Source organism: Python bivittatus, unplaced genomic scaffold, assembly GCF_059951505.1.
Source record: "Python bivittatus isolate LINGU-HERP-01145 unplaced genomic scaffold, Pbiv_v1 ctg000070_np1212, whole genome shotgun sequence".
Taxonomy (NCBI): domain Eukaryota; kingdom Metazoa; phylum Chordata; class Lepidosauria; order Squamata; family Pythonidae; genus Python; species Python bivittatus.
Window position 1 is genome coordinate 6,930,213 of NW_028277034.1, and position 72,089 is coordinate 7,002,301.

The 72,089-nt window shown below is 38.4% G+C and overlaps 2 protein-coding genes across 2 annotated transcripts in view; both read right to left on the reverse strand.

Moving 5' to 3' along the window:
- Positions 1-14,151: 14,151 nt before the first annotated feature.
- Positions 14,152-41,904, reverse strand: KLKB1 (kallikrein B1). Its single transcript, XM_015890061.3, has 15 exons — positions 41,714-41,904; positions 39,534-39,592; positions 37,496-37,655; positions 37,111-37,214; positions 36,097-36,256; positions 31,452-31,561; positions 30,045-30,204; positions 28,195-28,304; positions 27,916-28,075; positions 27,684-27,799; positions 24,834-25,008; positions 23,983-24,158; positions 21,802-21,900; positions 19,150-19,289; positions 14,152-16,889 (listed from the first exon to the last, which is right to left on the reverse strand). The coding sequence occupies exons 1-15, from the start codon at positions 41,749-41,751 to the stop codon at positions 16,728-16,730; spliced, it is 1,929 nt and encodes a 642-aa protein (XP_015745547.3). The 5' UTR covers positions 41,752-41,904; the 3' UTR covers positions 14,152-16,727.
- Positions 41,905-45,630: 3,726 nt separating this feature from the next.
- CYP4V2 (cytochrome P450 family 4 subfamily V member 2) overlaps positions 45,631-72,089 on the reverse strand; it is a 26,835-nt gene continuing 376 nt past the window's right edge. Inside the window, exons 1-11 of the mRNA XM_088131473.1 lie at positions 71,652-72,089; positions 66,845-66,957; positions 60,444-60,529; positions 58,926-59,116; positions 56,598-56,667; positions 55,799-55,925; positions 54,485-54,676; positions 52,647-52,749; positions 48,640-48,774; positions 48,374-48,553; positions 45,631-46,383 (exon numbers count right to left, since the gene is read on the reverse strand). The exon at positions 71,652-72,089 is cut by the window's right edge and continues 376 nt beyond it. Coding sequence (XP_087987599.1) covers positions 46,211-46,383; positions 48,374-48,553; positions 48,640-48,774; positions 52,647-52,749; positions 54,485-54,676; positions 55,799-55,925; positions 56,598-56,667; positions 58,926-59,116; positions 60,444-60,529; positions 66,845-66,957; positions 71,652-71,844 — 1,563 coding nt within the window. The 5' untranslated portion in view covers positions 71,845-72,089 and the 3' untranslated portion in view covers positions 45,631-46,210. The remainder of the gene's footprint in view (positions 46,384-48,373; positions 48,554-48,639; positions 48,775-52,646; positions 52,750-54,484; positions 54,677-55,798; positions 55,926-56,597; positions 56,668-58,925; positions 59,117-60,443; positions 60,530-66,844; positions 66,958-71,651) is intronic.

A 72,089-nucleotide genomic window follows, 5' to 3' on the forward strand; every position in this document is an offset into this window, starting at 1 on the left:
GGATGGGAGGACTAAGGCAGGAGTGAGACTCTGTACTTGGCTGATTAGCTTCAGCTACAAGATTCCTCTGCTAGTGTGGCAACACCACTATCTCACAGTCCGTGGTAAAGCCACCAACTCCTGGCATCATAGAAGAAGGCAGACGGCTGTGCATCCAGAGGGTTATTTGCTGTCCTCTGCCCTCAGGTCAAGTGACCCGTGCTTCCACCCAGGACTAGAAGGATGAAGTTAGCTTCTGCGAGTTCTTGTGCTGCTTTTTCAATTCCCACCTGGTCTTTCCCCAGAGGTATCGGATGTTGTTTGAAAGACACAAGGATCATTGACAACTGCCACATTTTGCCAGGCCATAAACAAAATAAAGCACCAATGTCAACACTGCCACATTCATTTCTTGGCTCCTGGTTCCAGCCTTTTTTACAGAGGTTGTAAACAGTGCCAGTTGTTTTCTTTGCTATAGGCAGGCCTTGCTGGACATTTATTTGTGTATGTGTGTGTTTCTATATACATAAAGTATCAAATTGTATATACATGCTGATACAACAATCAGATTTTAAAAATCCTTCCTTATTACCCTGTTCCATTGTAATGTTTTTTAGACCTGCTGTTATCATAGTACAGTGACTATAATTCTTGTCTTCTATATAGAGGATTGCTGGTTCCTAAGCTTTCTGTTCTCCCTGTATTGATTTAAACTCCAGCGGTGCATCATTCTACCATTTTTCCTGTCACCTGGGAAAGGTTTCAGCTATTTACTTCAGCCATTTGAAAAATGTGCTTTGAGTTGCTTTTATGGTGATTGGGTGTTAACAGAGGGCAACTTTGCCCATTTCTGCCCTCTAGAAAGAGTTTCTTGTCCATTCTGGTCACAACAGAACGGAACAGTGCAGAGAAGCCCTTAATCTGGTCTATCTGGGTTTTTCCTTCATACCACAGCATAATTTCTGCTGGGGGGAGGGGAGGAACTCTGAAGGATGAAAATTATGCACATTGCATTATTTCCCTGCCAGGGATTCTGGGTTCAGAAGACCCCATCCCATCCCTGGGATGGACAGCCTCCATTTCTTTATAAACATTTTAGTCCACTTTTCAATTATCCCCATTTCTGGACCTATTCAATAGATACAGAGCTTTCCTTCTGAGGAATGAAATAAGCTGTAGCTGTAGAACTGGGAATACTCTGCTCAATTCAATGTTAGTAATAACCATTTAAACAGATGTATTCATTTTAATTCAATCCATTTAGACCCCAGGTTACTATATTTACCTCACATTGACCTGGGTGGTCTTAAAGCAGTTAACACAGGCAACATGCATAGCTTCAGCAAGGTGTGCCCACAGAATTAATTTTCACAAGCATGCCCTTGTTGATTCTTGACAAGTGGCACATTCCCAATATTAAATTCTGTGAATAGAGCACTTGCGCCAAATGCCATGCTTGGTACGAGCTAACTATCTCAGATGAGCTTTCCATTGGTGTGTAGCCAACGCGTCTATTTCTATGTAATAAAAAGTAGCCTGTGAAAATCTGGCAATTGGCTGATGAGAACAGATGAAAAGAATTCAGGCCCTTGTGATCTACTTGATCAAATCTGCAAGCAGAGAGGCAGATCTCATAAAGATGCTGAAAGCTTGACTTCTTTGAACACTTTTCATAAGTATGTCCAGACCAGTGTTGTCCAAACTTGGCCACTTTATGCTGGCTGGGGAATTCTGGGAGTTGAAATCCACTCAAAAGAAGTCAAGCTTTCGGCATCTTTATGAGATCTGCCTCTCTGCTTGCAGATTTGATCAAGTAGATCACAAGGGTCTGAATTCTTTTCATCTGTTCTCATCAGCCAATTGCCAGATTTTCACAGGCTACTTTTTCTTACATAGAAATAGACGCATTGGCTACACATGGCTGGCTGGGGAATTCTAGGAGTTGAAGTCCACTCATCTTAAAGTGGCCAAGTTTGGGCAACACTGGTCTAGACAGAGGCTGCTGCAGAGTTCTAGATTTAGAACTCTCCAACAGATCATACCTTCTGAATATGTCATCACACAATTTCCCAGATGATAACTCTTACAGGGATGACAGCATGCATCAATGGCATAAAAACAGCTCTCTGAGAGGCAGAATTATTTAATACCTATCACACAGGGAGGGACTGCAGAGAATTCTAGAAAGAAGCAGCTTAAAAATGAACAGGCCAGGTGTCAGTGACAAACAAAAAATTACAGAAGAAAATTTATCAGAGACAGGAGATTTCAAGCTGGAAGTTATAAGATGCCAACAGTAGAAACCACTTTAGTTTATATGTGAATATTGATGCCAAAATGCATCAAATGAAAACATTTAAAAAAGAAAATATATTTTCAAATAACGTTCTTAGAGCGAACTGGAAATTATTAAGTATATGCTGTGCAATAGGGACTTGAGAGTGGAAATGCATGTCTAGTGCAAAGCTTGTAGCATGGAACAGGATGCTTTAGCCCAGTGCGCATAAAAGATTTAACTGAGTCAAAAAAAAAATAGTGTGTTTTGCAGAATAGCTTTTTATTAAAAAGGAGGGGGGAAAGAGAATGTAAATGTTACAGCATTAAGTAGATATAAAGCAAAACATGTAAAAGGAGGTAATTCTGTCTCAATTCCTCCAGGACTTCCTTCCAGATCCCTGAAGAGATGGAAGATGTCCTGTTTCTCTTCTTAGCCTGGCTTCCAACTTGTGCCTTTGTTTTAAAGACAAAATATTTTTTTTTCCTTTCATAGAAAGGATAATATGGATAATTTGACTTTGTATGTGACACAAGGCATGCAACATCCTGCAATTGTGGGTTCCCTGCCTGAGTTGAGTGAAACGTAGACACTTCTAGCTGTCAATTAATGCTCATTTACTATTGGTGGAAATAGGGAATTCCGTCCTACCTGATAGTGTCACAGGAGATCAAGAGAAGGCTGTTAGAAGCCAAATACCCATTGGCAAATATACTGTAGCTTCCATTCAGCTCTCTTTTATTGTATTTTCTTGTTTGTTAAGTGAAATGCCAATCTCACATTGTCAGCTCAGTAGGAATTCCATGCTCAGAATGTTTCTTGCTTGAAACCTAAATGCGTCAAGCACTTCAGAAATACCATTTTTTTAGTCCAAGGCTGTCTGCTAATTCTACAGACAGAAGGATTAATGAAAATAATTATAGACTTCATTCTTTCTGTAACTTCAATACATGCCAACTTTCTTTCTAGGATTCTAAATTTGGTTGAAAGCTGGTAGAAGTTAATAATGAGCTCAGTTACATTTCAGTAGGTTTATTATCATTTCAGCTTTTGCTAGTTTGTCATTCACAGCCCCAAAAATCCCTCTCCCCCTTCTTGCCTTCCTGCTCCCTAAGATTTATCACCACACACTGTTTCTATTATTTGTTCATTTATTTTTGCTGCCATGCTAAATTTGCATGGAGAATATCCTGTTTGTTGTTTCTGACTATATAATAAAATGAAGTTACGTTTTTATCAAACTTGGGTTCAGTATCGGTTTGCTTTAACTATTCATGATAGAAGGTTACAATCATATTAGATAATACAGGAATTACTATAATATATATGTATTATAGTAATTCCTGTATTATCTAACATGACTGTCGTATTATTATTTTATTTTTCCCATGTTTTTCCTCCTTGTCTCAATCTTATGGAAATTTAGAACCACCAATACAGAGTGCAGAGTCCCTTGGTGGCTATTTTTGCTGGGGCTGCCAGAAAGAATCTTCACTTCGTTTTTCTCCTCCCCAGCAAATGCAGAGCTTACTAGAGAGGAGAAAAAGCTATAGGGATCCTTTGCCTTCCCTACACCCACCCTTACCTCTGTGTTTCCCTCACAGGAGCCTCCAAACAACCGCAGTCCCAGTTTCATGTGAGGGCAACAACTTTGCTGGCATGATTTTGGAGACATGGCAAGACATGGCCTGTGGGAGCAGTGAAGTGATGTGCTTTCTTGGGGTATGTGGAAAAGCCCACAGCCCATTCAATAATTCTAACTTACTTCAGTTCAAAATGGATTAGTATTTTCAGTGGTTATAAGAATAAATGTAACCAAAAGTGATTTTTAAAAAAATATACTTTTCATAGGAGTTAATAGAAATTCACCATTAATTTTTGTGGGGGCAGATATGCCACTTTTATTATTAGCAATGAATGAAGTCTGCTCTGGTCAAAAATCCACATGGAAAAAGCATTGGTTTCTGAGATTCAGGTAAACAGATCATCTTCTCCCAATTCATTTCACGGATTGGTCTCTGTATAATATGCACAACCAAGAAGGCCTTTGGGTTTGCCACCTGCCTTAGTTAAATACAAGTGGAATCTGTATAACCTCAACACTCTTTTGCCAGGGAGGGCGGTCCCAAATCAGTGTTGACTCCTGGCGACTGCCTGGGCAAGTCCCTGCAGTTTTCTTGTCAAGATTTTGGAAGTGGTTTGCTTCTCAGGGCTGAGAGAAAGTGACTGGCCCAAGGTCACCCAGCTGGCCAGTGGGACTAGAACTCACAGTCTCCCAGTTCTAGCCTGGTCCCCTAACCACTACACAAACTGGCTGTTACACTTCAACACATAAGAACCCTGATATGGAAGCAAATATTTCTTCAGGTACCTGGTTCCTAACCTTTGTAGAACTAAACATTTAAACATCCTTATTCTGTTTTCCACTCAAGAAACATTCTGATAATCAGGGAAATTATTCATGCCTTTGTTCAAGGTGATAAGTAGGCAATTGTAGATTCTACCTATATGCAAGACAAATCCATATCAGTTCATTAGAGCTCATCCTAGTTGTTACTATTGGGTAATTGGAGCCAAGTTCCTCTGTTCGGTTTCAGTATATCACCATAACTGGAGGAAAGATGTTCATTTTCACAGACTATTTGGACCTCAGCTGATAAAGCTAGATCTTAATAGCAACATGTCTATAAATATCATATTTATTGAAGAGTAACTCATATCTAAAATAGATTGAATAGTTTGGGCCCTGCCTCTCTGGAAAGATCCACCATCTTCTTACAGAACTACTATCATGCTGGAAATGAATTTCTATTATTGATCATTCATTCCAGTATTGGTTCCACCATTTCTACTGCCTTCCTCAAGTATAGTAAGAAAAAGAGTCTAACTTCACCTTTATTAACAGCAACAGGGTGTGCTTCAAATGAAGTAGTGGAGATGGGGGAAGAAGTGTTCATTTCCTTACTGTGTGCATTTATTTCACAATAACTCTCTCTCTCCCACTGGATTTGCCCCACCAAAACCATACAGCCAGGAGTGATGCAACAGTTATTCACTAAGCCAGTGTTTCTCAAGCTGGGCTACTTTAAGCTAAGTGGACTTCAACTCCCAGAATTCCCCAGGCAGCATATGCTGGCTGGGGAATTCTGGGAGTTGAAGTCCACTTAGCTTAAAGTAGCCCAGCTTGAGAAACACTGGTATAGACAGTTGACAAGAATGTTATTTTTGTTATCTAGATTCCTTTCATTTAGGATTTCCTCTTGGGTTCCACCAAATTCTTTAAATGACTGGATGATGCAAGATGGTCTCTGCCCAAAGGAATAGAATGAGAACTGTGAGCAATGGATCAGCTGCCATCATATACTTCCATATCGTAGTTTCCAGCAGCAATGTTTTATTCAAATCATTTAGTTCATTGTTGTTAACTAGATAATAGGTTTTGATGTTATGGTATTTCATTCCAGAAAGCATTCACTCAGCATGGTTGTCTTGCTCCATCTAGTGTCAAAAAGTATATATAAGCCTTAGGAAATTAGTATCAAGTGTGGATGGATAAATCAGCCCTTAAAATTAAGGGTTGTTTGCTTAATTCCTAGGAATACACTGTGAGGGAATGAAGTTGAGGTTGCTGTCTGTGCTTGGGAGAAGTAGCTGCAGAGGGGCAGAAACGCTTCTCACCCCATTTCCCTTGTTTCCCCGACTACTCACAAGCGTCCAGGCCAGCTTTCCAGCTGCCTGTGATAACTGAGCCACACCCAGGCATTTTCAAGGATGTGCCGATGTTCAGAGGCAGCCTCACCCACCCAGGCTCTTAGCTTAGAAAAGCAAACACTGAGAGTGTAGGTGGATGTGTAGGAGAAAAGAAGATAGGAGAACGAGGAGGAAGCAGAAAGCCAGGTCTGGAGATTGACAGCTATTACAGGCAGGCAAGAGGACTATCGTTCAACTGCCGGGACCACAGCTATGGTAAGCAGCAATCCTGGTGGGATTCCTGCCTGGAGCCTGGCTGGGGAGCTCAGTTGGAGTGCTCAGAAGCAACACTGCTTAACAGCAGAGCTTGGAGCTTGGCCTGGACCTCGACAACAATTAGAAAAGGCACAACTACACTGAGGTAGCACCTCATCCCAACTAGTGCAAGAACTTATGGGAAAAGGCAACAGTTGTATGCTACTTCATAGACTTTGAGACTCTTGTTTGAAGTATTAAAAGACTTCAAACTGAGTAGTGGTCCCAGCAGTTGAACGATAGTCCTCTTGCCTGCCTGTAATAGCTGTCAATCTATCTGAGTATAGAGGACTGAGTATTAAAAGTATATTTACATGGCAGCAGTAACTTGCAAGTCCCAGATGGGTGAAGTTGACCCGGAGTAATAGCCTGTGGTTGGGGAAGGTGTGTGCTGCAATAAAGCATTGTGTACAGATTTGCTACACTGTGGTGTGTCCAGTCCTTGGAAAGCAAAGAATCCTCACATACGCCTCACTGCTTTGCAAAATTTGTTGCAGAGAACTCTTGTGTTATCTGAAACCTTCTCAGAGGTTTTTCAATTAGGCTGGTAATGATGCTTACCTACCATTTCCATTCCTCCGCTACGCTATACAAATAATTGGAAGTGTCAACTGTATTCTAGGTTTAAGAATGCAGCTCAGTTTTTGCAAAACATCAAGAAAGTTCAAACTAACTGCTGAGGCTAATGCTCAGTTATCTGGCTAAGTCTGTTCATTTGGTAAATAGGATAAAGAGTCAGATGAAATACAGTCAAGACCTCTGTTCAAATCTGCACTTTCGTAAAATAAAACTGACTTTGATTGATCATTATCTCTCTAATTATTTACCTTGGTTTATGGGAAAGGGAGTCTTCTTTCTCTTTTTTGATCATAAAGTTTATACTGGAAAAGCCACATTCATTTTTCTCCCAGCTAAAGTATTGGGGATAAGTAGCCTAAAGTAATTTGCATAATAGAATAGGGGCACAAATAGTCAGAAGGATCCTCCCACTTTTTTTTTTTTTTTCCCTCTGAGTAAATGGGATTTGGAAACATCTTCCCACTAAAAGAACATACTGCTCCTTCACAATGCAGTGTGGAAGCCAGACCCTTCCCAATCTTTCTGTCCCCAATTCATTTTCAGAAATGTTGATGGAAGATCTTATGCATGCATGAACATACACAAATGTACCGCAGGTTTAAAGCAGGGGAAAATAATGGAAAATGTCTGGAGGGTTGAGTTTGGGAGGGGGGAGTTGGTTGGTTTGGGTTTGGGTTTTAACTTTCCACTTTGTTTTATGAATATTTGTTTCTGCTTTTAAGCATGTTCCTGTATAACTTTTAGAAGTTGCACTTTATTTGTATTTATTGCATTAAATATTTACTTTGAGAACATGAGTAGAAGAACAAGGTGATGATGAAAGTGAAGCTGAGAAAGCTATGCCATCATTTACTTACTGTCCTATGTGTTACTGCTGTCTGATTTAAGCACAGTGCACATCAAAGAGAGAGCAAGAGTCAAACAGCTTAATAAGTAACCAAGAAAGTTGGTTGGCTGGTGAACTCTACAGTGCCTCAAAAATATTATGAATTGTGTTTGTTTTTTAACACGGCCACCTCATTTGCTGCTGGCCAATTCCATTGGTTGGATAGAATGATTGAAATAAAAACATGGTACTTGTTTCCTCTCAGCAGATTCTCCTGGTAACTTTGAAATTCAGAGTAGAAAAAAAAATGGCAGCAGATGTTTGTACAGCTATTGATCCAGTTTATCCCAATAGAAACAGCAGAATTAATTCTGTCTTTGATTCAGTTTATCCACTTCAGCGACACTCACCTGCTGACTGAAAAATCACTTGACTTTAGCATTCCATTGGTCATCTTGACATACACAATTTACTATAGCTTAACAAAACCTTTTGTGCTTCACCAGTGTTCATCCCAAAGGTGTGAGGACATAAAAGAAATATAAATTGCTTTTTTCAAAAGAATATTCATTTCTTAAAAGATTGCGTTTTCCCTTTAGCAAGTTCAGAAGGCTAATCCATCTGGTTTTTCATCTTGATTTCAAACTTTTCCAAACTACTCTCCAACATAGTTGGAGAAGGCTCATTCACACTGATTGGCAGCAGCCTGTTTACCTAAAGTAAATTCAACTGAATTCAAAACATACTCTCAGAAAAGAGATCCAGGAAGGCTGCTGTAATTAAACTAGCAGCCAACAAGTTTACAATTGTACAACGGAAGGTATTGGTCAGGAAAAGAATTCTTATTTCAACTGTTTTGTTATAATCAGAACAACTGCTGCTGCCACCAAGAATGCTGAAATTCATAATTTTCCCCCTGTGTTTGAATTATTTATAGTTCTTCCCATTCAGTTCATGAACAAAATGTAGATGTATGTAACTTCTCTGCCTGAAATAGTAATTATTTTTTCCTATCTGCTCTGTAAATGGTAGAACAGATAAGTATCCTTATGTGGATTGTGATGAGGATCTACATCAAATATAAAATATGTCAAGTTCCTGATCCACACACACAAACCTGCTCCAATGTATTAATTGTGTTCACTGCTGATTGAAGTGGATCTATTTGAATTCCGGTGGGTTTTGTGTTTTTTTTAGAGTGTTGCTGAGTATATTTTCAAAACAAAGCCCTAAGGGTTTTCATTCCAGTGACCTCATTCACAACGGCCTTAGATTGCACATCAATAATTCCTATGTCAAAATCTGAATTCTATTTCATCTGACTTGGTTTTGAGTAGCTTAATTAATGGAAGTCCCAAGAGTTGCTATCTGTGCATTTGGCTTAATACTGAAGAACTGTTTTTCCAACATTCACTCATCTATCTGCTGTTTGTAAAAGGTTTGACATCTGCTATTATACTGAAATTACACACTTCATCTGAGAGTCTGTGAACTGTTTTTCTCCTTTCATTGCCTGCTGATTCATGCCTTGTTTGCTTTAGAAGGCACAGAGTACAAAAGAGATATTTGCTAATCAAGGAGGAAGCACCTGATGAATCAAGGATGATCAGTGGCAATTCTTGAAGGTACATCTATAATTCATACAATTTCATCTTAGCTCCTTGAATGCTAGCAACACTGGAATAAATTTAAGTGTTAAGATGAGGCACCTACACTCTATGCCACAGAGACAGTGGCAATTAAGCATTTTCAAAGACTCGAGATATCTGTTGGCTTCTTTGACAATCTTCCAATTTCCATTTACGCTACGGATTTTAGTTATTGTGAGAAGTGTATGTAGTTTTGTCTCTGTTTTTATCTTGTACCATATATATCTATAAATGTATGAATGGATCTGTATAAAAAATGGCATACAGGAGATCCATTCAATCCAGCCAAAAAGGCAGAGATTTGTTCTGGAAGATTCCAGCTTATGCACTGTGTAAAAAATTAGTCACAACAAAGACTTCTAAGAACAGTCTCAAGACAGGAAGTCATTTTCACAACAAGAGATGGTTCTCAAGTAACTGCCTGGGGGAAAAAAGGATGAGCCAGAACTGGGGCAAACAATTTGGCACTCCCCAGTTTTTGGGTCCTGAGTTCCCATAATGTGCCATTTTTCATGCTGGGTGGGGCTGATGGGATTCAAGTCTACAAGATCTGAAGGACTTCAGATTGCTTAGGACAGGAATGGCCAGGAGTAGGAGTGAAACTAATTGGTTTCCAGATATTGCTGAAATATAACTCCCAGCAGACCTAGCCAACGACAGTTGGCTGGTAACTATAGTTCAATAACATCTAGATCTCCACAATTAACTCTGACTTAGAAGATGGTGTTTCCCAGTGCAGATTGGTGAATGTCTCAACGTTCCTTTCTTTTATAGGTTATAAACAGATGTGAATATTCTTGGCCTTGAACCAAGAAATTTGAAGCTAGATAGACAATTTCAATGCTTAGGTTAATCAAACTATTTCCAGAGTGTCATGTTCTGAATAGCCAGCTCCCCAGTCTTTTCAACAGAGAGGACACTCTGGGGTGGATTCTCTGAAGGTCCAAAGCTATTTTATCTACTAAAGGGCATGAGTTATAAAGAATGGGGGAAATTATGTGAATCCACATTCTGCGATAGAAGGAACAACTCAGTTAAAATAATCATTCATAAAATACAGAACATGCCATCTTTGAGCTAGGTTTGTTCCATCACTCATCAAATTCATGAAATTGACTGGCAGCTTAAAATCTATCTTTAAATAGATACCCATTAAATACATTTCAAAGAGAAAAACAGCTCAGCTTATTCCTACAGTACTGAATATGCAAACCATCGTCTTGTTAAATAAAGATATCCACACTGAAACAGTGAATTATATTAATCTGAAATTAAGCATATAAAGTTAAGTATCTTTAACTGATGCCCCTGTTCAGCCACTGAAGAAATTAAATTATTGAAAGCCCTTTGGTTTTCCAGAATGGAAATTCTTCTTTCTCCTTTAATCATGGTTGAAATATAATCACTTGCTCTTCCTCCCTTCATTTTTTCTTTGCCACAATACCCTCCTTTCTAATGCTTTAGACATACTTTCCTTTAAGCCAGTTTAATTTATTGAGGTGTAGTTTTCCTACTGAATAGCTTCCCATAACATAAAAGAGCTTTCTCTTGGGAAGGGAAAACATAAAGAACCTTTTCCCTCCCTTCAAGATCTTTGCCCCAGTGGGCACAATCACCACAGAAAACAACAATGCACAATACAACAATTGCATAGATTTATTGAGTCACAGTTTGAGTGCAGCTGTCCCTTCAGCACATTTCTGTTTCAGCACAACTAATTATAGCAGAGTGCTATAATTCCCATGCTGGCTAGGGAATTCTGGGAGTTGGCCCCTACATCTTAAAGTTGCTGAGGTTGAGAACACTGGCTTAGAGGACTGTGTAGGGTCAGAATATCTAAAATAATATCTCTCCCAGATATACCTCTGGAAGGCGTTCTCCTGGCAGATGCCGTTAGGTGGAAGGTTAAAAGAGGAATGTCCTAAGATGGCAGCCCTATTTAGAAAATGCCCCAGCTGGCTGGGGAATGCTGGGAGTTGAAGTCCACATATCTTAAAGTTACCAAGTTTGAGAAACACTGAATTAGAGGAACATGTCCCTGGCCAACACAATTTTTCAGCTAAAGTAAGCAGAGAGATTATTTAAATTAGTAGTCAAGTAAATACCAAAAGCCCCTTGAGTCCAGAAAAATATCCAAATGTTGAAAAGATAATGAGAGAAACAGCAAACAAAATAGCATACCTTTACGTGCTACACACAGACACAGCTCACTCCATGAAGTTCTCTTTGTCTCCTACTTTATAGCCTAAAAGCATTGGTCTCTGACCAGCTGTCTTGTAATAGGATAATGATACAATTTAAAAGACAATATCAGGAGTCATCTAGCTGTTCTTGTGCCATTCTTGATCAGTCCTGACTGGCTATTAGTGTTTTTTTTCTTTTTTTAGGAAACTTTATTAATTTTCAGTAAAGAATAAGATGTAAGGAAACAGAAAAAAACAAAGAGAAAGAAAAGTTCAGAAAAAAAGAAATAAAGTTAAAAGTACAGAAAAGAAAAATAAAAAGAAAAGAGAGAGAAAGAAAGAATAAGTGACTTCCGACCTTTGTTGCAGATACAAATATAGAATACATACATTGTTTACTCTAAAAATATAACTAATACAAAATACTTCTCTAATCCTAAAATCTAATAATTATCAAAACCCCAAGTCAACACGGCATTTTATAATCCCAAGGGGGGGGGGGGAAGCAAAAGCAATTTTCAAACATAAGCAAGGCTAACCCCCCCCCTTTTAAATGTCAATACATTATGTCACCGTCTCTGCCACTATCATTAATGTCCAATCCTAAATATCTGTGTGTGTTTGTCATCCACAGTAGGTGCATATAAAAATCTCACTAGCATTATCATATACCATCATCCCTTCCCAAAGATAATAGAAGGCACTTCCATATCACTCATATTCCCAACATTCCCTTATATAGTCCTAGTAACTTCCCCATTCAGTCATAATCAACAAGAAAGCCTCTAATAACTAGCAGGAGTCACAACCTATATTCATTTTTACTACCATCAAGTAACAATAATCTTAATAACATCGTCATACAGTTCTGGTCCCAAAAAATTACCACTAATCTGTCAGGAACCACAGCCTATGTTTTAAGCATAATCAAACAGATTTCCTTTATACACTTTCTGTTTACTTTTAAGAGGTTCATTCTTTAATCCTAACAGATAGTACTTCACTTATTGAGTCTTTATTATTTTCTCCTTGTCTTCTTTCAGGAGCAACTTCATTACATTCTGTTTATCTTTTAGTAGTTTATGACCTTCTTTTTGTAGATCCAAAATAGTATTACCATTAGACTGATCCAAGTTCTGTTTACTTTTAGAGAGTTCATTCTTTAAACCTAGCAAACAGTGCCCCACAAGTTGAATCCTGATTATTTTCTCCTTGTGTTCTTCTTTCAGGAACCATTTCAATAAGTTCCCTTTGTCTCTCAGTGATTTAAAACATTATTTTTGTGAATCCAAAACAATATCATCATTAAGCTGATCCAAAGTAACTGTAAGTTCAAAATAAGATTCTTTTTCTTTAAGATCCAGTAAGATATCCATCTCTCTTTCTTCTTCCATATCTTTATTATCTATATTATTCTCCAAAATATCCAAGTTGTATTCAACTTGCCTCACATCAATAGCAGGCTTATTTAATTTAGCATCGAGTTTCTTGTTCAAATTATAAAATTTATCCTCCAGTGAGTGAATTATTTTTTCTGCAAAGTTTTGAAACATAATCTTGAAACACTGATCTCTGCAGTTTGCTCTCTTAATAGCCATGGTCAATAGCGCTCTTTAGTGTCAAAAATACAAATTACATTCTATCCAAAGTAAATAGTGAAAGGGAGAAAGTCTCTCTATCTTGTTTAAAATTCCTCTCCAATCAGGGCCAATTAAGTAAGAAACCAAAGCAGAGTTCATGCAGTTCCCATATCCATATTCCAATATCAAAAACCCATCCTCAGATTTGCAGCAGCAGCAGCAGCAGCAAAAGATGAAGAGGAGGAGGAGGAGGAGGAGGAGGAGGAATTCCTTTTCTTTTTTTCTTAAAAATTAATAAAAAGTCCAAGCCTTTGCCTTTTTTTGCTGACTATACAAAACTATTTATCCTAATAAAAAAAAATAATGTAAATCTTTCCATGAAGCACCTATAGTAGCCAAAAGGAAAAAATACACTGTAACTAAATAAAGCCTCTCTTTAACCCTATAGAAGTAACAAAAACAAAAAAAAAGGTGATTTTGGAAATGAGAAGGTCAGTGCAAGTGTCCTTTTTTTTTTTTAGCTTCTTTGCAGCTTGGAACTTGCTGGTAATCCCACCTCCCAGCTGATCACTCATCAGTCAATCCCGAAAGTCTCTGTTTCGAGGTCTTCTGGCTGTGAAAGGCTGCCCAGAGGTTGTATGGGATGATTTCTAGGATTCTCCTTGGATCCGGAGAATTCTTCAGGCTCCAGGAGCCTACCTGAGCCTAAACAAATCTGTCCGCTTGATAAGGAGAGACTAGCATGCCGCCATTACTTACCGGAAGTCCAGTAATTTCATCTATCAGTCATACTTTGATCTTCTCCTCATCTTTGGCACATCATTGTTCTAGTCCACCCTAGCATGCTATTGTATTTCCCCTCAAACTGTATTCAGATGAACTGTATGTACTTACCCTGAGTATTCATCATATAGTTCATTAAGTTCAATATCCATCATGATTATAAAAAAGGTTCTTGGTGGGCAAGCCAGCAAAGAGGTTGTATTCTGTTTCTCCGTGATTCAGCTAGCCCTTGGTTTCTGTATGGCCAAATTATTTTTCCAACACTGCCTAGGGTGCATGGATATAAACTTTCTAAAGAATACATGTGCTTTCTTAACATATAGTCAGGTTAGGCTGAACCTAGGACAAAATGTTTAGGTGCATCTGTGTCCACTTCTAAGCAAACTAATTTGATATTAGAGCAGGACCTTGGGGAAACAGCTGGAACCCCACTCAACACTGTTCATAAGAGGGGGGAATACCCAACAATCCTAGCTGCTTACATTAGATGTAGTGCATCTATGCTTAAGGAAAGGGCCCTTCATAAGACTATTAGATGTAGAATCTAAAATTGTCTAATCATTTTATTATTCCTTTAAGAAGAAAATGAGATAAAGAGGACAGATAAAATACACACAGAAAATACAAATCTGGGAGGCGAGAATAATTAGGGTTGGTGAATATCACTGTCTTGCACTACATGCCTGCCTGCCTAGCTGATGACAAGAGTATATATCATGAACACTTTGCAAGAACACCACATTCCCACAATGACAAGTTCACTGAAATTCATGTCTCAGTTGAAAGAAAATGATTTTTTTCATCCCACTGAATAAGAACTATCAGGACAAAAAAAAAGAGCAGAATTTTTCTGCATCCTAGAGTAAGTTTATTATAAAAGCAATCAATCATTTTATTTTGAAAATTAAAGAGAGTATCTATGCTTTAAGATCACATCTGTTATATGGAAATCGTAAAATTTCCTCTGTAATTTATTTGTTCTTTCCAAGCACTGCATGTATGAGAAATTTATTAATAGCTCTTTAAGCAGATGAAAATATGTGGACTAAATGCTTCATCGAACAGCATTTTTCTATCACAAATACCCAGTGAATAGCACTACATTTGCTGCAGCTGTGAGCAAAATGTTAAGCAATTAACATTAATCACAGCTCTGAAAAAAAGTTACTTCTTTCATATGCACTTAATTCTTAAAGATATGCAGGTTCTAGTTTCAACTGTTTCTGGAAAATATGCTGTATATCACCTTTAAAAAAAAAGATGCAGCTCAAAACATTGTTTGTTTAGTATCCCATATCCATTAACCTTTGTAATCAGTTCAACCACAGATGCAGAGAAAGTGAAAGTTGAACAGTTCTGTGATGACTTGCAATACTTGTTGATATAAAACCTTCCCCTCTCCCCAAAACATCAAATTCAGAAACAACTGGAATGCTATAGTTAGAAGTAAGATAGCATCTGGAATAATGGAAAAATTTGGCCTTAGGGTATAAAATGAAGTAGGAGACAGACTAGTAGGATTCTGCCAAGAAAATTCAATGTTCACAGAAAATATCTCCTTCCAACAAATTTAAAGATGACTGGACACACAGACATCATTGACATTTCTGTGTTGGAGAGACCACAAAGGAATCATATAGATTATATGCTCCACAAGCAAAGATTGAGATGTTCTATGCATTCATCAACAGACTTAATATGGATTAAGGCTCATTGTGCTGGTAAATGACCACAGCAAAGTCTTTCATTTCATTTCACTGAGGCTCAGATCATGAACTTCTTTTTGCCGACTAAAATAGCAAACAAAATAATCAGATACAATTTGAGCCGTATCCACATGATCATCTGGTGAAAATCAAAGATAGATTTCAGGGATTTTATTTGACAAATGTAGTGCCTGAAGAACTGAAATTCACAACCTCATTAACCATGAGGCAAACAAAAATATCCCAAAGTACAAAAAGCAAAAGAAAATGACTGTCTGATGATATGTCAAAACTGAAGAAAGGCAGAAAATAAAAGGTAACAGAAACAAATGTCAAATTCCAGACATTTATACCTGAACAAGCAATGCAAAGAAATGCAAGATACTAATCAAATCAAGGGTGTCCATTTTTATTTTAATTTTTAGTCCTCCCAAAAAACTTTTGTTAAGGGATGGGCTTAAAATATAATAGATAAATAATAAAGAGTGCACAAGCAAGAGAAAATGTGCCTAATTGTAATGGTATGTGGGAATGACCTTGGGAGACAGGAGGAAGAGCCGCAGCCTAGACAATAGGCTGATAAAGGAAATCTGAATCCGGAGAGGGAAGGAGGGAAGAGGGTAGAGAAAGCATCTCAGAAGGGCCCCTTCCTAGTTTTCAGGAGAGTAAAAGTAAGGAAGGGGAAAGGTACTTGCAAGATTCTGTTACTGTAACCTTACAATAAAGGTAGGGTTAGTACTCGTGGTTGGTGCTTCTTGTCTGGACTACCTTGAAGGGCTGGCATCAGTCATGCAAGTCTGAAAGTACTTTTAGGAACTTCAGATCTCTTGGTCAGAAATAGTCCAGATATGTATACTCCATATAAACTGGAAAATTTGAAAAATCCCATCTTTGTAAATTCCACTGTGAATTGCCTTGATCCATACATTCAGGAGCAATGAAAGAAATGGAATCTAGTTTTCATCTGAATCTGCATGGTCTGAAGTACTGTATTCTGATAAAGGACATTCAAAATATATCCATTTAAATATGAAATTTTGTGCACATTTTTCAAAATTTTAGAATAATGCAGAAACAGGATGGAACAGGCATTTGAACAAACCCACATGAAATTAGTAGCATGCAGGAACTCTGACTGATTTGACCTTAGTATTTTTTTGTTTTAATCTTCTAACGTTTGTTCCAGAATCCAGTCTACAAACTTAGCCACATTGGTGTAAACTCCTGGTTGTCCTGGACGAGCACATCCTTCACCCCAGCTGGTAATGCCAACCAAATACCAACTGTTCTGGAATTTACACGACATTGGGCCGCCTGAATCTCCCTACAAAGAAGAAAGAAAAATCTACATAAGCTGAATAAGAGAAGGGTGGTGAACAAGTAACCCAGATGAATCAAAGCCCAAACAAGTCTTTTAAAAAAATCATTATTATCCAAAAGTTTATTTTCCATACTCCTTAGCTAAAAAGGTTTTCACAAATACAAAGATGATCAATATGACAACTTTGCCAGGGGGTTTCTAACTTAAAAAAACATTCAAACAACAAAGAATGAGGTGGGTAGAGAGAAAAAAGCAGTCTTAGACCATTATTCTTGAAGTGCCACTTCTTATCTTAACCAGCTAGTGAACGTTTCAGGTCCTATTGTTGATGGAATGGCACCTAAGGCCTATGTGACAGCTGGGGTATGAACCAAGTGATCTGGCATTTCAGTAGAACCAGTGGAAACTCTGCTTCTCATTGATTGGTATCCTGGGGTTAGTAAATGCCCGAGAAGGCCAGAACCTTGTTCTTAATATAAAGCCTGAGATTCTACATTGAGATGGAAGCCTGAAGAATTAGAAGGGTCCCCCAGTTGTCACAGGTGAGAAAAAAGGTCCTAAGTCCAAAGAGGTAATACTTTTCTTAGACCCACTACAGTTGTACAAATTCACTGCAAGCTTCAGGTTTTTTTTCATGATTAAGAAAAAAAGGGGAGAGGAAAAAATGTGGCTGATTTTAAGCCATTTTTGTACTGGCTTACAGATTTGGATACAGAAATGCAGATTGGGCTTTAACAGATGCTATTAGGTGGCCATGAAGGCTGTTGCTATGAAGAAATAAACAAATGTTTATATAAGTTTATTATCATTATTTATTTTATAACCCACCCTTTGGGGAATGATAAAATCCAGCTGTTAAAGCCAGTCATATTTCCATCCTATCTAGATGCACAGTTCCTTCAACTATCCAAACTTAAGACTATGGTCATTTCCACACTAGTAACATAAAGCATCTGCAAGTGTTGTCCAAGTATCTCTGTGCCGAAACAACAGTAATGTAGACAGGCTTCATAGCACTTTAACAATGGTTGGATGATACAATGAATAGGCCTACACAATCGCTAGTACAGAAATGACCTATGTCTTTTGCACCAGCCACTAGCACATCACTGGGCAACCTGTAGAGCCAGAGCCATATCTCCCACCTCACAAACGCAACCATAGTAACCAGATGGAGAAAAAACAAAACAGTCATAGGCTAACCCCTAACATAATGTCTAATGTTGTTTAAGGAAAGTAAACTTTCAAAATAATTCCACCAAATTCTAGGCAATCTCTATCCACCAAGTTATTTCTCTAATAGTGCATATTAGAGGAAAGGTCATCTTGTGGCCTACTTTCCATCTCCATTCTGCTGCTGTTATGGACATAAAAAGGTTAAGGCTAGAATAGCCAAAGGCTACTCCCTTTGGGACTGTCCATGCTAATTACCTAAAGTATTGTTTCCTGTGGACAGTACTTTGTCTTTTGATATACAGAAGTATAGAGATAATGCAAATTCTTGCCTGCTGTTGCTTGCCTTTATCCTGTTTTTGCCACTTAACTGTTTGTGATGTTTGCTGATGTTTAATAAACAAACTCAAGCTATGCTTTTGTTATCTGTACTGAGTGGTGTGTGTGCTTGTTCTGATCTGGATATAGAGATTGCCTGGAAGTTTGTCAAGTACAAACTCAGCTGGAAATTTCCACAAGGATTCTCCAGCACTGACTCCACTTCCATGCATGCTCTACGCAACTGATTTCCATTGCAATTTTCACCTTCCCAAAACAGTTAGATAGGACCACCAACCCTTAAGCAGGGTCTGGTAGTAGGTCTTTTTGCCTAAGTCACTCTACAAAAGCTAATAGAACACAATTACAGGGCTCAAAAGGAGAAAGAGAAGAAAAGACAGCGGAGGAAGTCCATGACACCAATAGAAGGTTTAAGGAAAAGAAGGACACAAGAGGAATGGGCCCTGTAGGCTTTTGCTAGCAACAAATCCAAAAGGTTATCTGCATGTTATATACTGAGCATTTTGTATAATTTAATATTTATACTGCTCCTTGAAAAGTAAAAATAAAATACGGGGATCTTTTAAAAACCAGCCAACCATAAACTCTTATTTATTCTCAGGGAGATGTGGGAATAATAACATCAGAAGGAAACACCATGCAGCTTCTAATTAAACTCACGTCGTCTGCATTAAACTCAGGATTTCCAGATCCCTTGGAAACTGTAATGGTGCACAAAGGCAGAATGAGATACAAGATGCTGTTAATTTACCTGGCAAGCATCCTTGCCCCCTTCTGGGTAACCGGCGCACAACATCTTGTCAGTTATTCTGTGCTCAGGGTATTGAAACTGACATTCTGCATTTGGCATTATGGGGATTTTGACTTTTTGTAGCGTGTCTTCGATTGTGCCTACAATTATAGAGAAGAGAAACAGAGAGAAGGTTGATGGTGCAGTGAAGGGTCAAGAATAATGCTAGCTTCAGGCATCCCCAACTGTGTGGGGATGCAAACATGACATAAGAATCAATTAAAGACTCCTGGACATCAGGCCAGCCCTGGACTAACCATTAAGCCAAACAGACATGTGCTGAGGCCACCAAGGGGAGGGGTCACCACAGAGTTTTTTCCCCTAGCTATCATGCCCTTAACTCTTTCACTCCCACACTTGACTGTAGTCAATTTTTTTGTAATTGTCCTCATCGGCCATGTTCAACTTTAATCTGCATTGTTAAAAAAATGTTTTCTTTGACTGAAGTTTAAAAGTTTCATTTTATGGTGTCAACAGATATTACCTTTGCTTGCATCTCATAGCATGAGAGTTTCACCTCCGTCGAGGGGCAGCATTGTTGAGATGTGCTTAGGGCATTAGTTGGCTTTAATCTGGCCCTGCATTACCCCCAAATGTGCATGATGTTCTGGTGTGGTGCACCAGTTATCTGACCTGCATTATAAGTGTACAACCTTTGGAAAAATCCACTTGAAGGCACTGAGAACTTTCTGGTATCAGTTAGAAGATTCATAGCACTAGCTAGTCTATGGCCAGTCTTATATTGTTAGGTTCCTTTACCTTGAATTAGCAAGGCTGTGCACATTATAAATGTATTCTGTTGTATGTCTAAATGAAAACAATTTGTTTCCAAATTCAATATAGAAAACAAATCTGATTTTCTCCTATTTTGTTCTCATAAATGGACAGTCACACATGGTGTGAGGGCAGAGATAAATAGACAGAGGATTGTGATACTGAGTTTTGAAAAGGATCAATATGGATTGCTTCCCCTAACAATGGTTGACATCTATTCATGCATTTAGATTGCTGACCTATTGGGCTCTGCTTGGAACATATTTATATAGAAAAGATGCATACAAACTTCCTAAGATATTATTATTAGCAATTCTAATGGGTCAGATCAATACATACCTGACAGTGGATGCATTGAAAAGATTCTTTGCCTCCTTCCTTACATCTTACCTGGACATGTTAAACAGTGTAAATAATATCAGAGCATGTCCGCCAGAAGACTTGGAGGAGGTAGCCCAAATGGTAAACAGATTATCAAAACCTTCTACCAAAATGGGAGCAGATAGATGTCCACATACTGTGCTCTACAATATCAAGCTAAATGAGATGACTAAAGGAAGTTGGTCTTCTAAGAAAGAGGTTCTGAGCAAACTGGGATGGACATAAATCCAACATCTAAGTAAGGTTATGTGGCTATTTAAGGAAGTGGGCAACAAGAGGATTTTATTTTTCAATAGTCTTACAATGTCCCTAATGCTGGTTAAAATGAGAAATGTCTGTCTGCTTCTCCATTTTTTAAAACAATTCCATTGCTTTCTGAGATGAGAAGATCTATTTATTTTCAGTTAAAGGTTCTATAGCATTAGATAGGGAGAAGTATCAGATGATAAGAACAGCCAGAATCAAGAAATAACACAACTAGACCTTGCTAAATAGTACCAGAAATGAATGCTCTGTCCTTGATATAGGTAGTCCTCAACTTATGACTCCAATAGGGACTCAAAAATTCATCATTAAGCAGTATGGTCATTAAGCAATGCATGACATTTTTTGCAGTGGTCATTAAGCAAATCACCATGGTCATTAAGTGAATCACACAGTTCCCCATTGATTTTGCTTGTTGAAAGCCTCCTGGGAAGGTTACAAATGGCAATCATGTGACCCCGGGATGCTGCAACCATCATAAATACATGCCGGTTGCCAAGCACCCAAATTTTGATCATGTGACCATAGGGACACTGCAACAGTTGTAAGTGCAAGGACCGGTCATAAGTCACTTTTTTCAGCACCATCATAACCTCAAACATTTGCTTAAATGAATGGTTGTAAGTCAGGGACTATCTGTGCTCCTATTTGCAATGGGGAGAATCAGGAAATAATCTGGCTAACTCTTTCAAGCCTTTGCTAAAGAGGAACAACTAGAAATGTTTTGTGGACTGGAAAGACTAAAATGCACTTTCTCTTCTGTTTATAAGACAACAGATTCTTTGATTTTATTTTTTTTTTGCAAGGAATTGCTAGCTACTACTGATCCAGTGCTGATCCTGAAACTGATTAAACCAGGCCTTTAAAATAAAAGAAGTCCCTGAAAATTGATAAGCCATCCTATACAAATGCAATGGAAGACCACTTCTATAATGTTGCCAGCGACACAGATGTGTCACATGGTTCCCAAGAGTTAAACTCAACTTGAGGGCATCTTTACCTTTCCTCCTCCTTGCTAATAAGTACACTAGCATGAAATCTAGAAAACCAATGTACTTTTCAGTTATAGAATTCACCTTATAAATGAAACCCTATCCTATGATTCACATGCAAAAAAAAAAAAAAATTAACCTAACATCACATCAAATTTGCCAAGATAAATATTCAGTGTTTCCTAATGTTATTTTTCAGTACCTCTCTCTTTTGTGTAACCCCATCCGGTCACCCAGCACTCAGTGTATTTTGCCATGTTCATTTCTTCCTGGGAGGGCAGGCATACAGGTTGCTGTAAAACTAAATAACCATTTCAAAGAATCAGATAGTAGAAAGCTGAAAGGCTTTTGCTGAAAAATAAATGGCATCCTTAAGAATATAGGCGCAGCCTTGCTGGGTCAGTCCTAGCTCTGCATTTTGTTTCTCACAATGGCCAACATGATGCCTATAGGATGATTGCGATCCAAAGATGGAGCCACACCCCTTTCCCACCATTGTTACCCTGGAACTGGTATTTGGAGAGAGGCAGTCCCCAACCCAAAGATAACACCAAATGTACAAAACCAGCACCCCTGTTGGACATGTTCTCCGTGATTTTTTTCATTGGATGCAGCTGGTACTTTTAAAGATGGAGAAAAACCCTTCCCAACCTATTTTATCCATGCTGTGCATAATTTTATAATCCTTAATCAGGTTCTGCTTTTTTTCTCCCAACATAGAGTCTGAACATTTCTGTTTGAGCACCTTAATAGTTTTGATTCTCCTTTTGTACATTTTTTCCAGCTTTTTTCAGATTTGTACACAGTATTCCAGATGCAGGCATACCACAGATTTATGTTAGGACATTACAATATTAGCTACTTCATTTTCAGTCCTTTTCCTAATGAACCCTGGATGGAATTTCTCTTTTTCACAGCTGTAAAGTCAACACCTACACTGAGCTATCCACAATGTGGACCCCAAAATCTTTTTTCCTGGTTAGGTATACAGAGCTCAGATTCTAGCAGTGTACTTCTGAAGTTAGCAGATTTTTCCTTAATGGCATCACTTCAAATTAATACAGATTAAAGAAACCTTTTGTAAATCTTCAAAATCACTGTCAGGTTTTATCACCCTGAATACCTTAGGAAGAGCCACAGACTTGGTCTGCTCACTGCTTATCCCCAAGTCAAGATCATTTATGAATAAGGTTAAAAACTCCCATCACTACACAAACCCTTGAGGATTCCATTTGTCACTTCCCTCCATGAGAAGATAGCCTATGTGCTTCAGGTTTTTATCCAGTTAGCCATTCATAAAATAATAAGTTCCTCTTATCCTATGACTGCTAAGTTTGTTCAAGAGCTTTTATCGAAGACTTTTTGCAAATCTAAGTCATCTTTGCAGAAACCATGCTGGTTTTTGTTCAGTAAAATTAATTCTGCTATGGGCTTATTTATTTTTAATCTGATTACTGTTTCTACCAATTTGTCCAGATAGATGTTAAACTGACCAGCCTATAATTTACCCTTTGTCCCCAGGCCCTTTTTAAACACTGGTTTCATACTGGTAACCTTCCTATCCACTATCACGGAGCCAATTTGTAAGACAAGTTATATATTTTTGCAAGTAGGTAAGCAATTCATATTTGGGTTCTTTAAAGATCTTGAGTGAATGCCATCAAGGCCCAACAATCTGTTACTGTGTATAATCTCTCAAGATGTTCTAGAATATCTTCTCTTATTTGTTTGTTTTACTTGTTAGGGTTACTTACCTGAGAAAGTCAGCACATTCAGATTCATGTATTTATCCTATATGTCTTGTACTAAAGAGATACAAAGAATTCTTTCAGTTTTTCTGCAATTTCCATTTCCTTCTTGAGTATCTCTTTCACTCCTTTATGATTCAGTAGCCCAACCATTGCCTAGTTTTCTTCTCTGAATATTCTTTTTAAAAGTTTTGATATTTCTTCTAAGGGGGTTTCTCTTTCTTTCCTTCTTTAGCATTCCTTATCATTATCTTATACCTTTTCTGCCAGAGTTTGAGCTTCTTTGAATCTCAATTATTATGGCTTCTCTGAAGAAATGTGACCTTCTTGGCTTTTTCTTTCAGTCTTTTTTTATAGTCCTCTTGCTTTTAAGAACTTTCCACTTTTCTTATTCTTATTTCTTGGATTTTTTTTTCTTCTTGGACTGTATTTCATCTAATATACTCAATTTTCTTTAGCTTTGGAGACAGTCATCTTGATTGGGTTCTTTTATCATAATAAATTATTACATTTGGGTTTAATACAATGATGCCAATGATGGTATATTCAACAAACCATTATTAAACAAACTATGACAGTGCAATGTATGAAATACTAAGATAATATTAGAGGTTTTGTAATAAATGTATACGTACCACTGAAATTCATAGGTGTATCAAGCTTTAGTAAAGCAATGTCATATCCTGCCTCTGAAATCTCATACCTAGGATGAATAATCATCTTTTGGACTTTGAAGAAGGTAGTTTCATTAGTTATTTCAGACTGTTTCAAAATGTTGCTGTAAACATGCCAATGTTCAGTTAACGGAATGCTAAAGGAAAAAACAAGGAAGACTAAGAAAAAATAGGTAGAAGTAAGGCTGTTTTTCATAGTTTAAACCATTTTCTTAAATGCAAACTAAACATATTCCTAAGTATTCCTAAGTATTTTCTTTTGAACTTTTACTTATTCAATTATTTTCCTTTCTATTCTTATAGCAACTATTTCTGACAGTTTGTGAATTAATCATCTACTCCATTACATATCAGAATTATTTCTTATACCATCATGAGAACATTAAAAACAGAACAGCTTTACTATAACTATTTTATCTATTTTTTTTTAATTTCCTAGTGCCCTCCAGATGTGTTGGACTGCAGTTCCCATACTGTGAATCAATGGGGCTATGAGAGTCTTCCAATTATTTTGAACTTCATTTTAGATAATGTCCGGTCAGCCAAGCTAATGGCAGGAGGGCTATGATCTAAAACATGTGAACATTGCAACATTTCATGATATAGGCACCACAGAATTACTTCATATAATTGCTTAAATCAATAGAAGGTAGTTCTATATGTCAGTTCTAGACTAGTCTTCAAGGGTTTGACCAGCAGTCCTAGAAGTTCATGTATAGTCATGTCCTTAATCAGAACATGTTAATCAGTAGTAACAAAAGCTATTATTATTTTCATGATTTCTGTTTCTGATGTGAACATATTTTACTCACTCTTCTAAGCAATGGGCAGCCGTCAAAATCCATTGGTCACTGATGATTGAACCACCACAATGATGGCTCTGAATAGAGAGCTTTGTATGTAAACTGACTTGCCAAGGCCATTCGCCAACAGAAGAATTTGAGCCTCCAACAATCCTTGACTGTTGCTTTGGTTTCTGCACACAGACTAAAACAACATTTAATCACTAGTCATGTTTCATTCAATGTTTTTAATATGAAATTATAGGAGTTCAAATCTAACACAACTGGATGGTACACAAAAGGGAAAGCTGATCTGGGATTTCATTAACATCAATGCTAAAAGTTACACTGACCACCCAAAGGTAGTACATTAGTTTCTGTCTTATTAGAAGGTATCAGACATTCATAGCCAGTTCTTATTCTATGGGCTTCAAAGCCTCTACCAGGAAATCAATGCATGGAACTCATTTAGATGACTATATAGAATACATTAGCTTTAGTTGCTATACAAGTTCTAGTGGTCAACAGTACTGCAGCAGGAAGGAATATATAGAATCTATCAGAATGGTATAAGCAGTCCACTTTTCCTCAAGATCACATACAGATATATATACAGATGTTATGTTATGTCATGCCTCAGTGTATAAGGTTTTGCATAATGTAACCTCTCTCTTCCTCACTCTCAGTTTAAGGGAAGGTGGACTTTATAAACCATTCTGATAGGTGGACACTAAAAGAATATCACTAATAGTCTAAATCAGAGAATCATCTTTACACTTGAGATTGATTAGGAGCCTGAGCCCTCAAAAGTCTCAACCTAAATGAAGTCCAATAGAGGTTTCTCCATGTGAAGTGTATTAAGAAGAGTTAGCACCTACCAGCAAACAGCAGTTGATGCGCCAATCAGTAGGCTTGACCTACCATAGAACTATTTGCTCAGAACTATTTGCAGAATGCTATGTTAAAAAGTTCAGGGACAGGAATAACAATTTTGAACAGCTATATTCTAGCTTATAAAACAGTGGAATTAACAAAGACAGACAAGATATCAAGAAATCTAAATCAAGCTGGTATATTTAAGATTCAATGTATTTTTCTTCTTTTCCTGAAATGGTGTATAAATGAAAAGAATCCAAATCCAGCAGCCACTAATGTGCAGCAGAAAAGGAGATCTTTGACATAGGTTGTCAGCACCAAATCATTGCCATTGAGGGCATCTGGCATGGGTTTTCTCATGAGACGCAGAGACCTGAGCTCAATAATACATGCTTTGCTTGCAGAAGACCCCCATGGTTCATTCCTTCTCATTTTCAGCTCAAGCCTGAACAGAACACAGGTCTTGGGAAAAACTGGAGATTTACTGTCAGCTAAAGTAAACAAATGCCTTCACATACATTCATATAAACAGGCAACACAGATTTATTTATTTATTGGACTTATCCCCGCCCATCTCCCTGCAATGGGGGACTGTGGGCGGTTTACATCAAATTAAAACAATAAATACATAATTACAATTTATAAAAAGAAAAACACATTTACACAAATGGAAGGAAGAGAAAAAATCCAAGAGGCCGATGGAAGCCACACCAGGCCTCTAGGGGGCTAACCAACCCCATTTGTGACAACCTCCCTCCCCGCCCCAGGCCAGATGGCAGAGCCAGGTCTTCAAATCCCTCCGAAAGGCCGGGAGTGAGGGGGCCTGTCTCACCTCCGGGGGCAAGATGTTAAAACAAACAAGCAAACAAATAAAGAGGCTATGACTCTGCCATTTTGGCCATACATCTATGGCACAGATATTTCCTGGGCCCTAACATCTCTACATTAGCCCGGATGTCAACAGCTAACATATAGTTTCTATGCATAGAAACCTCAATGTGTGTAGCTTTCCTAAGTGCTGGAATTCTGGCTGAATATGGATTTGGAACTTAGGGAACTCTTCTGGTTAAGTTTCCCTTCGCACTAATTCATGGATGGGGAGGGGCTATTAAAGGGGAACAAAACCAGAGGCACAACCTCACAACCTTTTTCAATTTGTCGGGTCACTTCATATGAGTAGGTGATGAATTAGGCTGGAGAGACCAGGCTGATATTTGATAAGTCAATTTACCGTGTGATAAGATAAGATCTAAGTCAACATTCATTGAGTTTTTCAATTTTGTCGAATGTTGAAAAATTGTGAATTTTTACTTCAAAATTGCTAATACAATGCACTTGAGATTGTATTGAATCTCTTTCATTACTTTGGTAGCCATCAAATGTAAAATCCTATAGGTTGCTCAAATGTCAACTCTTGTCTACAATTATCAGTTACCGTGATACATTAACTGTCATTTCTTACAAATGAATTACCAAGTATCATTATCTATTGTCAAAAAGTAAAGAAACTCAGAAATACTATGTAATGAGTAGTAAATCCAATGTCGGCTTGTAAAGACATTAAGTATTGAAATTAAGGACATATGTCAAATTACAAGAAACAAATTTCTATAAACATTTGGCATATGTTCAGTGGACAGCCTGCAAATATTCAGTATATTGACTACAAAAAGGAATTCAGAAATGAAATGCTAGGAGCAAATGTCTAGTCCCTTCGGTGCCACTAAATATTTTAACTTGAAAAGTTATGAAACATTGGGTAAAATGAGAATTTCCATCCCTTAGAACAGTCTTCCCCAAACAGGAGGATTGCATTTCCCATCATCCCAACTGCAGGGCTCAATGATGTGCCAGTTCAGAATTGAGGGAGTATTAGACCAACCTATCTGGGAATGATCAGGTTAGGGGTGATCAAAGTCCTCCCAAAGTGAACAAACATCACCCATTCCAGCATTCTGACAGCCGATAAGCACAACAGAACAGGGTTTAATCAGGGATACTCACCAGGGCTTCTGCTAGTTTGGCACAGCCTTAAAGAGTAGCCTGAAACTATTTCATTCTTGGCCTCGATATTATCTGGAGACCCATTGGCAGACATTCTTAAGTAGCATTTACATTTGCTAGACAGGAAATAAAAGAAGCAGCATCATTCTAAAAATATTTTTTTTATTTAAGAGAGGAAAAATGGAAAAATTTCACATTAAGGTTATTTTGTAGACAGAACAAAAGCACCTACCCTTCATGGTTGCATTGCATTTTACGGAAAACGTAAATGAAAAATTGGCAGCGGAGGGTCATTGTACAAAGTTCTTGACAAGCCTTGTGCCCATCGACATACTCTACACTCAGTTCTGTCCCATGGAAGTTTAATTCAGGGTAGGTCTGGGAATGGCATGCTGCAATTGATTTGTAAACATTGTGAAAGTATACAGTATGTCAAAGACATGTTACAGGCCAAAAACTGATCATGCAATTTTATTTTAATTGGGAGCGTTTTATATCATCTTTACATTACCAGGTTCAGCTCTTTGGCAGTTCAGGAGACTGAATCCTGATATAGCATTTGCTCTTTCTGCAATTCTGTCTGGTGTTTCACTTCTTGAAGTCATCATCAGACAGGTATACCTAAAGCAAAAACACCAAATAGTCGTGACTAATTTTTGATTATGTCAAGCCACGCACAGCTGGGCAAGACCAAGGAAGCAAGAACGACACAGATTTCAGGGAGGTATCTTTAATGTAACTTGAATATAAATACAGAATCTTGGAAAGTGTAACAAGCATTTCCCAGGCTCATCTATGGTAAGTTAATGAATGCAGAGTCTCTTTGAGTGATTTGAAGTGTTTCTTCCCAGGTTTCTCTCCATCTGGGCTAAGATGCCATTTATGAGATAAGCTGTCAACTGACTTGCCTGCTATTAATTTTTTATTGTTTATGTTTCCTTCCACTCCTTTCCTAGCCTCCCCATAACTTCTCACAGATTGGTAATGTCGCTGAGTCACTTTGTGTTTAATTTTTTCTAATCCTACAAGTCACGGTTTGGACTGGGTCCAGAAGAAATCCTCTTACGAACATAATAATAGACACGGTATTTAAGTTCTGTATCTGTTACCTATATATTTATCATTAGCAAGATAGAATCTGTATCACCAGCAGATAACATGGGCGTGCCCAATTCCCTGTGTGCCTGTAGGCCTAACTGAATATGAAGAGCAGAGCTGAATCCTATTTGGGTGAATAGTTTTAGCACTCAATGCAGTACTTATGAACTGTGCTCTGGAATTGCAACTAATGGAATTATAACTAGTGTTGAAGGCTCTGCAGTGGCTGTCCATGACATTCTCAAGGTGTTGCACTTGGCTAAAGGTGAACTATTTCCATACAGGCCTACATCGTCCTCATGTGCTCAAAAGGATATCCTGTAACCAGCCTATTGATATTCATTTAGCTGGGTAGGGAGTGGTTTTGTTGCGACACCACCCAACATGGCTGCTTTTTCCCTAGGCTTTCCTTTAACTTCCCACTTATTGTTTGTGTGTGTGTGTGCGTGTGCATGTGTGTGCATGCACATATGTGTTTCTCAACCTTGGCAACATTAAGATGTGTGGACTTCAACTTCCAGAATTGGGAGTTGGCTGGGGAATTCTGGGAGTTGAAGTCCACACCTCTTAATGTTGCCAAGGTTGAGAAACACACATACATACATGATACACACACACACATATATATGTATACAGTACACACACACACACACACACACACACGCAAATTCTAAAATATATTAGAGTTTTTTATATATCCTATATTATACTGAATTCTATGCTGCAAATATTTTTAATGTAAATCTTTAATGTAAATCTATTATATTTCTTTAAATGAAACATGATATATGAACCGCTGTCTGCACATTTCTGCATCATAAAGGCCAATAAGTATATGTGGCTGAAAAAAATTATTGCAATTTATTTTTTGCCACCTGCTTCAGTTTGTCCCTCCCTTTTGCTACCAACATCACATCTCTTATATTCTTAGATATCAGCCCAACATGATTTTCTTATTATTTCCATAAGAACAACATCCTCTCTTTTGTTTTCTTCTTTTCCCCAGGTGAACATCTTAATTCTGCTCTTGTACATTTAGATGTATCTAGTGGAAGTTGAGAACAAGAAACCTTTGCAAGATCGTAGTTTTTGCAGTAACAAATCTGTGTGACGTTGCCAAATTGTGGGCAGATGGGTAGAAATACCCGTTGATCCACCCACAAAACAAGATCTCGTAGGATCATATAAGGCCATTGAATAAATATTTCACATGGCGAATCTTCTAAAAGTCGTCATCACATCAGGTTTTCAAACTATACTCACCTTTGGCTTTTTATCTCCCATTCACTGCTGAAAAATGTAAAGAATAAGCAGTTTGGACGGTAAGTACAAACTGTTCTACATACAAATTTGTCAGGGGTCAAAACCTTTGCAACAGTAATTCCAGAAAATGCAAAATGTTGGAAAAAGTCCATCTGACAATCTGCAGAGAAAATAAATTGGCAAGGTCATAGTAGTCCATGCTATCATCAGATTATCAAAAAACATATGGGTAAGAGGTGGAAAAATCAAATTTTCAGATTCTGCCAGAATATGTGCAAATCCTAATAGAAAACATTTGGTTGTTTAGAACAGTCTTTCCCAGCTTGATGCTCTCAAGATGCATTGAGACTCTGGAAGAGTTGAAGTCCCAGTATATCCAGAGGGTGCCAGACTGGGAAAGCTACAATACAGTGTTTCTCTATAGGACCAATTTCACCATAAATCCATAACCTACATACGATAATAAAGTTTATTCAGCAGCATTTGCAAGTCATTGAGGCCTATCGTATTCATAGAAAACTGCACATCAGGCACAGGAGATGCTCCCAACAGTCTCCTATATATTGTGACTGATGAACATCTTTTGGCGCAGAAGATTAAGATTTCTGAAAACCTCAGAGGACAAGTCAGAAATGCCTAGAAGTGCATTTGTACATGTTTGCCTGCTGTATCCCTTTTCCCCTGCTCCAGAAAAGAGCAAGTGTGAGTAACTGCAATCTAATGCTGCACTCAGAAGGTCTAGCTCAGATGATGTTCTGGTGGAGAGGGACATGGTACAATGCAGGTGCCCTTTCAAAATTTGAGCTAGATGGGGACTAAAGGCACTAGGGATGATTCTGGCCCAACACAAATATTAGATGCAAATATTAGTTTAGATTGCATAGCCAACATTGCAAAAACAATTCAAAACAATGTGCTAAAATATGCAAAGAACGTTATGAAACCAGATAGACTATAAAATGATTCATAATAATGTTTGAAACAAGGACAATTGGGATTCACATTTATAGCATTGCCTTGTAACCACTATAGACCCTGTAGTGTTGGGAAATCATTCTGTAGGGCGGATTTCCCAATGTCCCACCAGGTGTCCTGGAATTGCAGCTGCTAAAATTTTCGGCCAGTCCCAACAAACCTGGAGGATGCCAAATTGGAAAAGTGTCCAGTATGGCATATATTTACACACCATGTCTTAAAACAGTCTAGGACAGTACTTCTCAACCTTAGCAACTTTAAGATATGTGGACTTCAACTCTCAGAATTCCCCAGCCAGCCAGTATATAATTCCCCAGCCAGCTGGGGAATTCTGGGAGTTGAAGTCCACATATCTTAAAGTTGCTAAGGTTGAGAAACACTGGTCTAAGATATATTATCCACACTATTTTCTTTTAGGATAAAATGTCTTACCTGTTTGGGCAAGTTGGCATGGTTTCAATGAGAATCCAGAGACAACATCCCTAAGCTGCCTTATCTGGGTCGGGGTTCCTGTGCTACTATATTTCAAGTAGCATTTATTACTGGATAAGAAAGGAAAACAGATACTATTTAATGCAAACTTCAGCTCCATTATTTCTGGCTAAGCATGCAGACTCACATGTATTATAAATATATAATGACCTGGTTTCTATGTGACACAATTTGTTTGGATTTTGCTTAGTGTCTGTGTGAACTCCAGCTATGTGATTTATAGTTGAGTGCAATGGGTAACCACAGCCATTGTGGCTTATTCAACCAACTGTGGTTAAAGCTAAACTATAGATCTGGATGAAGTATAATTCCAATATCCAAAGATGATGCTTTTCTTACTCTTTCATGGTACTAGTATATAATAGTATACTATTATATACTATAATCTAGAAGAAATTATATACTATATTCTAGAGGAAAGTACAGCAATTAGAAGAGTTTAGAAATTTTATAACTTCTGGGTAGAAATTATACAAATTGATTGGTAGACAAGAAAAATAAACTATTTTTCCAAATCACTCATTGTTAATTCACATAATTTAGTATCATAACATGCAATGATGGCTAATCGTTTAAATAGTTTTAGGGCAAAAAATGACTGAACAGTATTCGTGGAAGAAAATATGATATTACCTAAAGCCATGGTATCTAAATTCAAAATTTATACTGCCTTGCAATAGCAGATTCTAGTGGAGAAAAAAATGGGTGGAAAAACCGCCTCATCCTTTTTTAAAGGACATTTCTGTGTGTGTGTGTGTGTGTGTGTGTGTGTGTTTGTGTGTGTATGTATAAAATCAGCATGTCATGGAATAATCTGATTATTAATAAAGGTAAAACTATCCAAGCTGTTCTTTGGCATAATAAAATATTTAAGCTAATGAAGTCTATATATACTAGATGCTTAATGTTCTTGTAATTATTATGGTCATATCCTGCTGTACTACCCATGTGGCCTCAAAGTGAGTAATCTGAGGATCTGGCATCTGGTGTATTTACAAAACTGGGATGTATGAACAAGTAAGAACTGCTCAGAGCAGTCCTTCCCAAGCTCCTGGAACTCATAGGGCTGGTGATGAACTCTCCCAAGCTTTTAATGCTAGGGATTCAACTTCCATTTCCTGGGGATAGGAATATGGTGGGGCTTGGGAATTCATAGTCTCCATAGAAGCCATAGGTTTGTCCCAGATCATCTCAGCCCTGACTTACATGGGTGATTGCATGGTAGGCTTAGTGTTCACTTCAGAGCAGATAGCTAATGATACAAGGGTAGAGGACATTGCTATCAGACATTTACCATGGTCAGATCATGTTCTGGTCATGCTGTGTAATGGTCTGTGAGAACGTCCTTGAGAAACAGGAGGAAGAAGAGCTGCAAACTAGACAACGGTCAGATAAGAGGCAGCTTAGCCTGCAGAAGGAATGGGGTCATGGCAAGCATCTCAGAAGGGACCCTCCCTAGTTTATTGGACTGTAAAGGCGAGGAGGAAGAGATGAATTTTCAGATCTGCAAGATTCTGTTATGTAACCTTATAATAAAGGTAGTGTTAATACTCCTGGTTGGTGCTTCTTGTCTGGGCTACCTTGAAGGGTTGACATGCTATGGATTGGAACCATGGACCTCTGCAAAAATGGAGGTTAATAATAATCTGGGATTATTTTGATTTTTTTGAAGTATAAAGAAATGGGTAGTGTTCTCTATGCCATGAGTTCTACTACCAGAAGATTGGATCCATGCCCAGCCTGACATTTATGGAGGGTAATTAGAGGAGACTTATGCAGCTGGATTAAGAAAGTGATTAATGGCTCTTTGAGAGAGTGAGGGTTGTCACAAAACCTTGAAGAAGTAGTGGGCCCTCTCTCCTGAAAAAGCCATATCTCAATACAACCATACTGGAAACATCTGCCCTGTCTCCAAGCTTCCCCTATGGGAATGTCAGCCAAATCCAGCTACAGAAGACTCTGGATAAAATGGATTATTTAGATCCCCTCCAGTTATGGAAATAGCATTGATTGTTCTGGTAGATTTTATTTGTCAGGACCTGGATGGTGGGACTGAGCCTCTTCTAGTCCTTTTAAACTTCTTAGTGGCATTTGATACCATCACACATAGTATCTTTCTGGACCACTTACAGGTTCTTGGAATAGCAGGAAAAGTGGGCAGTTCCATTTGAAGGTCATGGGGGAGGAGCAGTTGAGACTTCCCTTTGCTATTTATCACCCAAATGAAACCATCAGTACACAGATGATACTCAGTTATACATCCCTACTCAGTCCAGGGGGGAGATGCTGTGGAAGTCGTAGCCCATTATCTGGAGTTTGTGAAGATAGGATGAAACAAACTCAAATTGTACCCAGCATGATGGAGTTGGCTCCAATTTGGTTCCAGTGATTTCTGTAGTTGGGGGTTATACTGTCTCTGAAGGAACACATCCAAGATCTGAGAGTTCTACCGGACCCACAATAGAACAGCAGTCAGTGACTGTGGCCTTAGGAGGCTTTGTTCGGTTTTTACTAGATCAGGAAGCCATGATAACAGTGACTCATGCCCTTACAGGCACACATTTAGACTTCTGTCATGTGCTTCACATGGTGCTGCCTTTGAAAATGATTTAGAAACCACACTGCTAGGAGAAAGAGCTGCTATTGCAGAATTAATGCCTATACTCTCGTCACAGCACTGGTTGCCAATAGCATTCCAAACCCAATCCAGATTGTTGGTTTTAAACCATATATCCTCATACAGTGTGCCCCAGGTTACCTTAGGAATCATCTCACTATCTTCTTCATTCCGTCTTCTCCTCATCAAGGGAGAGGATGCTTAGGGTCCTGATCCCACAAGAAATGAGGGGGAAATGGACTTGAAGTCAGTTACTTTTTACCACACTACTCCTGGAGTTGTGACTGGCCAGTTTGCTCTTAGCCATCTGCAAGGTAGTTTAAAAGGATCTTGTTCAAATAAGCTTTGGGAGCCGGGGGGCGGGGGTGGTTCTCTTTTTTGATAATGTGGTTTTTTGTGATCTAAGTTCAAGGGATTTATTGTATATTTCCTATTTGTAAACCATCCAGAATCTGGTGGGGAGGGAGAGATTATTAAATGAATAAAATGAAATTAATTAATTAATTAATTGATTGATTAATTTAAAAAATGTTAATAGCACATGTGTCTAAATGAAACAGTCTAGTCCTGCTGAAATTATCTGGAATTCAAGAAGAACTTTGCTCTTATTAATACATGCTCCCCTACTTTTAGTGGCTTGAAATAGCTACTTTTTAAAGGGCTGAGCTACACCTTGTTTTCTACATTATCTGCAGCCAACTTTGGTAATTTTATTAATATAGGACATTGTGATCATCTTGGTTGTTAATCGGTGTCTATATGTTTCTTGTACAAAAAATAAAAAGAGAAGAGTTAGGTGTGTAATGACTGGGTTTGCAAAATATGTTGCACTTAATTTACTGAATTAGCTCATGTTGTATGTCCATCCAGTATACTGAATCATCAGCTAACCTTACAGGCTGGTTCACAGAACATGTTTAAGCAACAAAACAAACAAATGGAGTTAAGACTTATCAATTTTAGCCAACTGTACAAATGTAGCTGCTAGATCTTTTACTGATCTAGTTAAGTTTGTTATGTAAACATAACCATTGTGTAATTTTATCCTCATACCCCATTATACTGAGATGGGACTTAGATCTATTGAAGGGTATCATGCCTTTGCTAGTGACTGGCTTCAGCCCATGAACATATATAAATTGTTAATATTAATATATAGGACTACTATATGTGAGCTGCAAAAATATAGATGACTTGTAGAAGACAACAAATAACGTTTCTATATCTCTTGTTGCCAACTAGTGTTCATTTAAGTTTTTGCAACCCAGATATGGTTGTTATGGTCTATTGAATCAATTCTAACTCTGGTGACTACAGGACAAGTCCCTGCAGTTTTCTTGGCAACATTTTCAGAGTGGCTTGCCTGTATTTTCTTCCTAGGGCTGAACGAGAGTGACTAGCTCAAAGTCATCCAGCTAGCTTCTATGCCAAAGGCAAGACTAGAATCCATGATCTCCTGACTTTTAATCCAGCACCTTAACCATTAAACCAAATTGGCTCTAATCTAGATATAATAACCCTGTGGTTATTCCCAGGCAGACGTTGTGCTCAACAATGATATGATACATTTAATTATTTGATCGGTTCATGGATCCTAGAATAAAGAACCTATGTCATTGCTGTTCTACACCATATGGGCAACCAATGGCCAGTGGATCACAACTGGCTGTGAAGATGCCATTTTATGAGCTTAATCTTAACCTCAAAGCCAATTCTGATCATGCCACTGAAATGTGGGGGCATGGCTTGCCAGTGAAAATCAACAACACATAGCTATATGGTACCTGAAAACCTTGTATGCCCTGCCCTACTTGGCAAATGCTTCAGACCCAGCTATCGCAAGTTCACTTGCCTATGCTGCACATTGTGTTCATAATTGTCTTCATTCCCACAGGCAAAGTAGTGTTTCAAAGCAGCTACCCCTGTTCTTTCTTTGGTCCAGTGAAATAGATCCTGAGTATTATTTACCGCAGAGCTGGGCTGTGAAATGATTCTAAGGTATACGTGAAAAAGTAACAGTGCTTATCGTTGGTGCATCTCTGTTGGCAGCGATGATAATTGTCAGCAGTAGTTATATTGTAATTTTCTCCTTGCATATCCAGTCCTTCGTATATTTTTTTGCTGCAAGCTAGAAAAAAGAGAAAAAGAAAGAAGATGTAGAAGAAAACCACCTCCTTTAAGGGGGGGGGGGAATTCCTTCTAGAGGAAAAACATTATATGAGTAAAATAACTGAAGTTCTGGAAGGGCTTCAATTCAAACTTCCAGCTCTGTCTTCTGCATTCCTAGGGCTCTGGTTTATCATAAGCCTACTAGATGAAGCTTCCGTACTTCTCTTTCCTACAACTATTTCTTTGGGATGTTGTCTATGACATACAAGTCATAGACATTCTCAGTTTGTTCCAAGCAGGAAGTTAAGCAGGGTCAGGCCTGATCAGTGTCTCAGTGCTGTCCACTTAGAAACAGCAAGAGCTGTAGGTTGTGTTTTTACAGCAGAGGTAGCTAACGTTTGGTCGTTGGGCACTTCCGTGGCATAGTGATGGTGCAAAGTAGTATCACATACATGCATAGGTATAGAGTTGTATCACATATATATCACTTTCATGGATAGGACTATCTTTTCTGGGACAACTGGAGGTTCTAATGTTTTGTTTCATTTTGTTTTTTAAAACATGTCAAAGCTATTTTAGGCTTTCACTAGAATTTTCCTCAGTGTTTAGAGATGGCTCAGAGAGCCTCAGAAAGGATCTCAAGAGCTACATGTAGCCTGAGGTCCCAACTTGCCCACTCTCAGTTTAGGAGAAGGTCCATAACTCAGTGACAGAGTTCAAATCTCTGGGACCAAAGCTAAAGCCTTAGCAAACTTTCTGGTACAAGCAATATTGAAATGAATGTACCAATTGTTTGATTTGCCATAAGGCAGCTCTTAGTGCCCCAAGTTCCTTTCATTGCTTTGTCAAGTCTCATAAACAATTAGGTCTTACCAGTAATTTGAGTGCATTGCTTCAGAGAATGACCAGAGATTATTCCTTCCTGGGGTACTTTTGGCAATTCTTGAGTATCAATTTCTTTCAGGAAGCAAGAAAACCTGATATTTGGAAGAGGGGAGCATTATTCATACAACATGCATTTCTTACATTTACTTACTTACTTACTTACTTACTGGATTTATAAGGCCTCCCAACTCAAACAGTGTAACTCTGTCTCCCACTGCCAGCCATCCCTAAACCTTCCCTTGTCTTCTTCCTGTCATCATTTATTTAGAAGTACCTTGGACCTTCTTGATTTGCTCTTTTGTCTTAGAAAGGCCTTTTTATACCATTGGCATGCAGAATGTACACATAAGTCATCAAATAACCTTAGCATTACCTTGCAGTATTTTTCGCCCAGTTTCCAGGTATGTAGGAGAACAAAAGACATCTTGGGTGATAAGTGCACACCATCTGACAATAGTCTGCAGTTGGAGTATAAACCTTAGATATGTCTCCTCCTTGGATATATGTGTTTCTGTAGATCTTGGACATACATTCTGCGGCAGAAAAAGAATGCCAAGTGTTAGCCTGTGCTGCACAGTCAGAGGATCTAAGTTTGGTCAAAGCAGAAAGGCACTAGAGCCCTATACAGGAATTCAAATATCTTGTTCATAAAAGGAGATGGAGTGTATATCTTTTCTACTCATAACTCCCTCATGTTGATGGGTGTCTTAGCTTGACTGTGGACCTCAAGGATGGCTATGGATATGCTTACCCCAGGTAAATTTAACCATAGTTTTACTTAAACTAAGTCTTCTGAGCGTCCACAACATATCCAACCATAAATTAACCTTATAACAAAACATGGTAAGTTAAAATGTGGTTCAATATATCATGCAAGCACAGGTACCAAGAGGCATGAACAGATTTAGAGGCTATCCACATTTGCACAATATAAATAATTCAAGTTATTTGAAGACTTAACATGTCATTCACACCCAAATTTTGGAACAAAATATGATTATGGCCCAAAATTCTATGCCAGGATGCTAATTCAGAATGTGGGAACCATTTTTCCTTCCTTTTTAAAAGCTCTTCCCCCTATACTAAACAAAATTTCTAGTTTGACTCCAAGTTCCTTAGCTGAAGCAAAAGTCTTTTCCATGCATCTCTATTTTCTCACATCTTTCAAGTTCTACTAGTCTTTTTGAAGGTTGCTGTCAAATATAAGACATTACTGTTACATAGACAAATTGGGATGTTTGTTCACATCAAAGTCCAAAGCATAAAGCCATTCCAAAATGAATAAGAAATGTGTCACTATTTTTTTAAAATGCATTTATTTTACTGCCTGTACCTGTTACAACATTAAATTTTAACTTGTTCCAAAAAGAGTTCGTAAATTAGGAAGTACAACTAGTTTTAAATATATTCTCTTTAATTTCATAACTGAACAGTACTGTGAAAACACTAGATTGGAATAATTTTGTAATTGTGATTTGTAAATCAAAGAACATAAGTCATTGACATAGTCATATATTGGAAAAGGCACTGCAGAGCTGACCTTTCTCTTGATTACTACCTTTTGTGTTTCTCAGAGCCGCCTGCAAGTACTTGATTCATGCAAAATTATTACATTCAAAAATTATTGATCCTGTTCTTGGGGATTTTTTCACCTGAATAAAATGGAAATACTAAAGAAAGATGTCCATGGTCACAGTCCTTGGTTTAGTCTTATAAATAGCCATGTGCCTTGTTATTTCTAGTAGGTAAGGATCAATTCCAGTGACTAAGGAAGGAAATAATAGACACGTTTTTATTTTCTTCTCCCTCCCTTAAAAAATGGGTGCATGGAAAACAGATTAGCAGAACCCAAAGCCAAAATCGGCCTTTTGGCTAAGATCAAGCGTAGTGCAGATTAGCAGAGATTTTGTAACTATGAGTATAATCAGCAACAAAGTAATGTGGAATGCTCCAGTTTAGGATTAAAATCAGCCAATCACCCCTTTTTCTGGAATGCTTCTTTATTACCCTTCCGACTCATTTTATTTCCTTTTTAAAAATCTTTATTCCCTGCCCGTACCTTTCAGCATATTAATGGAAAGGAGGTATTGAAAAAGCAATAGGGAGAAATGACAAATGCCATAAGGTTCTTTGCAGGACTCTGAATTCATTGGAACATTTCAAGCAATTAATAAGCTTGTCTCCATACCCTGTAATTTGTCTATAATTGCCTCTCTCTAGCAAAAATGCAACTGAAGTGAGCTGCAGGTCACAAAATTTGTTAGTTAGAAAAGATGCTACTTCTGGAAATTCCTTCTGAAGACAAAACTCTGTAGGCATTTAAGATACAATTCCTTGATATACCCTATTATTTATGGTACCTTATAATGTATAGATAAGTATATATAGGTAGCCCTATATATGGTACTTACCACTACGTGCAGAAGAAAACAACACAGTGAAATAAAGTGCTTGAGAAATCCAAAACATCCTAAACCAAACCAAAATAAAATGCAACATGTTTTAATGCCAATGTTAGAAGTGTCCTGCAATTATCTGGGGTTTCAAACTGAATTTTCAGGAGCCTTTATTTCTGTATCAAAGGAAAAACATAATCACATAAATACCAGCTGGAATTATATGAGTTAGAAGTGATATAATAGAACAGATGGAGGATGCAGAGTCAACATAGAAGGATATCATAGAATAGAGCATGTCTTTGTGAGCTGTGCATATTATTGGTTTGGTGTAGACCAGGCTATAAAATCTCACTAGCGTTTTGCTTTTGGTTCAGATTTGTTGCGCTGGGCGAAACAAAAACAAAACCCTGTAAAATCTTGAGTTACGGGTCCTATGCTACCTAAGACTGCAGTCTTAATTATGATAATTTCAATAGATGCCCTGATGAGCCAGCAAACATAGAGTTGCCAGCGCTCCACAACCTGGTGCCCTCCAGATGTGGATTTCACTTACAGGGCTGAGTACTGCTGGGGTTGATGACACCCACTGAATGCTCTAAGCCAGTGTTTCTCAACTTTGGTAGCTTTCAGATGAGTGAACTCCAACTCCAAGAATTCCCCAGCCAGCTATGCTGGCTGGGGAATTCTGGGAGTTGGAGTCCACTCATCTGAAAGCTTCCAAGGTTGAGAAGCACGGCTATAAACAGTAGAGTCCCCAAAGTCCTGGAGAACAATGGGACTTAATTTCCTTACTAAGTGTGTTTCCATTGCTGATGTTTTGCTTGTAACCCACTGCTTTAATCTGTAGCTTGTTTACTTTAGGGATGGGGAAACTTTGTCCCTTCTGAGGTTGCCAAAGTAAAGTTCTCACATCTCCTGCCATCGACCATATTCAGCAGGGCTGCTTGGAGTTGCTTTTTAAGTAACATTCAGAAAGTTGCAAGGTCCTCCCCTCTATTTTACTTGCAAACATTGCATATGAGTGGAATGTAATGAGATTATTTCTATTGTCGTCAGCAGAGGTATTCGTCTGAAATTCTTTTACCATAAATGTAAAAATGCTGTATAGCACTTGATAGGATGATATCATAGCATTAACTTTATGTTGTATCTGTGTTAATACTACTCTCATCTACATCTTAGGAATGGTTCTAGGGTCTGTTAGCAGCAACCTATCATTTTTGTGTAGCTATCAATTTTTGAATTATTCTATATCCAGTCTGTGTCAGTTTTACATATGTTCATCCCAAAATCCATTTGTTTCCATTTCTTTATTAACCTGCAGTCATTTCTTTTTAAAAGTCATTTCTAAACACTATACATGGCTATGGAACATAATATATATTTGAGCCAAGAATTGTATGGCATTATTCAGAGAAGATAAAGATCTGTGGGAGGGCTGTATATCAAGAAGTTGCTATTGGAATTCACAAAGACTGAATTTCTCAAGATACCCTATTTGCCACCATTTCTGTTTTCAGTGAAAAATGAGTAGAATGTTTTATTGTCATCATCTAAATAAAGGTTTTGCTTTTGTTTTTAATGCAATGCTATAAGGTCTATGCTAAAGTTAAACCTACATTTTACAGAGTAGTTTATATCCAGGACAACGTGCATAGGATTATTAGAAACATTCCCTTCTATAAGGAAAAAAAGAGGATTGTCTCCATCTTTTTTTTAATCTGTTTTCTAATTATTCCAGGTCATCTTTGTAATCAATTAAAAGCAATTTAACTGATTAATATGTTAGTTAAAGTTATGCAGTTAACTTTAAACAATCCTGGTGTTGTTTTTAATTATTATTATTAGATTGTTAAAAGTTATTATTACCAATAGAAGAGAAAATATGTAGGTCAGGGTTGAACTGTGGAGTCCTTGGGGTTCTCTGAATTTCGTTGTTTTCTTGCAGACGTTTCGTTACCGTTTAGGTAACATCTTCAGTGCTCTGAAAATGCTTGCACTGAAGATGTTACCTAGACGGGTAATGAAACATTTGCAAGAAAACAACCAAGCTCAGAGAACCCCAAGGACTCCAAAGTTATTATCATTAGATGGTTGGCTGCAAGCAATCTAAAAATTTAGCTCATGCAGTAGAATCAGTTTTCTCTGTTATTTGAAAGCAACATCTCTATTGAATAGAAGAATTCCATTACCTGGAGCAGAAGCTGTACTGGCTGTAACTTTTCTCCATAAACAAAGGTGTGTATTCTTTGCCAAAAAATATGAGGAAAGGAAATAAAAGAAAGGTGTCTTGAAAAGAAAGGAGAAAAAACAGACTGGTTCCAGTTGTACATGGTAGTACCAGCCTCTCAGTCAAATGTTTATCCTATTATGTTTACTTTGGAGGAAATCTTGCCCAGTAAACATTGTTTATCCTTTTTTGGAGGAAAAAAAGATACAGTTGGATCCAGTAAATACCAGCACTGACAGAGATTTGCCCTCCACATTTTAGCATGGAAAATGTGTACAGGAGGGAGGGAGGGAGGGAGACAGCTGCAGGAAAGGGAGTCCAGATTATGGCTGCAACATGAAATCAAAGTCCTGCCCCTTTTTATGTGCAACACCATGCATGTAAAAAGGTGAGGCTTTGCATAACTATGGCCACCATCTTGACTTTTTTGCCCCCCTGGACACCCCTAGATGGATGGAGGGGGGGACAGAGAGGTAAATAGATATTTTGCCATTTTCTTTTCTAATTGCTAAACATATATAAATACATCAACATACTTCTTCCCACTGTGCTTAAATGATCAGATACTCACTCTCCTTTCTGCTTTTACTGTGTCTTAATTTACAAAATGAAGATTTGGAAGGGGGAAATTTTAGAAAACTTTTTCTCTTCCGTCTTGAGATCTTGGTCCCCAGTATTGGGCATAATCACCAGAGCAAACAACAATATGCAGTAAACTGTATATTTACTTATAAATATTATAAGTAAATATTTATAAGCCTTATAAATCTAGTAAGTACATACAGTATACCCACAGCACAGGTTTATTGAATCAAAGCTTGAATATACAGTAACTGTCCCTTTAGTACATTTCTAAATTCCAGCACAACTAATTTTATCATCTAAAGGTGGTTTTCATCAATCCTGTTGTGGAATATTGCTAAACTTAGAAAACAATTTGGGGGGATGTAGCTGTTCTTGGCAGTTCTTGATCATGGAAGTTCATGTTTTAACTCTTGGTTTTTTAATCCATCAGTCATATTTTGATCTTCTCCTGGTCTTTGGTACATCATAATTGCTTTAGTCCAACTTAGAGTGCTGTTGCATTTCCATGTCCCTGTGTGTTCAGATCGACTTATATACAGTAGTTTGTTAGACTGAATATTCATCTTGCAGTTCATTAAGCTAATGACCACTGGAAAAGGTTATTTGCTGGGCAAGCTTGCAAGATGGTTACATTCCACTCAAACATGAATTCTCTCTGGTTTAGCTAGTCCATGGTTTCTGTATTTGCAAAGTACCCTTCCAACATAAGAGTTATATTTTACATGGGCAAAACATGCATAACATTGCACTAAAAGGCCTGTACATTAGGGTGATTGTCAAGGCCCTTCCCTGGGTAGCTCTGCCAAATACAGGAGACAAGGGGAAGGAGACTTTCTGCACAGTGCTACTAAGGCTATAAAACTCGGGTTCCCATGAGGGCTCACTTATTATCCACATTATCCCATTTTTGATATCAAGTTGTTATTATTTTCCCAGAAAACATAAAGAATGGACTAAACTGGGGTCAACCAATAAAGCTGAATACAAGACAACAAAGACAAGTGGAAAATAGTTAAGGCTAGATAATTCACTGTCCCTAGATGCGGTAATGTCCATCAGCCTAGGTCAGTGTTGTCCAAACTTGGCCACTTTAAGATGAGTGGACTTCAACTCCCAGAATTCCCCAGCCAGCATGGTTGGCTGGGGAATTCTGGGAGTTGAAGTCCACTCATCTTAAAGTGGCCAAGTTTGGACAACACTGGCCTAGGTGGTTTCAAAGGAGCTTAGGTAAGTGAGCAACAAGGAAGCTAACAGGAATTTGCCTGGGGAGTTCAAGAGGAAGAAGAAATAAGACCGATCAGAGAAGCTCCGCGTGTTCTGAAGGATTGTGTGCTGAGCTGTGAGGAGTGAAAGCTGCAAGTGAAGTGTCCATTGTGGGTAAATGAGTGACTACATCTTCCTGAGTCAGCAGAGATTGAAAGCCAAATATAAAGGCATCCTGGTTCCAGGGAGCACAGCTGACAGAATGAGTCAATAGAGTTAGCAGGAATTTGCCTGAGGAGTTTGGTAGGGTGTGTAAGGGGAATTTGAAACCATTTTTCTTTTGAGTTAAGAGTTTAACCCGAGATTGTGAGAAAGGAATGAGAAGAAATAAAGCTATTCGACTGCTGTTGTTCTAAGAACAAAAATTAAGCAAACAGACAGAGGCAACACGTCTGTCTTCCTGCCTGAAAACACCTGGCATATATTTGCAGCACATGCAAGTTCACAGTAATCGTAGAAGGAAAAGGCAAGGATTGGAACAATGGCTGTAGTTCAGTTGATGGGAAAGGACAGAATTTATCAGTTTGGGACCAACCCAAAGAAGGTGCAATGAAGAGGATAAACTCACCAACTGAGCTTCTCTTGGAGATGGAACATAACAAGTAGTGTTGGATAATGAACATAGGATATAAAGAATTCTATACTATAGACCAGCATTTCTCAACCTTGGGAACTTTAAGACACATCTTACATTTCCCAAGGATGAGAAACACTGTTATAGTCTATAGTAGCACTAGCAGATTTATACAGAAAGGATAAGCTATTCCAGCCCAAAACCATTTGAACAGGAGAACATTTACATTTTCTAGCAAATAACAATTAAGGCTCTTACATAAATGTGTTCAGGATTGAGGCACATAATAAATATTAAGAATCCAATGGCAATTTAAAAAAACTAACACCTTCATTGCAGCACTTTTACTAGTTTATATTATATAGCATAATTTTATTTGTGGAAAAATTGTTTTGCATGATTGTTTATGAATCAGATTTCATACATACATTATTCCTGTAATACAGTATGCAAATTTTCCATGGGGTTCAGCCAAGGCCATGCATAAATTTTGCCAAATGAGAGATGGTTCTATGTATATTACCTTTTGTCCGACCTGGATCCTAAAGTGCTTATTATAGCCAAATTTACTACAAAGAGAAAATAGAGATATACTGTACCCTGTCCCTTTGCAAATGGTGTTTGGAGGCATGTTGTCACACAATCAAGAGGGAATACTGAGCCTCAAGATTCATTGTCTTTGATAGATCTGCCCCCCAATACTATATCCAACCTCCTTTTAAGGCCATCCAAATTAGTAATCATCATGTCTTGTGATAATGAAATCCACAGATAACATCCTGCACGAACAAGTGTTTTCTTCTAACTGTTCTAAATATCAATCTCATTAAATTACTTGTGGTCCTAGCATTCTGAGAGAGTGAGAAAAACCTTTTCCTGACTCTTTTTTCTATGCAATGCATGCTTTTATACTTCCTGATCAGGTCCCCCCTGTTGTCATTTTTCCATACCAGATTCTGAAAATTTCTCACCTTTTCTTCAAAGAAAGGTATTTGAGACTCCCAATCATCTTGGTTGCCCTCTTCCTTGGTTTTCTAGCTCTAGGACATTCTTTTTCGCAGCTAGATGTGTACATAGTATTCCAGTTGCAGACATACACATTTTTAGATTTATATAAGGATATTGCAACTTTGGCTATTTTATTTTCAATCCCCTTTCCTAATGAAATGGAATTTGCTTTTTTCATAGTTGCAGAACACCTTCATTGAGCTATCAGCTATGATCCCAAAATCTTTTTCCTCTCTAGTTGCAGACAGCTGGGACCCCATTAGCATACAAAGCTAAAGGTTTTTGTCCCAATGTTAATCATTTTATACTTAGGTTGAAGTTACACTGACCACCAGGAGGCTCTGTATTACTGGATTCATTGGGAATCATCAGGCATGGACAGCCAGGTTTTCTCTGTGGGGTTCAAAGTCTTTACTGGGTACTGAACTTATGGACCTTCACACTTTAGATGACTATATTCAAGATTATTTATTAACAAGGTAAAAAACACTGGTTCTAGCACACATCCTTGAGGAACTCCACTTCTTATTTCACTCCATTGAGAAAATTCCCCATTTATTCCTACTCGTTGCTTTCTGTTTTTAACCAATTATCAATCCATAATGGGACAGGACAATTAGCAGGACTGCTAAGCTTAATCATGAACCTTTGATGAGAAAATTCAGGAACAGAACTGATGACCTAACATAGCAGTAGCAGGTTTAGCATAGCATGGTTGGCAATTTATTTTACTGTTATATATCCAACTATATATATATCTAGTTGGACAAAGAATTATATTGCTATGTATATGTATTATACATTATATCCTATGTATATACTGATTATAGTAACCGGTATGTTTTATTTTGTTTTGTTTTAGTTAACTATTTGAATATTGGTCAACAAAACAAAAACTATTTGATTGTAATTGCTTTCTAAAAGCAACTTCCTTCTTTCATTGTAGGTCATCCTTATTGTCCAGCCATCAAAATGCATAGTTTTTATTGATGAAATGATCTAAATTCACTATTCCTGTAGTTTCTTACACTAAGAGCTAGGAGTTGGCCTCTTTTTCAGCTGAATCCAGATGCCTCTAGTTGGACGAAGAATTAGTTCTGAAGCTATGCCAAGTTCTTGACGTTTCTGCTTAGTTTCAATCCAAAAGTGTCGCAATATGGTTGCTAGAACTGCCTTTTCTTCTACCAGGGCAAAGCGTTGACCTGCATAAGAATTTCAAAAGAAATGGTATTAACAGTTCACTTTAGTGATAATAAATAATTATTCAACATAAGTCAACAACAGTCAAGGTCTCAGATTCATTGACGAAGACTGCACAACCCATGGAACTCCAGAAATGGCTGAACCAGAACACCTGATAGTCCAACAAGTATGACAAATAATGAGTGATGCTAGGAGATGTATTCTAACCTTATTAAGCAGCTAGCTTCCTTATACAGATGTCAAATCAAAGCCATCACACTGAAGCAAGCAGTTATGATCATGGAAAATTGACTGTACTACAGTAAACATGTTGAAAATACATTTCACATCCTTCTAACATTCTCTTCAGCTGTCTCATTCTTCACCTTCTCCTCAGAGGTTTGATATTCCATCATATTACTGAATCTGAATCTTGGGGGTTATACTTTCCGCTGCTTTCAAACACATCGCAGTTTCTTGTAATCACCAAACTTGTAAAATTATTAGTGAGAATAATCCATGCTCTTGGTTGTTCTCATTAACAAATGTTAAATCATGACTATTCCCCATATGTTAACATCATGGGCAATGAAGCTTGTTTAATGATAAAGGCCTCTGCTCCATTTACAGGTACAAAAGAGAAGAAAAGAGCAATGAACACATGAATCTGTGATTTATAAAGAAAAAAATCATTCGTATTGCAGAAAATCATGGTTGCTGGTTATATCTCAGCAATATAATGACTCATACCTAATTTTTTTCCAATGGAAAATGCAAACTACTCAAGTGCAATTGCCAGCTTTAAAACAAAAACAAAAATTTAAAAAAAAACCTGAGTGTCTTTTTTATCTGTACATCACATGCAATTTTTTCTCCTGAGCACAAGGAGAGGAAGATAATATCATAAACAGATGACTTAGAAGGAATGTATAAGTTATCTCCTATTCCCGTTCAGTGCAGGATTCCATGAAACAATGCCTCAGAGGTGACCACCCAGCCTCATTTGAAAACCTCCAGTGCAAGCATATCGAACACTGTTCTAAGCAGACGCTCCACTATTTATCAGGTTCTACCATGAGGACATGCTGCCCAATAGTCTGCCTTCTTTTAATTTAAATTCATTGCCCCTTGACTTGCTTTAAGTTTCAAAAGAAAACAAGCCTGCCAGTTCTCAAACATATCAGCCTTTTAGGCATTTGTAGAGTGCTTTCATTTCTGCCCTTAGTCTTCTCTTTTGGAAGCTAAACATTAGCTGTCCTTTAACTATTCCTCATATGGCTAGGATTCCAGATCCTTATCATCCTGGCCGCTTTTCTCTAAACTCACTCTAGTTTCTCTATAATTCTTTTAAAGTGTGATCCCTAGTTCTGGACACAATGCGTTTAATAAGGCATCACAGCATCAGTTATTTTAACTTCTGCCTCATACTGCTTGCTTATGTTCAGAGGATGTCCACCAGCATCCCTAGAACCTTCTCACATGCATTGTTACCAAGCTGGGTCTGCTCAGATGTCTCCCTATGAGCTTGGGACTTCAACATAAGATCTTACACTTGTTACAGTTAAACCTCATTCTGTTAGATTCAGCCCAGGGTTCAGGCCTGTGATTTTAAATTGTGACTTTCTCTTCCATAGCATTAGCCAGCCTAGCTTGGTACCATCTGCAAATTTGATAAGTATCCTTGCATCCCTTCCCTTCCCTTCCCTTCCCTTCCCTTCCCTTCCCTTCCCTTCCCTTCCCTTCCCTTCCCTTCCCTTCCCTTCCCTTCCCTTCCTATTCCATTCTCTATGTCATTTATAAGGATGCTGAATAGCACTGGGCCAGGAAGAAGCCTTGGCAGACTCTTCTTGATACTTCCTTCCAAGAAAACATGAAATCTCTGAAGTGACACTTCTAGGGGTTGCTCCAAGTCCAATGATAACACCTTCTTTTGAAAGATTTTTGCACCATTACAGGACATATCATTCTTCAGAGAACCAAGGGATATACAACTTTGTTCTCTATACATACCAATGCAATTTCTGGGCCCAGCAGAAAAAGGGACATAAGAATATGGGTTTCGTCCACTTGAGTTCTCAGGGAAAAAACGCTCAGGTCTGAATTCCTCTGGCTCTGGGAAAATGTCAGGGTCTCTGTGCAATGCGTAAGTCACAATTAGGACACCAGTTCCTTTTGGTATCTTAAACCCTCCTGCCAAAGAAGAACAAATGTTTGTCAACACAAGACAAAGTCCAATAGCACAAAACATCTCCCTGCAACCTGTTTGGACTACCTACTGATATAGCAGTCCTCATTTAGAATACGGCCAATAATTGGAACGGAAGGGAAAAGACGAAGCACTTCCTTAATAACACATTCCAGATATCGCAGTTTCTTCAGATCATCCATTGTGATGTGTCGGTCAGAATTACCTGATAAAATAGCAAAAGTATGTTAGCTTAATAAGGTAATCTCTAGAGAAGAGATATTAGCTTGCACAGAAAAGCATTAGCATGCTTATGGTAGAGCAGCTTTAGTTGCCAAAATGTGTCAGAACTGACTGGTAATGTCCTTACCATTAGCAGGGAACACTGCCTGTGCTACATGTACAATTAAAACTGGTAACCTAGTTTACTCATAGTCTCTATCTGTTTAAAAAGTGGGAGGTGAAAGCCTTGTTTGACCAAAGTAATGACTAGGGGCAGAGATCAATGTCTAGTGAAATTTATAGTATATGGAAGATTGTGGCTTTGAATGTAAGAGAAATGAAAGATAAAGAGGGTGAATTAAAAACAAAATGAAAGAAAGAAAAATAAATATGTTGTATATTTGTGAAACTAAAAGTAGGGGGAAGTATGTAATAGTTCTGACCAAAAGGGGTCTGATCTTGGGGAGTAGAATTGATGAATATATGTCAAGAAGTAAAGGTATATGTTTCATTATGAACTCTTTGGAAAAGACCCTGATGCTGGGAAAGATTGAAGGCAAAAGGAGAAGGGGACGGCAGAGGATGGTTAGATAGCATCACTGAAGCAATGAGCATGAAACTGAGCAAACTCAGGGAGGCAGTGAAGGACAGGAACGCCTGGCATGATATGGTTCGTGGGGTCACGAAGAGTCAGACACGACTTAACGACTGAACAACAACAAATTCATTATGAATGAAAAAGGTAAAATCTGTATCAGTAAGTATGAATTGGTACCATCTAGAGTGTTGTGGGTATCTATGAAAACAGGAATTCATAGGCTGGTGACAGATGCATGCTACATCCCAGTGAATGGTGATAGTGGAAGAATAAGTTGCAGGGAAAGTGACTTAAGATAAAAGATAAAAGTGTCCAGGAAGAATGGGAAATTCTATGAAATGAGCACAATTGCAAAAAAAATTCCCAAAATACAATGGGAAAAGTATAAAGAAGCCAACATGTGAAGTTTTGTAAAACACTTAAGAGAAAAAAGGACCTGTACAAGAAATGGAAGGAAACATAACTAAAGAAAAATACTGGCTAGTCTCCAGAAACGGTAGGAACTCAGAAAGACTAAAGCTCAAAATGAGCTAATGTTTGTGAGACACCCAAAACAGCAAAAAAGGATTGTTTGGGTATGTTAGAAATAAAAGGAAAGCAAAAAAGAGTGTCGACCAATTGAGAGGAGAAAGCATTGAAGCGGTAATGGGTGAAAGTGAGCAGGAAGAACTTAATTCCTATTTTGCAACTGTCTTCTCTCAGAAGAGAAACGGTGCCCTGGTTGGTCATTGTTATGCTACTGGGGAAACAAGGAACAACAACTCAGGATAGACAAGAGGATGGACTTGGCTCATTTAAGTAAATCCAAGTCTCCAAAGTCAGATGGAGTATTTCTCAAGATAATGAAGGAACGAGTAGAGGTTCACAGAACCACTCTTGGTAATCTTTGAGAACTCCTGGAGGACTGTGTAGGCCCAGATGACTGGAGGAGAACAAATGCCATTCTTGTCTTCAAAAAGGAGAAGTAGGAGGACCTGGAAGATTACAGAGCTTGACATCTATACTGGGCAAAGTCCTCAAACAGATTATCAACAGTTTCTCAGCACTTAGATAGGCAAATTATAATTAACAGAAACCAGCATGGGTTTGTTGCAAACAAATCATGCCAGACTGACATTACCTCCTTCTTTGATAGAGTTGCTAGCTTAGTAGATCAGGGAATGCCACAAACCTGGAACTCAACAAAGATTTTGACAGGATGTCTCACTATATTCTTCTTCATAAAGTAATAATATATGGGCTAGTCCCTTCCAACTATGGTTCTATGATACTACATAAGTTTTGGGACGATTTGGAATCCTAAGAATGAATGAGAATGGTGATAATAGATATCTGAGATATCTATCTTAGAAAATAGAAGATATTTTCTTAGAAAAAGATGTTTGCTTTGAATGTACAGCTGACACAGAAGTCTATTGAATTTCATACATTTTTAGAAAACTACTGTATCAAAAAGTGCAGCTGATGTTATTGTTGAGGATGAAAGACTGAGATAATTAACAAAGAATAGAAGGATAGTGGCAGGTTCTGAAATGTAGAAAAGACCATTATTTGGTAGTGTTAAGACTGGATCTTTGGGGGAAAATGGACATGGAAGAAAAGGGAAAAATGGAAAGAAACTAGAATGAAAGTAAACTGACCACAGGAATAGAAAGAGTTATGTCCTGCAGAAAAAGGTGTAAGATGATAATCTCCCAAAAAGGAAAGTGACAATGGACATAAAAAAAGAGAATATCAAAGCTGCTTTGAAAAGACTAAAAAGAGTTTGTTAAGTGTTCTTTGGATTTTATCTAGCACAGTGTTGTCCAAACTTGGCCACTTTAAGATGAGTGGACTTCAACTCCCAGAATTCCCCAGCCAGCCATGTGGCCCTGTTGCGCCCATGCTGGCTGGGGAATTCTGGGAGTTGAAGTCCACTCATCTTAAAGTGGCCAAGTTTGGACAACACTGATCTAGCAGAATTCTAATTGAGAGGGTATAGAGTGATGATGAGCAAAATTGAAGTGAAGCTTTATGCAATGAATGTGCACACCTGATTTTTGCTTTTCAGCAGGTCAGTGAGAAATATATGAATGGGAAAAATGAAGATTATTGTGCATTTGTTGTTTCAAGGAAGCATTTGATAAAGAGAATAGGCTTGAATTTTAGAATTGAATGATGGAGTTGAAGGCTGGTTGCTGAATATCGTAAGAGTGGTATAGTATGATGTTTTGCTTTTTTGGGTTTTTTTTGTTACTAAGGGAACTGGCTGCTAACCTTTCTACAGATGCCCCACTTAAAGAAAATCAGTGGGATTGACGTTAATGGATAAGGGAAAAAAGTTATGCATGATCAAGATTGTTTTTTAAATTTCAGCTATAAGAATGCCTTATTCCTCTGGAATAAGGACTTCCTCTGGAAGGAACAGGTAATATTTCTGACTGCTTACACAGAATTTACATGAGTTCTATACTATCCCAGGGTTATACTAAATTTCAGGTTGTGCACCAGTTGCATTGTGTTCCTGGATCGGGAGGGTCTGCTTACAGTCACTTATACCCGTCACCTCCAGATTACTACTGTAATGTGCTTTACATGGGGCTGCCCTTGAAGAGCATCCGGAAGCTTCAGCAAGTGCAGAATGCAGTGGTGCAGGCAGTTATGTGTGCTCCTAGGACAGCACGTGTTACACCTCTGCTCCACAAGCTGCATTGGTTGCCAGTTTGCTTCCAGGTCCAATTCAAGATGCTGGTTTTAACCTTTAAAGCCCTTCATGGCATGGGACTGGGTTATCTGATGGACTGCCTCTCCCCAATTATATCAGCCCAATGCATGAGATCCAGCAGAGAAGGCATGATGTGGATATCTTCTGCCAGGGACTTACACCTGGTAGGTCCCAGGCAGCAGGCCTTCTCTGCCATGGTGCCCATCTTATGGAACATTCTCCCCCCGCCCCCTTTAGATTAGTTCCATCCCTTTTGATGTTCCAGAAGTCCCTCAAGACCTAGTTATGTCACCAGGCCTGGGGGTCCCAGGGAACCAGAGATATGTCTAGATGGTTCCACTATTGAGGTGGATGTACTCGTTCTCTCTGCCTGGGGTTTGTATATTTTTAATTTTAATCAACTTCCATTTTTTAATGTTGACTTTTTATACTTTTTAAATATTTGTTTTTATGTATATATTATTTTTTATTTGATTGTTGTATGCTGCCCAGAGTCACGTTTCATGAGATGGGCGGGTATATAAATTTGATTAATACATAAATACTAAAATGCCCAGAGGAAAGAAATACTAACCAAAAACTTCATCCAATTCACTGTGAACTTTTCTTTGGATTTCTGGATGACATGCAAGCAAGTAAATAGTCCAGTTCAAGGCAGTAGCAGTGGTATCATGACCCTAGGAGGAGAAATTTCAAATTATAAACCTTTATTATAGGTTTCTTAACTTTGCACCTTCTCAATGAGTTATAATTACAATGACCAACCCCAATAATGAATGGCCATGCTGGTTGGGAACTGTGGAAGTTGTCACCCTGATACATCTCAATATCATTAGGTCAAGGAAGTCTGCATAGCTGTATGCCAGCTGATGCAATTCAGCCAAAAACAGTAAGAGTTAGGCATGCAATTATCTCCCTGAAATCAATGGCCATCAAAATACTCAGCTTTGGCAGGACCATGCACAATACTTTTGCTTTTAAATAGTAATGTTGGAAGGAGGACATAAAATTGCAGTGCAAAAAACAATCATGAAAGAAACCTGTGATTCAGTAGCCCAGCCCCAGAATTTAAAGGGTGAGAAAAGGGGCAGATAGCTTGATACATAATGATTAAAAGGGACTAAGTATTTTGCACTGTATGTATATATTTGTCCAATTATGGACAAACTGAACGTTAAGGCTGATGTCATAAAAGAGTTGCAGACAGCTGCTACATTTGCTTCTCAAGATGTTCAAAGCACCTTTCAACAATCTAATGTGAAGCATTGCGCAGCCCTATTAGGTATGCCACAGATCTTGTTTTTTCTTCTTTTTTGCTGTTTCTACTGGGAGAAGAAAGAAAGAGGCATGTATGTGTTCCTGATTGTGAGGCTGGGTTGTGTTTGAGAGAGACGAGTTGCATGTGTACAGTATATGAGGAAATTGGTTAATTTTATACATGGGGTTCTGCATTTATATGCTCCTTTTATAGATTAGTTTTTTCATATTCTTTTCAATTTAGTACTACAAGTACTCTAGTAATGTATTTGAAGCGTGTGGCATTAAATAGAAAACAACCAAGTAAATGTGGTTTCGGGTGTTCACAAATCAGGACCAATAAATGAGGTGCCTTAGATATTTAACACTGTAATTAGTGTTAGTTTCATGTATTCCATAATCCCACTTGTCTTTAAAATGACTGAAGGGAGAACAATATTAAGTGGGGGCTGCAGTTAAACTTTCTGGAGAGGCTGAAAGTCACAATAGGTGAGGCAAGGAGACAAAGTGGTTGATGTTAAGTCCGTTCTCAACAGAGATTTGGGGGGGGGGTTGTTTGTTTGCTTCTTCCTGGCTTGGAAGAAATTAATGCTTTCTTTGCTTCTTTCAACTAAATAAAAAGACATGGAGACAAGGTATACTGATAATGGTTAGCAATTGTGGTTGGAAGGAGCCCAGGAGCTACAAAATAGAAACTTGGTTGGGGGAAGGCACACACACAACTCTAAGGCTCAGGTTTCCACCTCTGAAAAATGATCTCTTCTACGTCATTATTATTATCTTCAAAGTCCTCAACCACAATGGGTATGTCAGGTGGCTATGATGGAAATAATTGCCATGTAAGGATTTTCCTTTCTGGGGAACTTCCTTCCTACAGAGATTTAAAAGCCAAGGTAAAGCCTGTTTCTTCCAGTTGGTGTGTAATCTTTAATATTATATTATTAAAAAAAAATTGGTTTCTAGAAATACTAACTGCTGTAAGGGCATCTTCCAATATGGCAATACGTAAAATAAAAATAGTAAGTGTTACCCCATTACAAGTGGTAGCCTGAGAGAAAATAATTTGTGGGGAGAGTGGTGGCATTCAAAACAGAAATTTTCTGATTTCCAGCAGTCTCTTCACCATTCTGCTATTCGGGTCTGATCCTTCTATACCTCAAACATAAATGTATCCACTTCCTCTCGGATATCGAGGTAACTCAACTTCTTCCCAGCTTCATCCCTGGCACTCAGAAGCATATCAAGGAAAGCTTTTCTTACTTTGTTCCTTCTTTGCTCATTGGTACTAGGAGCACCATTTTGATGCTGCTCCTGTTGCTTTATTTTGTGAGCTTCTTCTTCAATAACCTTAGATAGTGGGGAGAAAATACCATTTATTATATATAATTCAAGGCATGCTCTGTGCAGTACCATACAAAAGTAATTAGCAATATCTGCCATTTGTTAAGAGAAGGATTATACGTTCTGATGGTAAATAGAGGAGAGATGCAACCACCGGCGTTAGGCACACTTAGATGGACATTTCTTTCCTACAAAACATGTAGGATCAGGCTCAAACTACAAATCAATTAATTTTTCTTTGAAACCAATCTGGACAAAACAACACAGTGTGAACCTGGATATTAAAGAGATAAATCTAGCAGGATCTCCTTGTTCCATTGAAAAAATCCTCACAGAAGTTGCTACTATAGGTTTCTTGAAATTTTGTACCTGCTAAGGATTCAGAGAAAAATATGAACTCAGGAATTGACCCTATAATACTTGGTCATAAATAGAAGGTAGGCAAAAGGCTTTTATGAGTATTAGGATCTCCTAGATACCCACATATAGAGACTTTTCTGGTGGTGACAGAACAGCAAAAGCTAAATTATTGGCCCAACAAGTCCTAGTTTCAAATCCTGATACAGCCACAAAGAACAATAGGCATCTGATGATTTGGTCATTATTTCTCAACCCTGCAGCCTCTATAAGGATAAAACAGGAAATCTCACAAAAAGCTATTTTACTTGAGGAACAGAAAGAAATATAATGAATCAGATGGAATGCCTTAAATATTGATGGCGCTTCACCAACAAAGGTTTGTCCAGGGCATTCCTTCAAAGCTGCTCCATCAAACCATCTTCCCCACCTCCATTCATGGTTTCTAAATGCAAAAGTGCTGCATTGCTGTGCTTTGCACTGCTTCTGGGGTATCACCCAGTACTTCCAGGGAACTACTGGAGGAGATACATAGTGGAACAGGGAGAGAAAGTCTCAGAAGTGACGTAAATCAGGCTGCTGCCTCTCTCAGTGAGGAGAATCATATTGTCTCCATGGTGCAAAGCTTCTCATCAAAGTGAAATGAGGCCACCTCACACAGGCCTAAAACTCAGATAAATGCCAAATATGAATCTGAAAGAAGCAAAATTGCATAGCTAAATAGAAATAATTCCACGTTCTGTTGACATGAAGAGGAATTCTGGAGCTCACTTTATCTGTAAAGCTATGAAGTATCTTCAGGTTCCTGTTATGTTCTCTTCCTCTTCCGGACATACTGTACAAAAGTTTGGGCCAAATCCATGGTGTCTTCTGTCTATGATGAATTAGATCGCTCATCCTAGAGTAACAAACAACAAACCTATAATACTTTTGTAAAAAGATGTATCAAGCGTAGCTAGTTATACTTTATTATAATCAGTGGCCAAAGTTGAATATTGACTATCAAATATTGCTTCAACTGTATAAAGGCCAGTGGAGAATATACGAACTTCAGGTTTGAGTTGTCATCTTCCTTCTGAGGTTGCTTCCCTTCCTCCAGATGTTTCATTTCCAGGCTAGGTAACATCATAAGTGCATGGAGAAGTGGAGTTTGCTGGCTGTTTACACGCATTAATGATGTTACCTATCTCTGGTAATGAAACATCATCAGACCAGGCCAGAGAACACCAAGAGCTTAGCATGTAGAGTTTATTATGTGAATATGTGGTGTACTTTTGCTAAATGTTGAAGGATTAAATAATGGTTTAATGTTAAACATCCCTCAGCCAGTTTAGTCTTCTGCCATAATATTATTTTTCAGCAGACACTTGTCCATTAAGGTGTCTGGCAAACAGCTTATTTATGATGTTGGACAGACTGGTAAGATGGTCATTCGAAGGAGCAGTTTTGTCTGAGCTATACAGTCTATATGTATAAACTAATTTGTCAGTATTGGGACCCACCAGGTGGACTTGCCTTCATTAATTTCTGACTGTGGTCCATGGGAATAGATCACCATTTTTATACTCACCTATAGACAGCTTTGACATACTCTGAATTTTTGTTGTTTTGTGCACCAATATTTTTGCCCATTGCTGTTTCTAGAGGAAAACAAAAAGCATGGAAGACTGTGACCCAGTTCACAGTGCACACAAACCCATAATACAGGTTGTCTAGTTTTGACTTGGTATCTCTTGTGAGTTCAGGTAGTGAGTTCATAAACCTTAGGGTTTTGATTTAGAATGTTTATGGATCCAGGCAATTGTGGCTCATTCAGTAAGCCATGGTTAAACAACCTGGGTTTAGAGTGATGTGTGAGCACAGCTATTGATTAAATTAATGACATTCACAGGCTTAGAGGGCTGAGCTAATTTATTTCTGTGAAGCTGTCCAAATTTAATTGAATGACATGTGAAACACAGAGTATTTGAGTTTGTTTTGCTGATTTCTTTGAGATATTTGAGTTCTGCAAGAGCTCCATTCAGAAGGAACTCTTGCCTCAGCCTTCCTCCTGGTTTCTGAGCTTCTGGTCCTATAAAAGGAATGCTGGTTGGATGGCTCTACCGTTCCCCTTCAGCAGCCCAGTCCAAGCAATCAGAACTGACAATGGCAAGATTTTCTCTTCTTCTCTGGCAAAATATAAGTAACATGCAACGGTCCAGCCTGCTTGATCACTTTTCTTTTCCTTTCGTTTTTTTGTAGAGTTGGAGTGATGAAATTATACTGCTTAAACACAGAGGAGCAGTTATTTTCACTCCTCAGTATTTCAGTATTTCAACCCATATGAAAGTGATCATGGATCACTTTTAAATTGTTTAAAAGAGTAAAAATAGTGATGGTTTGGAAGTGTCCACTCTCTTGATAATGCATATCCTTTTTTCCATAGGAAATGGCTTTCTCTCCTTCTTGAACACAACTGATTGTTTCTCTTTCCATGCACTGAGAATTTAAATTTAATTCTAATTCAATTTAATTGTCATATTTCTAGGCTGCCCAACTCACAGATAACTTTGGATGGTTTCATAAACTAAAAATGCAGTAACATTCAAAGAAAACACTACACAACATAAAGTAAAACGCAACCACCGTGTGGAGGGAAACAACAAAAAATACAACATACCTCCACTTTTCTCACTATTAAAAGGGGATCCACCCAAATATCTACTCCAAATCACCCAGCCCCAGGCCTGGGAAACCAATCAGGATTTCAAAGATGCTTGAAGGCAGACAAGGCAGGACCCACGTGAATCTTTGGGGGGGATATGTTCCACTTCCACGTCCATGTGCAGAGACAGAGACAGAGAAGACTCGCTTCCTGAGTCCCACTAGACAGCTTTGGGTAATTGATGGGGCCTGGATCAGGCTAATCTTAATGGAGAGAATAGGATGGCAGACACCATAGGAGACAGCTGGTCCCTCCTATAGCTAGTTCCTAAGCCATGTAGGGCATTATAGGTAATAACCATTACCCTGAACTGTACCTGGAAGCCAAATGGCAACCAGTACATCTCACATAGCAGGAGTGTTACATGGGCAGACCATGGCTTGTCCATCAGTGCTTATGCTGTTGCATCCTGGACTAGCTATAGTTTCCAGATGATCCTGCAAGGCCAGATCCATATAGACCATGCTGCAGTAGTCCATCTATGAGGTGACCAAGGCATGAATGACTATGAGGAGGGCCTCTCACTCCAAGAATGGGTGCAACTGGCACACAAACTAAACCTGTTACAAAGGCCTTCCTAGCCCCAGCTGCCACTTGCTCCTCAAGCAGGAGCTGAGAGTCTGGGAAGACCTGCAAGTTGTGCACAAGTCCTGAGAAGCACAGGACAGTCCCGTTCAGGACTAAAGGTAGAAAAGCCCCAGAAGTGAAGAACCAAACATTCAAAGCCACTCAGTCTTGCTAGGGTTGAACTTGAGCCTCCCCATCCAGGCTGATGATAGACCCCCAAACTGATGGTTGACCCTTTCCAATGGTCTCATATAGATCTTCTATAGAAGGGGCTAAAGCATGGAATCACAAACCAGAGGTTTCAGGCTTGACCTCTTCTTCCCCTATCATTATCAACTGGAAATGGCTACAGAAAAAGGAGAACCACCACAATACTGTGGCCCCCACTTACAGACCTGTAGCCAGTTCAGAACAATACCATGGTTAATGGTATCGAAAACCCATTTACATTCCACAGATGAATGAATCGCTTTTTAATGTAATAAAATAATCAGGGTCAATAGCAAAAAGTAGTTATCTTGTAGTTATCACAATAAATTTCTTCTGTGACATAAACAGATGAATTTTCAGACTTCAATTATTTCAACGTTTTATTTATAGTGCTACCAGACAATAATCAAAACTTACCACAGATTATATCAAGGGCACATAATGCAATGTATAAACTGCAATCAAATGGATCTTTGTCCAGGTGTTGTTCAAGTTTTTGAACAAGGATACTGGCTTGTTCATTCATCACTTCAAGGAAGTCTACTAAGATTGTGAAATGGAAGGTTGGAGTTAACATTTTTCGTCTGGAGTGCCATTTTTTTCCAGTGCTGCAAAACAAAGAATTAAAAATAATATGCCTGTCCCAACCAAACCTTTCTTCCACAATATCATGATAAATGACAGAGAGAGAGAGAGAGAGACAGACAGACAGACGATAGAAAGATAAATGATAGATAGATAGACAAACAGACAGACAGAAGATAGATAAATGATAGATAGATAGATAGATAGATAGATAGATAGATAGATAGATAGATAGATAGATAGATAGATAGACAGACACACACACACACACACACACACACACACACACCCCTAATATACCTCCCCTATCTCAGGTGTCGTCAGATGTGTGAATTTCAATTCCCAGATTTCTTAGCAATGGCCATGCAGGCTGAGGAATTTTGGGGAAGTCTACACATCTGGAGGGCCTCCAGGTTGGAGAAGGCCGGTTTCAGGAGTCTTCACTGCAATATAACACTTTGCAGAACTCTGGACTCATACTTGTATTCTCAAAGCTTCAACAACCAGTTTAGAAAGGACTCACTTCTGTTGTAGATTAACTGCAGTGCTATGCTATGTAATCTCAACAAGTGGTAGTTATCAGTAACTAAGAGAGAGCCAATTGGATGCTGGTTAAAGTCTACTCATGCACTGAATCTCGATTCTGCCCTCACCTCCCTTTCAGTCTTTAGGGTCTTCAAGCCTATTCTGATCACAATGACTTCATGTGATGTATAATCTTAGCAGTAGATCATGACTTACGGCAATACATGAACCGGCCATTTTGTCCCTCTATCACTTTTCTATTTATTTTTAACTTATCAATGTGAAGTCTCTCTCTCTCACATGAACCATGACTAAAAAAACTATTTATATTCAGCTATATACAACTATTTTATATTCAGCATATTATAATCTTACTTAGGACAGACTCGTGAAACTCAGGACTTACACAAAAAAACCCAGATCAAAATATACATTTTCTTCATAAAACCCAACAGGGCCAGACATTGAATAAGCAGAAAAAGAACTTGGTAGCTGCCCACTGGCCCTGTATCTCAAGCCCACACATCTATATAGCTTCACATCCAAAAAGGGATCTGTGCACACATACCGCTATGCACGCTTGGAGGCCATTTTGATACGTTCAACAGGCTGTATGGGGACTTGAGGTTTAATTACAGATATGGCAATATCAGATCTAGCTCCCTCTTCCTCCTTTTGCTATTGCATTTACTTCTTCACGCGGGCGTAAAGAACGGGGGTAATAGCTCACTGAGATCTTAAGAGTCCAACCAGAAGTGGTCCACCACATGGGTCAAACACATGTTTTAATCCACTGCAGAACAATTGAGTTATATTTTGCCTCACCTTGTTAGAAGTCCTGTGCCTAGCCAAGGTTGAAGAAATTTATAAAGATGGGACTTCTCGATCAATGTTGAGCTCCGCAAGATAACCTGCCAGTGATAAATGCACTACAGTATTGTAACTTTAAAATAAAGAGGAATTAATATGAGCTGCTTTGTTACTCTTTATATTATGGTGAAATGGGAGGGAAAATCAAAATTCTGCATTGATAGCCCAACATCTGGCAACCTGAACCAAATTCTGCAATCTGTATTCATTAGGCAAATCAAATAAGTTTCATGCTAATTGTTTTAAGGAGGTTGCTCTTCTTTAATTCCATGTAACTATTACATTCTGTAAAAATGTAGTTACTGAAACAGTATTTGTCAAAAAGACAAATTAAAAAAGCTATGTCACACTACAGATTCATGTTCAGACTGTGATCATCTGCTATTCCAAAACCAAGGCAGATATACGCATCCTGTATCTATTTGATTTCTGTTTTGCAACTATCTCTGTAAAATTTCATTCTGTGGTTTTCAAAATCAGTTTTAATTTTATTTCTGTCTTCTGCATTAACTATCTAAAGCAAAGTCAGGGCATTAGCTACACCACCTAATTTTGTGCTATATTCAAATGAGATCTGTATTTCTTATACCTGCTCAACAAAGTCATTAACAAAAAATGTTGAAAAGTACAGGTCAGAATATCAGATCTTCTGCAGATTGATGATGATGATAGATATATATACAGTACTGTGCAAAAGTTTTAGGCAGGTGTGAAAAAATGCTGTAAAGTAAGAATGCTTTCAAAAATATATACTATAATTGTTTATGTTTATCAATTTACAAAATGCAAACAGTTTGCATTTTGCAACAGAAGAAAAACCCAAACCAAATCAATATTTGGTGTGACCATCCTTTGCCTTCAAAACAGCATCAATTCTTCTAGGTACACTTGCACACAGTTTTTGAAGGAACTCGGCAGGTAGGTTGTTCCAAACACCTTGGAGAACTAACCACAGATCTCCTGTGGATGTAGGCTGCCTCAAATCCTTCTGTCTCTTCATGCAATCCCAGACAGACTTGATCAGGGCACTGTGGGGGCCAAACCATCACTTCCAGGACTCCTTGTTCTTCTTTGCGCTGAAGATAGTTCTTAATGACATTGGCTGTATGTTTGGGTATTCTGCTGCAGAATAAATTTGGGGCCAATCACATGCCTCCCTGATGGATGGCATGATGGATAAGTATCTGCCTGTACTTCTCAGCATTGAGGACACCATTGATACTGACCAAATCTCCAACTCCATTTGCAGAAATGCAGCCCCAAACTTGCAAGGAACCTCCACCATGCTTCACTCTTGCCTGCAGACACGCATTATTGTACCGCTCTCCAGCCCTTCGGAGAACAAATTGCCTCCTGCTACAGCCAAATATTTCGAATTTGGACTCATCAGTCCAGAGCACCTGCTGCCATTTTTCTGCACCCCAGTTCCTATCTTTTTGTGCATAGTTGAGTTGCTTAGCCTTGTTTCCATGTCAAAGGTATGGCTTTTTGTCCACAATTCTTCCATGAAGACCACTTCTGGCCAGACTTCTCCGGACAGTAGATGGGTGTACCTGGGTCCCACTGGTTTCCACCAGTTCTGTGCTGATGGCACTTCTGGACATCTTCCAGTGTCAAAGGGAAGTAAGCATGATGTGTCTTCCATCTGCTGCATTAAGTTTCCTTGGCCGACCACTGCGTCTACAGTCCTCAGCATTGCCTGTTTCTTTGCGCTTCTTCAAAAGAGCTTGAACAGCACATCTTGAAAGCCCAGTCTGCTTTGAAATTTTTGCCTGGGAGAGACCTTGCTGATGCAGTATAACTACCTTGTGTCTTGTTGCTGTGCTCAGTCTTGCCATGGTGTATGACCTGTGACATGAAACTGTCTTCCACAACCTCACCTTACTAGCAGAGTTTGGCTGTTCCTCACCCAGTTTTCAGCCTCCTATACAACTGTTTCTGTTTCAGTTAATGACTGTGTTTCAACCTACATATGAAATTGATGATCATTAGCACCTGCTTGGTATAATTGGTTCATCATACACCTGACTCTAATCCTACAAGATCCCTGACTTTGTGCAAGTGTACAAAGTGTGCAAGGGTAAGAATTGATGCTGGTTTGAAGCCAAAGGGTAGTCACACAAATATTGATTTGATTTAGATTTTTCTTCTGTTCGCTCACTTTGCATTTTGTAAATTGATAAACATAAACAATTATTGAACTAGAAAAGTGATTTGGATAACTTTTTCTTACTGGATTTATGAAAGAGCTTTGTTAAGGTTTTGAAGGATTTTTATGAGAAGCGACAAAAAAAAAAAGGACAAATTTTACTTATTGGATGTACAAAAGAAATCTTTTAAAGTTTTGGGGAAAAAATTGGCTTAAAAAAATGAACAGAAAACAAGCTCTGAGGCTATTTTGAAGGGGTTGAAAAATAAGATTTTTTAAAAATCAGGGAAGGAATACAATGTTGCCTTATTTGATCAGGGCTAAAATAGAAAATTAGTCATATCTGGTTTCCCTTACTGGACTTTTGCTGACAAAGAATGAATGACAAGGCTTTTGGACTTTGCTTTTTAGTTAACAGATGAGTTACGGGATGAAGAGAGTTTATGTTGTATTTAGAGATGGTGATAATCTACTAAAATTGTTTTTACTTGCTGGGATGAAGGGGGAAGTTACTTCTTGTTTTCCTTTTCCTCCCCCCCCCCCTTTTTTCTTTTTTACACTTTTTTTAAAAATATTTTTTCTTTTTATATTTTTTGTAGTTTGTAATAGCTTTTATTCTTTCCATTTGTAATTCTTAGTAAAATTATTTGAAAAAAAAAATTAGATAAGATTAGTCTGACAAGCCTAATTCTTCACATGTTAACTTCAGGTAGCCACTGGATTGTTTTCAAGATGCTTATTGATTTGTGTTCTAGAATCTTTCCATATATTGATGCCAGTCTAACTGGTCCGTTGTCCTGATTCTCTTCCTATCAGATAGGGACTACATTGACTCTCCTCCAATCATCTGATACTTTATCTATTTTCCAGTGCTTCTTCTCAAAAATAATGACTACAGGTACAGCCAGAACATTTGCAAGTTCCTTAAATATCCTTGTATTCAAAGATCTATCTGGTCTGAACTCATTCAAGATCAGCAATGATCTAGTCCTTGAATTAGATGAAAGTTAGAGGGTTCATGCTTGAGAGTTCTGTGGGAGAATCAACTCTTCCAACACAGAAACAAATCTGTTTTAAAGAGGAGGTACCATGAGTTATCTCTTGTTCTACCTTCTATATATATTCTCAAACTTTCACTAAACTTTTCGGCAAACACATTAATTCTGCTGTTTTCTATTTTCTGTAGTCAGTAGTCCATTCCATTTCTAGACCTTTTCTATTGCTCCCAAGTTCTTCTGCTTTCTTCTTTGGGTTTCAAAATCCAAAGTGATATCAAGGTGGGAGCTGATCTTGGCAATATCATTTGTTTCCCCATAGATTAAGATAGAAAGGATACCTAACAATGTGGAATACCACTGTAATGGCTTTTTAAATCCTTTATGCATTGACAAGTGTTAGAACAATGGATTACTGTATTGTAATAGAGTATTAACAACTACATTACTATTATTGCTAACAGTGAGATGTTAACAGTGGTCAAGTCAAGTTCAGAGATCCAGGAGATAAAAAGTGAGAGATTACTTGTGCTAATATACAGATGTCACCAAAGTTGTTCTAGCAGGGCATCAGCTCTTTAAGTAGCCTTGAACATTCTAGCCCTATTTCCTTCCCACAGAGGGGCAGCTGAACATCTGCAGCTTTGATATTGCTGGAATCCAATCCTGCAAGACTTCATCTGGGATCCTAAACCTTCCCTGGTGAGTATCTCTTCCTTGGCTTTGCCAGTCTCTCTGACTCTCCACTCAGTGCTTCTTGCATTGTCAGAAACTGGAAGACCTTGCCTCCCATTCTAGATCCAGATCCTCAGAGTCAGAGTCAGGAGCAATGGAATCTATATCCAGATTTCCAGAACTAGTATCTGGCTCTTCTGCATCAAAAATGCTAGATTCCTCAGCCTGGTCCTCCTCTGAGGAAGAAGATATGTGTGGCAGGGCCCCGGCAATAACAGTGCTTATCCCGAAAGGGAGTAACACTATGGGCATGTATAAACTGTATACATGCTGGCTGTGTTTACCCAACTTATTTATCCATGGTTAACAGTTTGTTTTGGAAGGGGTTCAAATCTTTCCTGAAGAAGTAGTTTCACAGCATGGGTGTGGTTCTTGATCTTCAATTATTACTGGATTCACAGGAGACACCTATGGCAAGGAAGAGTTTTGCACAGTTGCAGCTAGTACTGTACACCAGTTGCAAATATTCTTAAACTGATCAGATATCCATCTCTTGGTGACTTTCAGCTGATTATTGTGATTAATATCATATGGGATTAACCGTTTACTATTTACTACTGTGATTATCTTTATATGGGACTGTTTACCATGAATTACATTTAAATAGTTGGTGTTAGTCTTTAAATGCATAACAGTTTAAGGTCTGTTTGAGGTATTGCCTCGCCTGTTACAAACAAGCCCACCTGTTAGGGTGAGATCCTTCTGAAGATGCTGTTGATGTCAGAAGCTAGTTGATCTGAAACCTAAGAGGAGCATCTGGCACACACCCAGACTATGGAATGCACTTCTTTGGGAATGCTTGTCACACCCATCTTCTCTTCTTTGGGAGCACAATCAAGATGCATCTCTTTTCCTTGGGTCTTAATAGTTTATTGATGTCTGCAGTATTTTTAACTTATATTGTGAATGTTTACTTTTGTACTGCATTCTATTTGCTCTCAGTTGCTTTGAGTAATAAAACTGGGTAAAAAGGCAGGCAATAAACAATAAAATTATTTCTACCACTGACCCAATTCATTAGAGTCATGTGATACTATGAATCATACACTAAACATATGGGCTGGGTTTGCAAAGACAGTAAGAACAAAGATGAGTTAATTCATGATTCCATGCCTAGTATGAGCATATTCTCTGCATTCTCCCATAGACTCATGCATAGCTTTTGGATAACACTAGAGGGCCCACTTTTTATTCCATCACGTAAAGAGGCTTGGTTGATGAGAATCTGAGATATGGGCTTTTTCATGTCAGCACAGAAGATAGTGTGATCATACACTATCTCAATGGTGATGCCTTATGCCTTGACATGATTCTAACTTTAAGGCCACATCATGCATTGTAATTTTGATAGGCTGCTTTTAATAAAAGAAAATAGGAATGCAAAAATACATGTCTACAGTGTCATGAGAATGAGTATCCTTAAGCATTCAGTCATGAGGATGTATTAGATAGTCCCACCACCAAAACCATCCTCCCCACCATTCTTTACTGACAGATTCATATATGTATTCCTGCCAACTTTATGTTGAGTGTACATAATAATAGATTTCAGAGCCAGTTCAGTACAGTAGTTAAGGGCACTAGGCTAGAAACCAGCGTTCTAGTCCAGCCTTAGCCACAAAGGCAGCTGGGTCACTTTGGGCCAGTCCTGCTCTTGCAGCCCTAGGAAGGAGGCAATGGCAAATCCTTTCTGAAAAGCTTGCCAAGAAAACTGCAGGGACTTGTCCATGTAGCTGCGAGGTATCAAGTTTGTCTTGAAGGAACCCCCCCCCCAAAAAAGATGAAATCAGCTCCCCCATACAATGGCCAACCACAAACTTCTTTAAGAAGTGTCATACTAGGAACATCTCATTTCTGTCATCTTGATCGTCACTCCAGGCTTTATGGCTTATGCCAAAGGCTGCACTTCTGGATAGAGGCCAGAATTTTATTTCTAATTGATGTGATTTATTTTACTATACTATTATTTGTAGTATAAAATAAGATATTTAATTTTGCTATTATGTAATAACAACATTACCAGAACAAACAAAACCCTATGCAGTTTATTTTCTGTCTGCGGAGGATGTTATTGACCATTTAACCTCAGATCATCCAATACAGATGTGTGTGTATATGCGTTCATATATTTCAGAAGTGTTAAAAGACTCTTAGTGGACTGATTTCCCACGTTTTAAAGAACACAGAAGTTACAATGTAAAAATGTCCACACAGATTCATGCTATTTCTGTGTTCTTTGCACTATTAAGGATGTAACCCCCTCTATGCTCACCCACTTACCTATTAAATACAATTGCTTCTGAAGAAGGACAGGCAGTATTCCACCAATAAACATCTAAACAGAGACTTGGCAGGATATTTCCACCAGAGGGGTTGTCAAAAAAGTCAAAATATTGGCCATCATCTTCACCTGTAGACTCTCCTGAGACTTAGAATCATCTTGCATATCCATTAAGAATGAAAATTCAGGGACTCACCTCTACAGTGTCTGCATGATATAAGACCACATGAGGGAATGGTCCTATCCAAAGCTTTAGCAATGGTATACAGCGAAATTCCTCCGAATACTGAATTATCTGTTTAAAGAAACCTGGAAAACATAGATCTGGTTTACAAATGAGAAGTTTACTGCTGACATTTATTATGGATAAAACATTTACATTTATTCTGATAAGACTTTTTGATCCTCAGAAGACAAAGGCAACATTTTTAGGGTTATATAAGGGTACTTTTCTTAAAAATCTTATCTTATTGGCTTAGCTAACTCAAACAAAACCACCCTGAAGTATCTTCTTTCCTATTCTCCAAACATATCCCTTTATCTTAATGCACTTTGTTTTGCAAGATGTTCACTTACAAATTGCTGTAATCTTTATTTCATAACAACTGTGTTTTAATGACATTCTTAAGCATGGTTAACTTAGCCATGGTTTCCGTGATTCACTGAATCTCAATTTGAAAAGTATTTACAACAATGCTGTAGGGCTGTACTTGGGTAAAGCCGTATGGAACATAGAGGATTTGTCTGAAACTGATGGAATTGCTTAGAATAAATAACCTTGCAATTTTTACTTTGCCTTGCAGATTGCATTCAGAGAGAAGCACACCACCCAACACAAACTATGGTTCCAAGTTAAACTGTTTCTTTAGGTTGGAGTGCTTTTAAGAGAAAGCTTGCAATTAACTGTGTACTGTAATGTAGTCCATTATTAATATTATCAATCAGAATTGAAAATGGTTTGGATTTCCAATCAAAAATAATTTTCATGAATTTTTATTGCAAAACAGACCTACTTGTACAACAGTGTGAAACACAGCTACATAGCTGGCAGCATGTCTTATTCAGGTGTTTTGTGATCCCACTAAGTGAACTAAAGAAGGGCAGCTAAAACTGCTTCTTGTGTACTTCTCATCCTGTGGTTTAAATTTTGTCACTAATTGTTTTCACTGAGTTTTCAACGTAAGACACCTTGAGTCCTGGCAATGATAGAAGTTTAAGAAATACTTAGATTTATCCAAACACCTGTACTTGGGTGTTCCAATAAATCTATTCATCTGGGTTGGTAAGTAATTATTTTTTAAGATTGTAATCTAGGAAATAATGTATATAATAATATAATCTGGGGAAATAATCTCACTAAGAGCTGATTTTCTTTTTGTTGTCTTTCTTTGCTGAACAGGAATCTTTCCTTCCTTCATCTTTTTCTCACTTGTTTTCTACTTCTCTTCTCTCTCCTTGTCTGGCACAGCCAGCCCTTCCTTCCTTCCTTCCTTCCTTCCTTCCTTCCTTCCTTCCTTCCTAAATGGGGAAGAAACCCCTCTATGGAGCATATGGTGGCTCTTACCCTTAGCCATCATGGATTTTATTTTTTATTTTTTAAAAGGGAGGGCAGGAAGTGATGGCTTGCTGGCTGGCTAATTACAAAGCAGGCTGAGATGCTGTCTAAAGTAGATCCTTTCTAGCAAACCAGGCCTTGCTCTGATTTGCATCAGTTACATAAGCCATGTTCATGATTCAGGACAGACATTGATACGCATGTCATGAAAAATTGGGCATATAAAGGTGTCATCATCTACTGAGGCATTGTTAAATAATATACTTCAAGAGAAATCTGAATACTTTATTCCACTAATTAAGTAAACTGGCTTCAAAAGTTTAAGTTAAATTCTAGCTTTAAAAAGGCAAGGTCCTTGATCCTGATACCTATTGCCCTACTGGTCTCCAAGAAACATTAGTAACCCAAATGCAAAGTGTTTACATGTTAAGCTGCAAGCCTGGCTAGGGGCTGGTAATATCTAAAGAGAGGAATGAGGAATCTTAGGAGACACAACCCACTTTATATCAACACTTGTTGGGAAAATATACAAGCCAGCCAAGGTCAGCTTTATTTGCACCTTTTATTGAATTTAAAGCACTCTTTGATTTCATTTCTAGCATTAGATTGTGGCATAAATTGAACAGATCTGTTGATCTACATTTACTAGTGCTTATACAAAAGTTATATAATAATACATCTTTTCCTGTAAGAAGTAATCCCCTAGATCTGTTAATGACCCAATACAAACCTATAAAGGGTGAAACGAGGCTGGCTCCTGGCTCCTGACCAATTTTTATATGAATAAAAATTCATATAATAATTCTGCATGATTCTGATTTCCACTTACCCAAGTTAGCAGATCAGCACATTTCTATTCTGTTATACCCTGATGACTCAATACTGCTGTCAAAAACTGCTACACTGATGAGAAAGGCTTAAGCGCCCTGGCCTCCTCTTGTAGGCAAGAATGTTTTTCTGTCAGTCCTACAAAGTAGACCAGGCTAGAAAATCAACCCTACAGGAAGACTAGAACTACATTTTATTGAGATATTGAGATAGCTTATAATAACAGAATCTTGCAAGTCTGATTGTGCTCAACCTCCCTCCTTCATATATCCCAGTGAATCAGGAAGGCATTCGCCTGAGTCACTTCTGAATATTATCTTGCTTCCCAGAACTTGAAGAATGTTTCACCCCTCTCTGCCCAGGTAATGGTTCCTGCATACTTCTGTCAAGGATCTCCCTTACCCCCCACATTACCAATTATAGTAAGACCAAGGTCATGATGTCTTCCAAAAGACAATGTAAACATGAAAAAAGTGAACCAGACAGACCAAGTAAACAGTATACATATAACTATCTTGCAGTTATCTTTAGTGCCTTAGGTTCTTGAGGCAGCCACCTAGACTACGCTGCTGAAAATGCATAGAGAACCACTTCAATCACCTGCAGACATTTCTACTCAGGAAGGGAAGAATTCATCCCAGCTGCTATAAAATTCTTTCAGGCCAAAGCCCTTCCCCCGCTCCTTTATGGGGCCCAGATTTGGTCTTTCCATAGCCTGTGCTCAACTGGATAGAATTCAGTCCAAGTTTTTATGAATGTCCTTCTGTGTTGCAAATTATGGCCCTGGTGCAGCTTTATGTTTAGAACCCAGTCTGATTAAGTTGGAACTAGGGCTTAGTGCTCAAGAATTAAGTTATGGTTGAATTGTGTTTCCTTCCTGCAGGTTTAGCGCCTTTGATATTACATGACACTTTCCGCAGTAAATGGCTAAGGCAAAACGAAGCAAAACTACCAGCTGAAGTCTGGCTCTCTCACTTTTCCTCTCTCTTGGATGCAACAATGCCCCTGTTACTGTAAAACAAACTGACAGACTTGAGACTTCTTTCCAATTATTTTTTTTTTCCTGGAGGAATTGGGAATGTCAATCAACTAAATATTTATTTTTCATATCAATTCCAAAGTTCCATAAAACTTTCTCATTAATGTGTCTCAATATACGCCCTACATCTGTGCCACAGAGAAGTTTGAATGATATACCTTAAAATGAATGCTGGGGTCCTTGTGGCTCCAAGAAGGTAGAGACACTATACTGTACAATGGCTATACCATGTATGTGGACCAAAATCATTATCCTCTCTTTATGAACAGAGCTAGAAAATCAGATTTCTCTTTCCTGACTCTGCTGCTAGAAACTAGGTTTGGTGCCACAGTCTGCAAAACTAGACTAAAGGTTAATACAGGAACATTATTACAATCTGGCTGGCTGGGGAATTCTGGGAGTTGAAGTCCACCGATCTTAAAGTTGCTGAGGTTGAGGAACCCTGCTGTAACTGACTGATGTGGATATATGATTTAGGAAAATGGGAAATGTTATTTGTTTAGCATTTATCTGTAAGGTGTTTTTTTTTGTATCTCTTACTCCTTTTTACAGTGTATATTGTTGATGTATATACTTCTATGTATACCCATAAAATGGAAGTGCTTATCCATTTTATGATGCTGGTTTATAACCTAATAAATGTTACTAATTAACTAAGTAAGTAAGTAGATTCTAGGACCCCTGATGCAGATGTGGAGTTGGTGCTATGGCTAGAAATAACCTTCCTGCCCTGAGCTTGGCTTCTACTAATATTTCTTTGTAGTCCAATAAACCACTCTCCTGTACTGCTATAAAGATTTCTGGGGAAGTGCAGGTCGCTTTTGTAATTGTCTTCTAAGGCCATCAATTCTTAGAGAAAGGCAAGCTTTCCTTGACTGCAGAGACTCGGGGCAGAACCAGCTCTTACACTGGCTGCAGTAACCTGCAACTGGTTTCACGGCTTGAAGTTCCTGTTCCCCGATGCAGCAGGCAGACAAAATCACTTGCCACGTGGAAAGCATAAGTGGTAGAAAATAAAAAGAGTCCTTGTCTGGGTCAGTGGCTTTTTAGTTTCAACATATACCCATCTAGTTGGACTTTTCTACCCCCATCTGTAAATTAGCCTGATTTTTGAGTTTAAAGAATGATGGAAAGTGCACAATGGAACAGTTGTCATCACTTTCCTTCAGTGATCAAAGCAGACGGATTCTCAAGCTCTCAGGACAGCGATGTTGAATCTGATAGGCGCAGACATAGAATGGGAGCGTCTCTGTATGCTGCCTTTTAGGTTAAGTTATCTCCTGATATGCAAAATAATTTACAATGAAAGACATACATCGTTCAGACGATTAGTCCCCGACTTCTAGTTTTACGCGTTCGTGCACTCTGCATTTTCTCTCCCTTCTCCTACCCTAACATCTTTCAAGCCTCCCGCTTGTGTAGCAAGCGCCCTCCCTTCCCCAGCACCCCGGTGCCAGCAGCTTAACGGAATGAGCTGCGCCGCGTCGGGGAAGACGAGTGCCCGAGGTCGCCGCCGCGCGCAGAAGACAGCGCTCGCCTGCCCGCTCGCCCTTTGGCAGAAGCGGGCGGGGAGGTCTTTACCTTCGCCGGTTCTGTCCACGATCAGGGCGTGGCCCAGAATCGGATACCAGGGTCTGAGCTCCGGAATGGCCTCTATCTCCTTCCATTTCCGATAGTTTTGGAACATCAAGTAGAAGACGGCGGTCAACAGAGTTACGACCGAGGCAGCCGCAGCAGCGCACCCGTAGAAAAACGCATCGCTGTCCAGAGCCATCCGGTAATCAAACGGCCACCCTGGCCACGCTCTAGAAAGCGGGTTGCTTTGCCGAAGGGCGGTGGAAGGTAGAGTCCAGGAAGGCACCGCAGAGGGGAGGGTGAAAATCCGGGAAAAAAATAAAATAAAATAAAATAAAATAAAATAAAATAAAATAAAATAAAATAAAATAAAATAAAATAGGAAAAGCCCAACGAGATCTCTTGATCGGCCGTGGAGCTGCAGAACTTTAGGTGGGACTCCGG

Coding starts and splice junctions, on each gene's coding strand:
- KLKB1 (XM_015890061.3), bottom strand. CDS start 41,751: ATGGAGAAAAGTTACAGCCAGTACAGCTTCTGCTCCAG. Junction 39,593..41,713: donor CAGTACAGCTTCTGCTCCAG/GTAATGGAATTC, acceptor GGTTTGGTTTAG/GATGTTTTGGATTTCTCAAG. Junction 36,257..37,110: donor GCAATGCACTCAAATTACTG/GTAAGACCTAAT, acceptor TCTTTTTTCTAG/CTTGCAGCAAAAAAATATAC.